Raw genomic sequence first — 72,089 nt, forward strand, 5'->3', positions numbered from 1 at the left:
TGCACACGTCACTTTTTCCTTTTGCTAACTCTTGTATTTTATTTGCTCTTGATACTTGCACAATTGTCACTATTGCCTCATGTAACGTACCGTTTCATTTTGTAACATGCTCACTTGTAATTTTTCTCCTTATGTATCATTACTGCTCCTATTGTGAAGCGCTCTGACACCTTCGGGTAAAGTCCGCGCTATATAAAAACGCATTAATGAAATAAATAAACAGCTCGTGCCAGTTTCCCGCCGGGCGTCCCTTCCCTATCCTATCTCGTATCTCCATCCCACCGCTGGATGCACAGTATACTCGTTTAGGAATGTGGAACCAATTGTGAAAGACAGTAGGGGGCCAGATTACTATGAGAGCAAACTCAGGAACATCTTTTGCAATATCCCCAGTGGCTGCCTCGGTGACCCTTTCTGAAAAGGGTTTTGCAGCTTGGGTTGTCAGGTTGTACCAAAAGCAGGTTATTCAAGTACAATGGAACGCAGAATAACAGCGCCACTGTGAAGGTTGCCTGAGTCACTTCTTTCCACTACAATCCTGTGAAATTCCACTGTGCTCGCTGTTAAATTCTGATACTGATGCTAGCCATGATATTTTTTTTCCCCATAATAACAAACCTCGTGCGGTCGAAACAGCCAATGGAGCACCCCATTAGCAGGGAGACACATCAATACCTAACCCACCTACAAAGCTCGTAAGATCTGCTTTTATTTTGCAAAATCATTTGCTTAACCAGACACCTGCTAGTCCATTTTTCTTTTCTTTTTTAATGTGGAATTGCCAAGAAAACACAATTTTCTTGCCTTTGTCAAGCCCAGGAGGTCAGGATCATTTGTCCTTTACAGAAGTGAAGCTTCAATTGGGGCACCTACTATGTTTATAAATGTAAGTGCTTCCTGTTGGGGACGGATGGCCATGCGGCCTCCCTCCCCAGACCGATTTTGGCCCGGGTACCCAATCCCAAGGGGACCGGCCACGTCTACCTGGGTGCCATGGCCCTACCTAGAGTACCTAGGGTCAGATGTACGACCATTAAGTTTAGCGAGTCGCAAATTGCACAACATTATGACTTGCTAAACTTAATGTACAACAGACACTGTTTGCGATTCCCAGTGGGGTTGCAAATTGCATGCCTCATGAATATTATTGAGGCTGTTGCAAATTATGACTCCTTTGGGAAAGGCTAGCACTCCCAGGGATGGTGACCTGCTGGGGTCAGCAGACCGCCATGTCTGTGGTTGCTTTTTTAATAAAGCAAGTTTTTTTTGTTTGAAATGCAGCCTGTTTTCCTTAAGGGAGAACGGGATGCATTTAAAAAAAAATTAAACTTTTCAGTTTCATTTTTTAAGGGCAGGCAGTGGCCCCTGGGACCATTGCCTGTTCTTAAAAAATATTTGCAAACTCATTCACAATGGGGAAGGGGTCCCCTGGGTACCCTTTACCATTTGCAAGTGGCTTACCACCCGTTTGACAAGGGTGGTAAACTGCGACTGTTTTGCGACCGCAAATGTGGTCGCAAAACAATCGTACATGGCAATTGCACTCTCTATTAGGAAGGGACACCCTTAGCATGCCCCTTCCTAATAGGAAGTCGCTAAGCATATTTTGCGAGTCGTTAATAGGTTAGCGGCTCGCAAAATAGGGTTAGTGCATTGGGCAGATGTTTTTTTGCAGTAGAAAAGGGGCCAAATTCCCCTTAGCGACTGCAAAAAACAGTCGTAAATCTGCCCCCTAGACAGTTTTGATGGGGAACTAGGGGGAGGGCCTTTATGCCCCCGTCGTCCCAGCTGGTTAACATCCTTCTGCGGGAGCTGGCATTGCTCCCACATGCAGGGAGCTGCTAAATATGCAGTTCCCTGCATGCATGAACAATTGTTTCATCTGCTTCCCTGCCTGCATGTAGTGGAAAACTCTGCTTCCAGCAAGCGGGAGCAGTTTGACAGCTCTTATTTGCTGGGAGCGAAGTTAGTGTTTTCCCTTGCTTGAGGGGAACTGTCAAATCTCCTGCCAAGTGATAACAAACTGCTATCTCCTGATGGTGGGTCCCTTAGGAGATAGCAGGAACCGGACCTGGGTGTGGTGGTCCCCAGGGCCATTAATGGCTCCAGAAGGGGGGGCACGGTGCCTCCCTACTTCAGTTTCCTTGGACTGGTCCTGGGGAGGTGGTGGTCCTTGGGGCCGTATATGGCCTAGAAGGGAGGCCACACGGCCCCCTCCCACTTCTATAAATTTCATAGGCCCCGGGGTGGGGTTGTTCCCAGGGGTGTCTGTGCAACCCCCCCTTTTAAATATTTTATTTTAACCCTGGCCAGGTGGTAGTCCCCGGGGCTTCAAACAGCCCCAGGAGGGGTTCTAGGTGGCCCACTCTCCATGTTAAAATGCAACCCCTGGGAAGGTGATGGTCCCCGGGACACCCTTAAGCTGAAGGGGGGGGGGTTCCACGTGGCCACCCTCCTTTCTAATCATAAAGTCTCTGGGAGGTGGTGGTCCTCAGGGCTCCATAGCACCTTAGGAGGGGGGTACCGTGCACCCCCTCCTTTATGTTACAAGTACCACATTCCTCTGGGACCTGGCATACTCAGGGACTATATTATGAACAAACACAGGAGACCACGCTTGTTTTTTTCTTTTTTTAATTTTCACTGAGTTTGTGAATCAGCTGTAATTTTTGGCGAAAAATTAAAACAAACGCTCGTTTGCCCTGGCAGGACCTCAGCACCAGAGCTAGGGGGTCAGGGTACTTCTTTACCCCCCTCCCTCAGCCGCCTCTTGACGAATCACCCCAAACCTTTCAATGCACAACTAGTTCATGAAGTCAAACAGGCTTTTCCCATGGAAACTAGGTCCTAACTATAACTAACTAACTACCATATATTTATATGTTTCTCTCAATAGAAGTCTATAAAACCTAATCATGTGTTAGCCTCATGACCCTTGGAGTCCAATTCTTTGTCCCTGGTACAAGAGGGAGAGCAGGTCCAGTCTTCTAGACCCTTCTCAGATTTTCGATAAGAGGTTCAGTCCTCTTATGATCTTCCTCAGGTCCTTGAGTGTTTTAAGGTGGGTGCCGGGAGATGGCACATTTATGCCTAGCATGAACTAGTTGGTGGAAATCATTTCTGGGCACGCCCTAACCAACAGGGCAAAAGTACCCCCGACAAACTATAACTATCATGGTCATATTTTTTAAAGCGGAAGTCTTCAGCAACAGTAAACATGAGCTCTGAGGGCCAGGTGTGTGTATGGGGTGTGTACTATGGTAAGCCTGGTGCTCTCCCACATGTAACACTAAAATCCAGTTTGGGGCAGTCTCGTATAATAAAGCAGAGTTTACCAGCAAACCGACAGCGGATACACAATGATTCTTTTGGCATCCTAATCTTACCCCTTGCAGTGCGCCCCAATGTTGTATGTGAAACACCAGGAGACCTGTCAATCAGGATTTAATTCTTCAGCAGGGTTTAACACTATAATATCAAAAAGACATTGATTACCGCCTGCCTCACTGTGGTTCAAAGGAAATACACTGAAAATTGCTTTTGGGGCCTTTTCACTGTGAAGACATGTTTAACATTAAATTCTTACATGCCTAACTTTTAAATACCATGGGGCAGATTTATGAGCCCCTTGCGCCACTTTTGCGTCACTTTTCCCATGTTAAAAGTGACGCAAAAGTGGCGCAAGGGGCTCATAAATCTGCCCCCATGTGCCTTTCCTTATGGGCAATAAGGACTACATAGGAGTGAATCATACATTTTTAAAAGGTAGGGTTTGACCTCCCAAAAGGGGTTATTTTGAAACATCGATTTTACAATTTTAAACTGCACCAGCCAGGCTACAAATGATAATGGGTGCTGCAGGCCACTAATGGGATATACCTTAAAGGCTCTGGGTACCCTTTGTATACAAGGGACTTACAGATAAGTTATATATGCCAATCAAGTGCATACCAATTTCATTATGTTGAAGGGGGGATCACAGTCACTTTACCACTGGCTAGCAGTGGTAAAGTGCACAGAGTTATACAGCCAGCAACAGTTAAGATAAAAATCTGAGGGTGCACCACACAAATGGTGCTCAATTCCTATAGGTGGTAACTGATTCGCAAAGGGGAAGGTCCCCTTTGAAACACTTCCCCTTTGGGAATCCGGCATGCTACTTCGGGGGGAAGAAGGCAGTGATCCAGGGGGCCACTAACAACTGTCACTGCCATTTTTCAAAATTGAAAAAGATTTTAAGCTGCCCCTTTTTCTTTATGCAAATTGCGGTGCTTTACTTTTTTTTTTTAGCAATTTTGAAATGCAACAACAAAGATGGTGGTCTAATGTCCCTGTCATCGCAGCCAAGCACAGAGGGCTGGAAATTACAACCTGTCTAATGAATATTAATTAGGTAGGCAGTTCTGACGCCCCTGCAATTCCCAATTTTGAGAACTGATCTATTACTGCATAGGTCAGTTTACAAAATTAGATACTGGTTGCAAAAAGGTGGATCGCAAATTGCGACCACATTTTGCAACCAATATCATAGTCCATCTGGCCATAGTCCTGAGTGAAACATTCATGGGTTTGCATTTTCTTCATGTAGTATGCATTGTATTGTGTCTCAGCTGAGTTTCCGTTGGTGTTCTTGAGTTTTGCCAGAATAGGCCCTTTTTTGTAATCTTGAATGTATGCCCTGGCAATGATGGGTAATAAGGGAGGTCTGTTATGTTTTAGTTTTTGTTGGAAGAAAGAATGTGTTTTAAACATTAGAATATACAATGTAGATTTCAGGAAACAGAGGTAAAATTTCATGACAGTCCAAAAACACCCTGGAAAAGACTAGGTCCCAGGGAGAGGGGGGCACCTGGAAGAAGGAGGTCCACAAAGTCAATCACACCTCTGAGCAAGAGTACATTGCAGAAAATGCTCACCTCCATATTAGACCTGGCAATAATCCAACACGCAAGGCCTTACATACACCATCTAGTGAAAGCAGTAGTTAATAACTAAGACCATCCGTATGCTCACGAAGAGCACCCCGTAAAATATATTTTCAGTCATGTAGAGAGGGGAGGCCCAACAACCCATAAAAAATTAATGTGTCCCACCCTTTAACGTAACCCATCAAAAATAGATACCCCAACTGGGGCCACCTTCCGGTGCCTCAATACAAATTTGCGTGTGTGGAGTTTGGAGTGTGGAGAGCATATCCTTAAAGAAAAGCACAGGATCTCCAAAGAAAATAATTGATGATGGCACATGCAATAATGCACTGTTCTCTCAAGTAGCTAAAGATCGCAGCTCTTATTCAACAGGACGGCAATCGAATGTCCAAGTGCACCACCTTTTCAGCGGCCACATTAGCACCCCAACAGGATTTACAGTGTGCGATTTCAGAACTATGAACCTTTTTTCCTCAGACTTTGTTAACTAAAGATGCTCTCAATCACCAGAGGATTACAGACATCTTCCCTGGATTCATCCCAAAACCTATAATGTTCAATAAATTATGTATTATTGCATGTCTATGTACTCTGTTTACTATGGATGTTGTTGCATCCATTCATCACCAAAGAACTGCCTAGTCTAATTGAGTCCACCCCTAAGCTATCACCGCACTTGCGTAGGGACCTCTCCCACATCAGCTATAATAGCACTGAACCCAACACTAGCATTGCACTCGCACTACATAGCGCCCTCTTACACAACACATGGTATCTGCACATGACCGCCGTGGGCTCCAAGACATCAGCCAGGTTATGTCACGTCTGATTGATGATATCACATGCAGTAGGCGCAGATAGGTTGTACTTGTCCCAAGAGGTAGCCCCTGAAAAAATAAAATGTCTTATCTACCTATACCTATGTAGGATTAGGGCCAAAATACACCCCAACAGAGTAGAACCCCATAGAGTAGTAGTGAATCTGACCCGATATGAGACCAATCCCACAGCACTGTTCCTTTTCACTGAGCCTGCGCATATAGGGGAGGATACTGTTTGACCCTGAGACTTCCAGAGAGGAGATTCTTGGAGTTAGTGAAACCACCACACCAATGCATGAACACATCCATTCCCGCTTCCATCTGTGGTACCAGCGTGGCTTTTAGCAAATCTGGGGCTGTCTTCTTCAATAGCAAATGGGCCCCAAACATGGAGTTCCAGTGTAGGGCCATCCACATCAATGATACGAAGGAAAATGAGTCTCCTAGGGGAGGGTTGAACAACAGCATAAATATCCCATGTTAGGAAATCTGGGATACTAAGGTGAATAGATATACGGGGTTAGAAGAGAAGGGGCAACCCCTAATTGTACAGTAACTTATACTGTATTCCTTGTGATTCAGAGGTAAAGGAACCATTCCACTGGGAACAAATGAAAACTGTAGTGCAATACTGCACATTCCGGACATGCAATGGGGCACCTCCATGCTGATGGACACGTACTGGCAATGCAGTGAAATTTCCTACACTCAGCTCGTCTCTGATGGTGTAGCCTCTGCTTCCTTTTCACCATACACACCTCAACCCTGGTCATTCCCGGAGAAGGTCTGTCAGAGTTGCGCCATCACCAATTAAAGAAGAAGACGACTCTGTTGCATCAGACTCAAGAAAAAAGAACTGCTGATTTTTTGGGCTGGGCTAAGTACAAGTACGTTCCGGAAGAATTCAGACTGTTTTCTGACACACAAATAAATGCGGGAGGGTCTTTACTCTTCTTCATCGTGCAGATAAGAAGGAACACCTGCTGGTTACAAACCAGGTGGCAGATGCTCAAGATGATGAACAGCACTGAGCTTGGCCTTATTACAATCAAGGAAGAACTGAGAGCATTCTGCCTCATGGTAATGCAAAATTGATATGTGTTGGACTTAATGACTGCAATGGAGGGAGATATGTGCACCAAGATTGGTGAGTCCTGCTGCACATTTATCACAGGCAATGACCAGGATAACGGGACTCTGACTCTTGTCATTTAAGCATTGCACCAATTGCAAAGAGACATGAGTGAGGAGGGAGGTGCCCCTGAGCAGGAATGGTACATGAACTGGTTTTCCTGGCTAACCCAGTGGCTCACCGGATTGTGCACTTCATTCTTGCCTGTTTTCATATTTTTATTGTTCTTGTGTGGTTTCCTGCAATTAGGGGTTTCCTGCTGTAAAATTGCAGTCCTCAAGTTGTGTAGAATACAAGTAACTAGGGAAATAGTAATAGTCAAAAGTGAAGAACAACAAGTCCCAAATAATGTAACTGTCATGAAGTATAGATTAGATAATGTAGATGGAAATCCAACTAGAGGGGATTGTTGATATTGATGCCAATGTTCATAATGATTAATTCGTGCATAAGAACGAAACTGCATCATTATTATCAAAATTACCCAGCATGAACTATCCATCAACCCTGACTCAGAAATCAAGAGGTTACTGATTGACAGGTCACTGGTGGGGTGGCATGTAGCCGGCAGAGAAATGTGCAAAGAGAATCTCAGGGCAATCCCCCAGATAAGCGCAGTAACACCGCAATGGTACAGGGAAGTTGGCCCCAATTAAGCATGCATGGCCAGAGGGTTGCTTGAATTCCCTAAACACCATAAAGCCAGATGCCACATGAAGTTAGAAACACACAGCCAATCATGACACAGCGCATACAGTACATGCAGCGATTACGTGCCCCTCATGCTAACATCTGGACACGTTACCCACTGGTCTACATTGTGTCCATGCAAGGTCGAAGCCCACCTGCAATTGTCATCAGGGGCCTTATTTATGACTTCACAGATAAGTCCGGTATTCTTGTACCAAAAAAGGATCACCGGAAATACTTTATGATACCCAAATAAATATTTAAATCTCTGTGCAAATTGATTGTACTTTGAGACAGTTCTCAGACCCGCTTCTGTAAATATGCTCCCGGCCGAAGTGTTTAATTAAACCAACTGTTCCTGTTTTGCCAAATGCCTTTTGTCTTTTGTTTTTTCAAGGTAAATTCATATTCAAGCAACAACCTAACACAAAACCTTTTCTCTTATACCATGTTGTCAGTGCCAATTATCAAGGACATACCCCCAGTAATACCTAGGTCGGGGTGAAATTTGAATTATTCAAGCACGATGGGCCACATGTACAAAAATCTAGAATGGTAATATCCTTATTGTAATTCTTACTGAATTGCAATTAAGAAATGGCAATTCCTGATGTAAAAAAAACTTACATCTTTCAAATAGTGATTCCTAGTGGGTCGCAAATCGACCTACCTCATAAATAATAATGAGGTAGGTCGCTGTTTGAGTCCCATTAGGAATGATAGTCATCACAAGGATGGTGGCCTGCTGGGTACGTAGACCACCATGTCTGTGATTGCCTTCCAAATAAAGCAATCTTTCGGATGGATCGCCGCACTGCAATTTCCCATTGCGAAGATACTGCCATGACTGTGGAACCTCCACCATGAGTGCGGAAGCTCTTTGCGAATCAGGCCCTGTGTTTATTACTACCAGATTCTGTATTTTGAAGCGATGCCCAAAAATTCCCCTTCCAAATACAGAATTGCAAACACAAATTGTGATTCGGGAATGTGTTACAAAACAACTTGTGCTTTGAACATATGTAAAAGCATTTTTACAGTCAGAAACAGCCCATAGCCTAATCTCACACAATTTGCAAATGCAGGGTTTCATAGTTCACAACAGCCTCAACCCTTTATCCTACATGGTTGATAAACTGAGCCCCATTAAAATGGGTGATAGTAATACGTATTATTTGCATTGTTTAGAAACTGTGGCATTCATTATTTATTAAATAAATCAGAGTTTAGTGACAGTGGACCAAGAACTAGCCGCATATAGGGACATAAAAAGATGTATCCTTTGTCCTTATCTGACAGCATTCATGCCGCCTGCAGAAAGACATTTCTGAACGGAATGCATTGACTGACCTCGTATTTTCTCTAAATGCTTTTTGTCAAGATTCCTTTTTCAATCAGTCTGGTAAGAGCAATCTGTCACAAGAAAGGAAAACATGGGAATTGTTTTGTCTATGGCATTTTGTTCTCTGTACACACAATGCAGACGGATCCTTTGATTCTGATGCAAGATGAAGGTTTGAAATCCATGTCTCAGCTGTTACTCAAGCTGGCTGCCCCTGAATCAGTTATAGAAGTAGAAACTCTTTATTTGGTTAAATAAATATCCATAAAAGATATAAAACAGATAAAACCACATAAAACATACAAATCCATCATGGCAGATAAAATACATAATACACAGATTGTAATCCATAATAAAAGGAAAAAAACAGGGACAGTTACTTCATATACCAACAACAATAAAATATATCCTGTAAGTGCAAACAGGATAGGGCCAGGCCCCCTGGATCTTGGCGATGCTACTTAGAAAATGACCCATGTATATACAGGTATGGATCTCCCCCAGCATGGGGGAACACCATTACTGACCTGACCTGTGAAAACTGGGCCTCTCCCAAGATAGGAGGCAGGAACTTTTTCTGTGGAAGAGTGCATAGGCTACAGAAAATTACAACATGTGACATGAAACTTTATTACATTCACAAGGAACTAAAAAACCATCAGTGACCCAACCTTTGGGCAAACTGACCAATGTGAGGAAATAGTTCAGTCTGAATCTGGTTAAAAGCTAATTATGATAAACATTATTCACCCAGGTCAAGTAAGGTTCTAGGAACTAGACTGTTTTAATCAAACAGTTTGCTTGAATAGCTGGCTTACACAATTCCTGATCCTCCCTAAAGACAGAAAGCTGAGATAAAAAATGCTGTTTAACCCATAGGTAGTCCACCTTGACAATTTCCTCGGGCTACATTACAAGGCTGGGACAGTCCAAAGATGTCAGTGCACGCTGGATGTAACATAACCAGGGGATTGCTTTATAGTTGGCTAAAGAAAGACAGTCCCGAATAATCTGCCGGTTAAGAGTTGGCTCACTCCTATACCATATTGTCAGCCAGAGTAATATAGGCCTAAGTTTAATGAGGTCTTGAATGTACCTGAGGACAGTTTCCTCATGTACTGTAAATATGGGAGAACTTTGGGGCATCCCCAGCTGTCACCTAAAAAACGTATTTTCCTCTAGCTGAAGGGGTCCGCAATCACACACCCCCAGATGGCACTGCTGTAACAGGTAGCAGAGACACATTTAGCCTTATAGATGTGGAGCAGTGCTTTTACAGGTTTCCTGCTCAATCTAAGACTGAAGTCCAGGACCGCACCACACAGTCTGGTTAAAGTAAGCCTTTTCACCTGGACCTATCATCAAACAGGATACCCATATAGTTAAAAGAGCGAACTTGTGTAATCCTGGCTTTTCTGCAGTAATGGCTCATGTTTTTGGTGGACTTTGGGCCCATTGCCATCATAAAAGATTTCAAGGTGTTAAATGAAAGGTCCAGGCCTTCCATAAACTTTACATAAGAGTCTAAGAGTTTCTGATGACCCAATAACGTCCTTGACATAAGTACGGCGTTGTCAGCGTATAAAAGTAATGCCCTGTCTGCGGAGGATCCCCTGATATTTCCAGCAAAGCCCCTTCTAGGCCACTTATATAGATCATGAATAAGAAGGATGTCAAAATCCACCTCTGGTGATAGGGAATCTTTTTGTGCAGGAGTCATTCTCCCTAAATCTAACAGAGGTGGACATGTCCATATGGATGTCTGACAAGTAAGAGACGAGGGCCTGCTCCACCCCTAGAGACAACAGTAGGACCACAATTTTGATCGGTTCACACGATCAAAGGTCGATGAGCGGTCCATAAATTCCAGAAAGAGGGAACCCATTTGTCCGTTGTATACTTTTGGATCAGGATTTAAACATTGTTCAGTGGTACGCAGGCCGGGCCTAAACCTGCAGTGACAATCAACGACATTGTTCTTCTCTTTGGCCCAGTTTGACAGCCTTGTTAAAACTTTGACTGTGGTGTCAATGAGGAAACATTTTGGGTCCCCCCGGTCGCCCTTTTTGAAAACCGGCGCTATGATGAATTGGGACCAAGAACTTAGAGGGCAATAGAAGATGCAGCATTTAAAATGTTTGTCAACAGTGGCGCCCAGACCGCAACATCACTCTTGAAGAGATCAGCTGGCACACCATCTGGCCCAGGAGCCTTATCGCTGGAGAAGCATCTAGTGGCACTGGAAACTTTATTGATAGAAAAGGAGAGACAGGGGGAACTAACTGCCTTCAAACCAGAGTTAGGGGTCATTGAATCATTACAATCACTGAAGGAATAGATATGAGAACAATGGTCAAACCAGTTAGCTTCTGGAATAGTGGTGGCCAAACTAGACATGGTATACCCAGTCAGGAAGGGGAGATTTCCAGCTGTCCAGAATGCTTCATGGTCATTAGAATCGCTAGCGCATAATAGCTGATCCCAAATGTCGATCTTAAGGGAGTCTTTCGTCTCCTTCAATACCAACTTATAGTCTGATCTAGTACTCTGTGACTCCGACCTGACTCTCAGGCAGCATTTAAGAGCTGTTTCCAGTGTGCAATGGGCTTTTGAGCATGCCTCGTTACACCACCAAGGTCTAGTAAAGGCAGAAGGGCCATGACTAGGGGCAGCAAGAGCATATTTAACCCCAGAGCAAAGTACCGAGAACGCAATAAGATCATTCTCGGGACAGAGATCCAGATGAAGACAACATTCAACCTCTCAGCTAAGCTCGCTAAAAAGAGTCCCACAGAGTTCCTCTGGGTTGATCTTAGACCACCTTAAATGTATACCTTGGTCCGTAGAGGTCAAGTGTGGCAAACAAGGAGTAGGTAAGGAAGAAACCTGACTCTGGTATTTTAGCACCAGACTCAGAGGGTTGTGATCGCTCCAACCTGTCCATTTGATCTGGTAATCCCCCAGCCAACTAGAGAGTGACATTGAGACAAAAGATTCAGACCCTCTGCCGACATACATGGGAGCTGCCTGGATACTGGGGATAATCAGATAGTGGGAGTGGATCAGACAAATTAACTGCTCTCCTTATGAAGAGTTTCGAAATGGGGAAGTGGAGACTCTTCATCAGCCAAAGGGTCATGAAAGGTGAAGCAAGGTACTGGGCAAGGATGGATATTAAAGTCACTCATGACCATTATCTACAACCTTCTTGCCGAAGCAGCTCCACAAGGGGCCAAAGAGTTCCTATATTTCTCTATGGCCATACCGATCTTAAGAATAGCTTCAGAATGAGGGGAGCAACTATTAGGGTTGTAAACATTCCCAATTAGCACCAGCGACTTGTCAGGAAAAGTAAGCAAGGCGCCCCCTACATAAGGGCAGTACGTCTCCACCTTGGGAGCCTCACAGGTTAATGTTAGAGAGACTAAAATGCACAACCTGGCCTTGGCTCAACCAGAGGGAGAAGATATCACTGACCAAAAGAAGTGACCAAAATTATCTAAAAAAAGGAATGGTGTTAAGGGACCATGTTTCTTGAAAAACTAAGACTTGGTAGGATTTAATAAAATGTTGCCAATTAGGGTCCCTAATCTTAGCATCTAACCCTGCTATTGTTCTATGATAGGAATACCAGCTGCCTCCCACCTCTGTTTCCATTGATTTCTCCTCCACCCATTTGCAAAACTAGATAGCTAGTATCCCCCCTTCCAGGGTGCCCAGGGTTTCAAATATGTTAGAGACGGGGAAGTGAGTAAGAATCTCCCCTGAGGGTCCACCGTAAGATGAGAGGGGCCTTAGGGTGTTGGTAGCTATTTATCCCTAAAGAACAAAAAGCAAGGTGAGCGTGTTGCTCCTGGGATGGCTTACTGAGTGTGGATGGGAAGGTCTGGGGCACCTGGGCAAAGAGGGGGCTGGGCCTGGGTTGTAAAAGAAACCTAGAGGATGCACCCCAATACCAGAGCCCCCAAAGTACTGCGAGGAGGCCAGGTCTCTGGCAGCAGCCCGCCCATTGTTGAAATTCATCACAACACAGTCCCCACCACTCACATTAGGGCTACGTCCAACCAACCGTACTCCACGGACCATGTTTATCTGGGTATGGAACCCATCATCCACCCCAGCTTTCATGGACAACCAGTGGGATACCTTGTTCTTAAGTTGAAAAAAAAACCTCTTCGGTATTATGAGTAATTGGAGGCACATCAACTAGAACTGTTACGTAAGGAGTGCAATCAGGAGGGAGATCTAAAGAATCTCAGGGCCATTCTCCCTGCAGGGGCAGAAGTAACCTCAGAATAAGCCCCTGGGTGGCGAAATCAGTGGAAATACCTGTATGAGCATTTTCCGGGCAGGGGTTTATGTTCAGTTGGAGGGCTCCATGTCTTACTGAGGACGGGACAGATGCAGGACCCATAGCAACTGTAGAAACTGCACAGATAGGGGGAATGAGAGGAGATGGGCAGTCCCCATTTGCGGAGGCTCCCATCATAACCACACTAGCACCATGAGGGGTCATTATGTGGATGGGAGATGTATTAGCTCTTGTGGGGTTTATTCCAGGATTTCACTGGTAAACTATTGTTAATGCTAATTAGGTCAGACACCCTTGAACTCAAGGGACAACAGCATCTTCAACAAACTTAAGTTCAGATCTAAGTAGTGCAACCTGGCTCTTCAAACGCTCTGGAGAAACATGGTCATCTATGGCACAAACTAACTCTACATCCTGCTGCCTTGTATTACTAGTTGTAGTAGTTAGATCAATAGGAAGGGTAACATGAGTGGGTAAGGATAATGGCTCAACCTGAGGGTCATGAGTGAGTGATTCCTCAGTGGACTGGGTACCCAGGGCAGTGGTAGTCAGGGAAGGGGGGAAGGCCATAGCACCATCCGTCAACCCTAACTCTAACACCAAATTTGACCGAGAATCCGCAAGGACATTATCCCTGAAACAGTTGGTTGAAATAATAACCTTCACTCTGTAGAACTGGGTGATCTTAGATTTCATCTTCCTGGGGGCAGGAGTAACAGGGACAGTTCTATCGCCACTAATCATGTCCTCAACTTCCACAATCAGTTTGTCAATTATTTGAAGGGCCCAGTTCTCAGCTGCATGGCACCTTCCAGATCTAAGCTTCTTCCCAGTCCCCAAAGAATTGTCTTGAGCGTTTCGTTTGACCAGGTCATTAAGAAAGAGGCTCAAGTAATAACACTGGTGTGAACAGGACACAGGCCAGCGAGTAAGTGATCAAACATGCAGGTGGGACAGGGAACAAGACCATTGTGAAGATCGGGACTGAGAGGAAGGGCTTACCAAACAAAAGATGACCAGTATCACCAAAAACAGAACCAAGGGAGGTGGCCCTGCACTGCCTCCTCCTGGCACTGACAGGCGCAGAATGGGCCTGCCCTTGGCCGGGGCTTTGCCTGAATGCCTCCCGTGCTGCAGGAGTGCAGGTTACTGCTTTTCAGTGCATGGCTGACCCCACCTCCTTTCAGCATCACACAGCAGCAACGCCTCCTGGCGTGTTTCAAAGTGGAGGATGGAGTCCCCTTGCATTGATGAGGTCCCAGGAGGTTGGATATCCCCTCACCATGGCCCAAAAAGCACCCTGAATCATGCGCCTCGGAATCGAGACCCACAGTGTTGTTCTTTTTTGCCTTCGGTGATGCAGTTTTTTTGTACATTTTACCCAGGAGCCTAGCTATCAATAGCGTAGCAGGTGCAGAGGTACCAAGAGGTCTTAGAAGTCCCTGGCACCCAATTTCTTTTACTTCCCGCTAGTAGATAAGGGAGGAATTTTCTATGTGTCAGGATTCCTACCACAGTTTACCCCTCCTGACTGTCACAATATAGTGGCATGACTCGTATCATTCCTCCCAACACTTTAAATGAACAAACATCTTGAATTCCGACGTTTGACATATTGGTAATAGCTAGCTGCAGCTGGTATTCCACGGTTTGTTTGAAAAGACTTAATAGATTTCACAAATGTTTTACCATGCAAATGCAAGGTCAGACTTTAGGCACTGCTGAAACATCCAGAAAATCCACCAGAATAAGCATCAAGCAACCAGCATAGAGGACCTCAACGTGAACCTTCCGGAAGACAGCCCTCATCAAATTAATCCCATGCACTTATTCCTCGCTATAAGCAGTTTGAATGTGACCTTTGTGAACATTCTAAAGCACCTTCCAGAAGGCAGCCTCATCAAATTAATTATCTGCACCTGTTCCTTGTTACAATCAATTAGAATGTGACCTTTATGAATGTCCTGAAGCAGCCTTATTTAAAGACCGTCCACAATCCTCCCCTTTTCTTGGCCTCTTTGCCTGCCACTTACCTGTTTCCTGACTTCCAGGACTCTGTCTTGCCAGCTCCCTTGATCCTCCCGCTTCGACTACACTGCAAAGACCTCCCGCATTAGTCTCGTACCTGGATGGAAAAAAGACCAAGAAGAAAAGGAGAGATGCATTAACAGACTTGATTTTACTACGCACTGAGCTCAAGTCGCAACATTGTGCTGCAAGCAAAGGTGATCAGTGTTTTTGTTTAACTTGTACATACTGTTGGCGGGGTCTGCCAGAGAGGACTTGTCCAAATTTGCTTGTGGATTTATGCTGAAATCATACTACAGTGGATGGAGAGGTTTGGTCACATTTGTAAAACACCAACTACTCACCCTTACGGGTCTCAAGGCGCTGGGGACCGTCGTGGAAAGTAAGTGAGCTATTGCCCAGAGTCACATGGTGCTGAGCTGCCCCCGGAGCCGGGGATCGAACCGTGAACCCTGTGCTATACAAGTTGTGAATGAAATTGTATTTTAGGACCAGACTTGTTCTCTTATCATAGTTTGGTTCTGCCTCTATATGCAAATAATTTGAAGCAAAAAGGAGTGATCAGTAGGATGCTAAAGCTTTAAATGATATTGTGTGGATGGATAGGAAGCATGCAAGTCCATAACTGCCTATATGGTTAATGTTTTGGTGTTGCGCGTTAATGACAGAGCCTACTCAGACCATGTTTCCTCAAGCGCGCTTGAGTATGGCGAGAGACTCGGTCATTTACGCAGCTGCCTACTATATGTGGAGAAGTCTGTTACATACAGTTTATGATCTTTCACTATCATACCTAGGACAGTACCAACATGTACGGGGAAATAGCTATGCCAGTGCAGTTTGCATCATCTGTATTTTGTGCTGTGGAGTCCACCTAGGGTGGTACAGGAGCAACCCCAAGTCATGGGCATTGCGAACCAGCCTGGCATCTGCTCTTTGAATTCCATCAGGAATAGAAGGGAGCCACCAAAAGGAATGTGTAAGTCAGCTGTCTCCCCTGATGGATCCACTGCATAAGAGAGGAGAAATTAGTGTAGGCCACCCTTGATAAAGGACGGGAACTTGTGCCACGCACCCATATGTGTGGTAGAGATCATCACAAAGTAACTGCTAATGTAAAACCAGTCATTGTATCTGATAAGAAGGTTGGATGAGCACTCCAGTAAATGGAGGAGTTGGAAGAGTGCAGCCCAAGGAGGCAAGACCGGAGTGTGCACATGGTGTTATGTTCAACCCAATATTATTGGACTCACACCTAGAAGATCCCTGTTGACCCAAAAGGAAATGCACCCTTTATGGAGAAGGGAAAACTGGCAGGTGTCTCTCACCACTGTGTTAGCAAGTTACCCTCTTTTTGACATTGTTAGAAGTCAGACAGACCTGTCAGAGACTCTCTTATGCAAGTGATGACAAGTGGAGCCCTGCCCTTGTACCCACCCAATCAATATGCGCACTCAATCATTGGTATTTTACTATCATACGATTGTTTACTTTACAATATTTATGTACAAATCAAGTGTATCTGAATGATCATAATTATTACTGACAATTAAGTACATTATAAGCAGATCAGGGCGACTGTTAAATAGGCCTGATCATATCTCATCACACATCTTTAACCTATTAAACTATTCCTACCATAAGTTCCCTAATTTTGTCAGCCATCCAATCTACATGACTGTATTTGTTTGTAAAATCTAAAATGTATGTCATGCCATGACAGCATTATGTTGTTCTCGGGTCAGCAGTCAGGATTCAGAATTTTTTGTAAAACCACAGTCACATACGCCACTGTAACACCTGGGAAAAAATCATCCTCTAACCTGAGGAAATATTTGTGAGTGTTCTTTCAGCCACTGCCACAACACACCAGATAAGCATCTTATACTGCCATTGCTGTGATTTTAAGATTCCTTGACCATCTGGAGAATGGTTTCTTGTGGAATGCTTGCATAACAAACTTAAAAATTCAGGAGCACTAATAAATAAGTAGTAGTGTTAAAACACAGGCTTTTTTCAGATCCGGGACAGCTGTGCCAGAGGGTAAAAGTATAAACAATTTACAATCTGGATTATGATTATTATATCTCATGAGTCAGCAACACCAGACTGGTGGGGAAAGGTAGCAGATAACACACAAGAGTAAGTTAAAATTAATAGACAACACAATCACTGCATACCACACTGAGTCCCCATTACTATCCTTAATTTTGAAATGTACACACCACATCCCTTACGTTTTTTGCTTTATAAAAGGAAATGCCTTCAGAGATAAATTTGTATTACTAGAAGCAACTAGCAGGTGGAACAACTATCCTCTCTAAAAGGTGTTGAGGCCTATCCTAATAATGTGATGATTTTGTATGCATTCTCTATGAAAGACTTCTGGTTGTATCTACAGCTGTGTTTCTTTTTCTGAGCCACGGATCTTGGATTCTGATAATGACAGAGGATTCTTAATGAAAACACAAGGGATTTCACCAGGGTTCATAGGTGTGCAGCAGTAGGAGTAGTGTTCTTTGAATAGATATTTTACTTATACCCAGGGTACAGGGGTTAACCAATCCTTTTGGTAAATTGATCTAGTTTTCCATAACTGGGATCCTCCACGGTCACCCCCTAAATTATGATTAGGGTGAGGCCAATCTGGCTTCCATATTCTTGGAAGAGTCCTGTGGCCAGTAGCTCAAAGACCACACAGTAGTGTCTTGCTTATCTGGTTTTTGGACTGTGTTCAATATTCAGCCCAGTATTCTGCCTGGAACAAAGGAGCGACCAGAGCTTCTTTGACAATTGGGCATCCCTGTCTCCCTATCCACACAGAGAGACAGTCACCACCAGCTGAGGATGTTGAAACTGGGCTCACACCACAACACATTTCTGTGTCAATCTTTGCTAGTTTTATGTTGAGAGCTTCAACTTAACAGAGGAAAGACAACTGGGTATATCTGCACTATGCCTCTCAAACACATACACCCCTATTTACCTTCCATAAAATGTGGCCCATATTGCTTGATTGAATAAACTAATAAAGAAGGTGATACACATTTTAATTGGCTCTGCTTCCCTCTCAGTGCCGCAAGCTCCAGGTGAAAGGTTGTAACTTCTTGGATGTTTGAGGAAGCTCTGTAGCACAAGCTGGGAGATAGGTTTTATGAAGACCAATAGCTGATGTTGCTGCTACTGCCAAGACTAGAAGAAAGCTAGGTATCTGGAAGCTCATTTGTTTGCCCTCCATTAATTTTGAGCTGCTGGACTTCCCAGGAAATGAGAGGAGCTGGCCTGACCTAGAGTGCAGGCAACAAAGCCCAACTGACTGAGACCTGTGAAAATTATGATTTATTCAAGGCACACATTTAGGAGCTAAAACTATGTGCAGCCTAGTCAGCGATGAAAAGACTCAACGACAACTGAATCAACTGGGGTTTGAAGCCATGCTGGATCCATCAAAACACTGCAGCTGCTGGTGAGCGCACAGAGCCCACTGACCCACCTGTCTTTGTGGGAACACGTATCTCTATTCCCACAGCTCAAAAAAAGTGATGCTTTACCACCGTGAGCCCTAAAGCCCTGGAGTTTATTCCATTGACTAAAGATAGTCATCCTAATCCCAGAACCATTTGTTCCACGGTTCTGTGATGTAAGGTTTTTAGAAATAATTAGGATTCTTGTTGAATTGGCAACCTTTCCTGAACACAGGGAATGTCAGAAAATCAGAACAATGGGCTGTCATGCCGTTCACCAAAGAAATATTTTGTTACACACTGCTTAGCAGCACCTTTTAGTTCAGAACCAGAAACTAAGAACCAGAATTATTTTACAGCTGAAAATACCAAGTCAGGATCCCAGAGCAACTGTGTCTTCATTAACACCTTGCCTCATCACCTCTACTAAATAATTTGTGTTTGTATTCGGGCTGTGCAAACTTTTAATTAGGGGAAATTTACTACCTCTACATGGGTGGTGCAAAATTTGCCATGACACGATTATGGATGCCAACCTGCACTGCTATTCTAACTTTATTTAATCCCCAAATACTTTTTTGGTAAACAATTGATTCAATGTGTGCTGTTGAGTGCTTGCGGTCCAGCCTAAAAACCTGTGTAACTACTTGAAAGAGAGAAGGTGCGGAGAAAGACCACGCCTGACACTAAACGCATAGCTATAAAGTCCCTAAGGTTTCAACCAATGGTATATGGTTAATCCTGTGAACCAGAACACTTTTTTCTTTTTGATCACAATATTAAACATTTATTAAATCAACTCATTAGATGAATAATCTCATCAATGTTCTCATGTATTAATACATTCAAAAGCAACTGAGTGCAATATATGTTTAGAAATCATATACAGTTCATAATTGTCAAAGAAACATAACGTAAGTGAATAACAGCCCAATGCATTTCGGGGTGTGACCCTTCCTCAGGGGCCTAAACTTCACGTTGTTTTTCACATTCTTCATGACCTCCAGCTGGAACAGCAAAAATGCAGTGTTGCAATGTTAAAGGGTAACCACAAAAGGACATGAACTAATAAAGAACATAAACTTCAATGTATCAGAGGAAAATACAATGTATGCAATGTTTGCGCTTGCCACCGCTCTCGACTATGAATGGAAATGAGTGACAAAGAGTGAAAAAGAGTTAAAATGAAAGAAAGTGAATGTAACACCCAAAGCATATGTGAAGTGCTCTTCAAGAGTCCAACCGAAGATTTTTACTGAAAAGGTTTGCTGCCCTGAAACGACCATGCGACCCCAAAGTATGAGCAAGTAAAAAGCGTGATCACAGAATTTTACCGGCAAACTGAAGCGGAAGGAAAAGGAACTGATGCTGGATTATAATAACCAATTACAGTGCAGAAAGTTGCCTGGTCTATTACATTGAGAGGCACATCAAAAACGTGTGTCCCATAAGCAAGTTGAACCAAAGTGACTTGTAGCTCAAAATCTATAAGAGGTGACAAAGCTAATCAAAGACCTTCATGCAGAGGTGCTTGGAAAATGCATAAATAAACCCAACAGAGAATACGCGAATACCTGCTTCATAAAAGATATCCAAGCTTTTAACGAAGACTGAAATGTTATGCTGACAACAACCTGAAAATCAATAGTGATACGTCAGACATAAACCCAAACGAAGCCAAAAACTCCTAATATGGGTCAGTGCTTAGTGAAGGCTCACCCAAAAATCATAGAATGCCTGAAATGCAGGTGTGTAGTAGACGGATTTCAATAGTCATCTGCATGTCAAAGAGAACGAACAAACAAGTGCTGCGTGAATACTACAACAACTTGGAATTTGAGCAGTAACGCCCTGTCGGACGAAAACCCTATTACACTTACAAAGGTGACGATTTTTCAAGAGTTCCCCAGTATGAATCGCCGAACCTCAGTGATACCTTGTTACAGAGTACCGAAACGCCTGTAGAAAACGTGCGTATGTCGTCACTGAACGTCTCATTTAAATGACGTGAGACCTGTTGAAAAACATTATCAGCACCCAGAAGAACGTTACAATCTCGCTAGTCTGAATACTCCGTATGGTGAGATCGTATAGTATGGTCATTGTCGAATCTCACTAATGAAAAATAGAAGAAGTGTCTTAAAAGATATCAAATACCGCTTCCACAAGTAAAAGAAGTGAATGTCAATGCGCAATGTGATGAAAAGACGGTTCTGTGCCGAGCTAAACCTCAGTGCTTAAATCTGTGAGGAACGGAAAGAGTGTAATAGATGGAAATGGTAGTGGGCGCAAGTACAAACTTATAGGCATGTAAAATCACAGTAAAATGAATTCATGAAAAAAGTACTGAGTTAAATATGAAAAGTAAACAAAACCAAAACCAAAATAATGAGTTGCCACAAATAAGACAGAATATCACAATTCAAATCTAATCCCTATATATGCGCAGATTATAAAAAACAAAGCATCTCATAATGATCATTCAAGCCCTTAGGAATAATCGTGTTCAAATACTTGATCAAAAAGTCTCTCTCTGGGCCAACCTGGTGGTTTTGTCTGTTCTACCTGTGTGTATGATGTGCTCTAAAATGGTGAATCGTAGTTGTGGTATACTGTGTCTCTTATCGATCCAATGTGCTGCTAGACATGAGTGTCAGTTTTGGTTGTGTATCATGCTTTTGTACTCAATTATGCAGGTTTTGATTTTTCGTGAAGTCCTCCCCACGTAAATAAGTAAATAAGTCCGCATGGCCAACGTATTGCATAGATAACACATTCCGTGTTGCAATCTGAGGTGTGTTTGAGTTTTATCGGTTTCCCAGTATGTGGATGGTGGAAAATTTTCCCAGGGATGACATTGCCACATTGTCCGCAATTAAAGCATTTTCTCATGCCTTTAAAATTTTGCATTAACTGAATCGGTTTGGGGTTTCAAAAGTTCTCTGAGATTTTTGGAGCGTGTATGCGCACAAAGTGGTTTGTCTGTAAATACATTTTGAAAGTCAGGTTCCTGTTCCACAATCTCCCATCTTTTTCTAATGATCTTCTTGATTTGAATTGCTTCCATTGAGTGTTTTAGTACACATACTTCACGTTTAATTTTAGTCCTTGGTTGGTTGTTTAGAAGATCTTCACGATTTTGAGTTTGAGCTGTCAGTCTTGCTTTTTCCAAAATTTCAGATGGATATCCACGCTGATGATATCTCTCTGCTTGGTCCTGGATCAATGTATCCGATTCCTCTGCGTTCGAAGAAATTCTTTTGATCCTGATAAACTGCGAGACTGGGAGGTGTCTCTTTAATGAGGAGGGATGGAAGCTGGAAAAATGTAAAATATTGTTCTTGTCTGTGGGTTTTCGGTATACTGAAGTTTCCAGACCCATCTCAGTGTTCCTGATTTCGATATCCAAAAATGTGATTTTTGGCGCATGAATGTTGTGGGTGAATTTGAAACGGGGATTACATTGATTGAGTTGTAAGATGTTGTTTTTGAGTTGTGTTTGATTCTCATTCCAAATGATCAAGATATCATCAATGTAGATCATGTACATGACTAGATGTTTATTCCAATGCTCATTATTTAGGATGTATTTGTCTTCAAAGGCTGCCATATAAAGATTTGCATATGAGGGGGCACCAGGAAATCCCATCGAAGTTCCGGTACGTTGTTGATAGAACTTATCATCCCAAGAAAAATAACTGTGATACAAGGAAAATGCCAATAGTTCCAACAAGAAAACACCTTGAGCTTGTTCCAACTGACTGTGGAGTATCCTCCATTCCACAGCTTCTATACCCTCTCCATGAGGGATTGAAGTGTATAATGACACTACATCGATAGTACATAACAAAATATCTTTGGCAAATGTATGTTTTATGCTCTGTAACTTAATCAAACAATTCGTGGTGTCTTTAACATAAGAACACCATGATTGGACCAGAGGTTGTAAGTAGAAACCGATGTATTGGCCAATGGGTTCGTGTATTGAACCAAACCCCGAACTATGGGGCGGAATGGGGGATTAGTCACGTTTTTGTGAATCTTAGGCTACATATATAGGTGAGGTATTTGAGGGTTGGAAGATGTTAAATATCGTTTGATGTTGTCCGTGATCAAACCCATTTCCTGGGCGTGATTGAGAATTTGACCTAAGATTATCCCATATTCTTTTGTGGGATCAGATGTTAATTCGATGTAGGTGTCAGTATCTTGTACATGCTCATACACTTTTAGATCATAAAATTCCTTGTCCATTACAACTATGGCTCCTCCCTTGTCTGCCGGTTGGAATATAAGGCTGGTGTCTGAAACCAATGATCTTAAGATTTTTTGTTCTTGCTGGTTGAGGTTACAGTGTTTAGGTTGATGGTAATGTATGTTCTCAATGTCTTTCTTGACAAGTAGTTCAAAAGTGTCTAGAGTTTTATGCGAGATTGGCGCCATGAAGTTGCTTTTTGGACGGAATTTTTCCTGTGTCTGGGTTGATGCGGTGGAACACGTATGAAAAAACCACCTCAAACGCAATTTCCGTAAGAACTTAAAAAGCGCGATCTCGGTTTCTAAAGCGTTACAAGTGTATGTAGGAATGAAAGACATGCCTTTACTTAATACCGCTATTTCCTCTTGTTTTAAGACTCTGTGTGAGATGTTCATCACTAGGTTACCGTCTTCTTCAGATTGCGCTGTGGCCTGGATGTCTAGGTTGTTTTTTTTGCCTTTTCCCCTTCTTGTTCGTTGCCACTTGGAGGATCTCCTTTGTCCGGTGGGTGGTTCGTAGACCGGCCCTGTTCTAAAAAAGACTGTTTTCCACTAGTGGAGGGTTCTTCTTCCATATGAGCTCTATGGGTATGTTCCTGTGAAACTGGTGCAGGTGGTCTCTGAAGGGATATATCCTGGTCATTAGCTATGCTTTCTTCCGAAGAGGTCGTCCCCGGTTTTATAAAAAATCTCTTTTGGGCATATGCTTCTGCCCACGTATATACTTCATCAAGCTTGTAGTCGATGGTATCACGCTTGAATTTTCTTAATTTGCGGTCATGTACCCCCTTCGCATGTTGATCCAATTTTGTGTTGATGTCATTGAGGGTTTTTGTCAAATCTTCAGAGGTCATTTGTTTCGAAATGTCTTCCTGAAGATTCTGAATCTCTATTGCTAGTTCTCCCAAGATAGATGATAACTCCTCTATAATTAAAAGAACCAAATCTAATGAACACTTGTTCAGAATGGCATACCAGCGTGCCATAAATGATTTATTGAATTTGAAGAGCATTGGTTTAAGGGCGATCCGAAGTCGCCTGGGTATCCTTTTGACTTTGTGATATTCTATCAAAGTTGTGGCGTGTAAACGTTGATTTATTTCTTTACGCATAGTGTATTCCAGTTGCCGTAACAATTGCTGAACTGTTCCAGGGGTGGCGCTAAATGTTCTTGCTTCTTGTATGAGTGATTAGATGCTTTCTGCATCTTCCGATGAGTAAACTTTGGTGTCTGATTGATTCCCTGTCAAGTCTGCTATTTCTTTGAAAGACATGGTGTGTTAGGTGCTGGTTGGTGATGTTAGGCTGAAAAGCTATGATGACAAGATTAGGGGTGCCAACCTGCACTACTATTCTAACTTTATTTAATCCCCAAATACTTTTTTGGTAAACAATTGATTCAATGTGTGCTGGTGAGTGCTTGCGGTCCAGGCTCAAGACCTGTTTAACTACTTGAAAGAGAGAAGGTGCGGAGAAAGACCGCGCCTGACACTCAACGCATAGCTATAAAGTCCCTAAGGTTTCAAATTTGCCATGCCATTTTCATTAGTGACTTTTGTAGTTAAAAGAAATAATCAAAACACATCATTTTGTGCCTGTGATGGTGTTCTGAACTCTGAACTGCCCTGAAAGTTCTAAATGAGGGCTCATTGGAAGCTTCAAGCCCAGTCAATGCTCCAAGTGAACAAATGTATTATTTCTCTTGAATGTCCCCCTCTGTCACTCAGTATCCATGGATTACAAGAATGGGTAGTGCTCTGGCGGCCTGAGGCTGAGGCCCTTGAGATGGGGATCCGTGCACCTGCCTGCTGTGTTGCAAAGTGCTCAAGGTGGTCCCACAGCCCTCAGGAGGGCTCTTCTGCTTTACTGAGTGAAGAACCTCTGACCAGGCTATGGGTCACAGATCCTTTTGGCCCCAGGGTGACCGCCCCCATCCTGATCTCAATTCACCAGACCATTGTGTGGCAAAGAGCAAGGGATAGTTCTCTTCTGGTCCCAGGAGGGCTCCCCTGCTTGTATGGGCAAAGAAACATTGACTGGACCCAGTTTCAGCTCACCAGCTGGTCCAAGGCTGGCAGCCCGTTCGAAGGCTCCATTCCGCAGGTCACTGTGTCACAAAACATCTGGGACTGGGTCCCACAGACCCGGGGAAGGCTCCCCTGCTTGGCTGGGTGAAGAATCTCTATCTGGGTCCTGGGTCAGAGCTCCGGCTAGCCCTAGGGTGGAAATGCCCATCCTGGACTTCATTCACCAGGCTGCTGTGTTGCAAAGTGCTTGGAACAAGATCCTGCAAGCCATAGAAAGGATCGCCTGATTAAAAAACTCTGACTGGGCCCTGGGTCAGAGCTCAAGCTGTCCCAAGCCTCTTTCCCTGGGCTCCATTCTCTGGGCTGCTGTTTTGCAAAGTGCCTGGGATGGGGGCCCACCAGCTGACGAAAGCTCCCCTGCTTGGCCTGGTAGGGAATCTCTGTGTCGGTCCCGTGTCAGAGCTCTCACTGGCCCTGTGGTGGACGTTTCTGTCCTGGACTCCATTTTCCAGGCCTCTGTGCTGCAAAGTTCCCAGGAAACCTCAGAGGCCCTGGGAGGAAACCCCTGTTTGTCTGAGTGAAGAGGCACAGACCGGGCTCCGGGTCAGAGCTTCAACTGGCCCATGTCAGAAGCCCCTGGCCCTGGGCTTCATTTTCTCTCAGCTGCTGTGTTTCCAAGTACGTGGGATGGTGACTTGCAGGCCTCCCCTATATGCCTTCCCTGTGTGCCTGGGTTAAGAAGCTCTGCCTGGGCTCTGGATCAGAGCTCTGGCAGGTCCACAGGTGAAAGCACCTGGCTCTGGTCTCCCTTCTCCATCCCGCTGTGTCACTTAGAGTCTGGGATGGAGTACCGCAGGCTCGGGAAGACCTCTCCCGTGTCTACCCAGGTTAAGAAGCTCTAACTGGGCTATGGGACAGAGCTCCATCAGACCTGTGGTGGAAGCACCCAGCCCTGGGATCTGTTCTTCAAACCACCTGTCACAAAGAGACCGGAACAGGGTCCCAAGGCCCGGGAAGGCCTTCTCTGCCTATACCAGTTAACAAGTTCTGACCAGGTCCCAGGTGAGAGATCCGGCATGCCCTGGGTTGCAAAGCCCCAGCCCTGGGATCTGTTCTCCACCCAACCATGACTCAAAATGCTTGGGAAGGGGTACCGCAGGAAGCGCTCACCAGGCTGCCCAGTCTGGAAGCTCTGATCGAGCATGTGTTAGAGCTTTGGCAGGCGCCAAAGTGGAAGTACCTGGCCTTGGCAACATTCTTCACTCCGCTGAGTCTCAGGGTGACGGGGTCCTGCAAGTTCTCTGGGATCAAGTAACAAAGTGTACCATCTTTTGCCAGCAATTTAGTACTCTTTGGTATTATTTGTCTGTTACGCTTTAAATATCCAGTTAAAGTCTCAAGACATTGCCTTGTGCGAGTCCAGTCCAATGTTTCCAAATAGTCATCTCAGTAGTTTGGATTTTCTGTCCGTCCTTTTGTGACAAGGTCACACTTCAACTAAGCAGTTTTTAAATTGTATGTTTCCTTAAGTACTTCCATTTATCTGTGTCCGAATTCTTGGTCCTCTTTTCCTAGACCACCTGCTAGAGCCTTTGCACAACCTGACAGTGACTCTGCATGATGTTCGAAATTTAAATTGCTATTGAATTTACTTACTACTTACTTATGTCTACTACCCCTCCTGGGGTATAGGATGTCAACCAGGTCTCGCCAGCCATCTCTATCTTGGGCTTTTCTTTCAATGTGTTTCCAGGTGTAGCCCATCTCCTTGCAGTCAGCCTCAAGGCCTCAGCACCAGGGGGCCTATTTACAGGCCCCTTGAGCCATTGGTGCATCACTTTTTCCCATATTAAAAGTGATGCATCAGCAGCACAAGGGGCTTGTAAATAAGTCCCCTGGTGTTTCTTGACATTCCGCTTCTCCGTTTCCCTTGAGGGTTCCAGGTCAGAGCTTGATTGGTGGTGTTTGTCGTAGGCTTGCGGAGCATGTGACCTATCCAGCCCCAGCATCATTTCATGATTTCTTCATGGGCAGGGAGTTGTGAAGTCTGCTGCCATAGGTCGTTGTTGCTGATAGTGTTTGACCGGCAGATTTGGAGGGTTTTCCTCAGATAGGTATTGATAAAGGTCTGCACACAAGAACAAAGGTACCCCTTAATTTTAGATCATGTGGTCTGTTAGAAAAGGGGAAAACAGAAATATATATGTACATACACCGCCCACTCCACCAACTCTAACTATACTTTGGCTATAGTAAGCTCTATTGGGCTATCCCTTTGCTTTGAAATATCAAAAACAATCTGCAAGAATACATCAATTCATTTATTTATTTATTATTTTCTCTTGTCAATTATTTCTATCATCTTTTTTCAAATATACATTGCATTTTTTTAAATGGTAATAAAAAAAACAATAATTCTCTCTGTGTTCATATGTACAGTGCAGATCATAAATAATGCAACATTGATACAGTTCTATTAAATGGGCATATTTGGCATAGTTGTGCAAAAAATACATACAATATTACAGTATTACATTTGTCTCCATACTATCATCACATTTATACTGACCTCACATACAGTCACTACATACCAAACATTTTCATAACACATCACATCACATTAATTATTTTCCAGCTTAAAAATGGCTTGCAACAGAAAAACTCATGGTGAAAATTCTTCATTAGTATCCATGGTTATGCCGCCAGCTGGAAAAGGTTCAGGCCGACGCACGTTTCAGTGGATACCTAAAATTCAGTCCACCTTCTTCAGGACTGCTTGCTTCCTTTAAATTAATGCAACAGAGGTTGAATGGGGGATCTAAAAGCAAAAAGGGATTCAAATCATTTATGGCGCCCTGAATTAAATTTCTTTAAGGGGAATACTGTTGGTTGCTACTGCTATATAATTACTAATCTAGTAAGTATAGAAAAAAGTTCCATACCGAAAATACCACACCGTGCATCAGAAAGAATTTGAAAAGGAAAAGAGAAAGAGAAAATGAATTCCCTGCAATCTAAAGAAGGCCATACGTTTACCTGTGGCCTTACCGTCTTCTGGCATCCATAGTATAGAGTGTTTATGAGCTAGTGTGTGTTTACCTTATATCCCACGTGTCTATTTCCTGCATTTGTGAGTGTATCTGAAATATTATGACTAACCAATAAGTCTGTATCTGGCTGTTTTCCTTTACTCAATGGCAGACCCATATATCCATCATATATTTCTCATTGGCCAATGAGTGTCGGTTTGTTGTTTGCGCTCCAACTTGTATGTTCTCTATAACGATACGACATACAGCAAAAATTACTCCTTTATACATTACTCTTTATTGGAAAAGGAATTTCCCTTTTTTCTGCTTGTTATTCTACATTACGTTTTCTTTAATTTCCTTCGTTTTATTTAGTGTCACAATGTTTTGTGAATAATATATGCAGCTATGCGGGATCCATTTTTCTCATTCCAATGTATTTTTTGCGCTATCAAAAGATTAAAGAAACAAATGAGGTTACACAAACAAGGACGCGTATTCTCACTTCTAATCTATCTGAGAAATGTTATTATGGTGACTAGTTTTTATAAGCTGGACCATTTTGTTTTCTTGCTTTCGCGGTCTTTTAGGCAATTGTTTGAATACTGACAAAAGTAAAGGAAACATTCTTATGCTTAAAGTGCCTTTGTTGATAACAAACTGTTAGCCAAAGCTGCTTCTCACTAGGAGAAACATGTTTTACGTTTATGCGATCTTTTTAAACTTCTTCTGTTTGGTATATTTATGGCAGACACAGTTCTTTACGCTATTTGGGCCGTCCGATATCATGCTTGGTGGGTTATTAACATAACTGAGGTTTCAAAAACTATTATCCAGGGGTCTGATAAGGAAACATCAAAACATTACCCCCACCCACACCTGGTTTCTGATCTGACTGCGGCTCTCATCTCTCCTACTCCCCATTTGAACTTGACCATCTTTAGATAAACCCTGATCACCATCCTGACAGCGGAGTCCGAGCACTTTGGCTGATGCCGGGTGGAGCTGCCTCGACAGCTATAGAGGAGATCGGCCCTGGTTCACCCCCTCTGCCGGCACCTGCCCAGCCGGTCGTTTGGCACAGTTTCTCCCCGTCTCCCTGTTCATGTCTCCTTTCCTCCCCCACCCACCTACGAAGTACCGTAATATTGCCTTTCTGTCCTATGCTTTAACTATGCTCTTGTAACAGATGTAACTTGTAACTCACCGTTCCTCATGTAAAGCGCTCTGATACCTCCGGGTCTAGCCAGCGCTATATAAAACTCAAATAAATAAATAAAATATAATAAGAGAATACACATATTCAAGCAGGAGATAAGCTGTTACTGGTCCACAGGTGTACCAGCAGTCCAGCTCAGGAACTGAACATAGCTGAATTGTTACTGCAGCACTTGGTAAGAGAGAGTCTGATGGAAGGAAGATAACAGATAATAAAGAAAGCAATGCATGATGCAGGTAAGTCACTGATTAGGGGTACTTGTAGGGATCAGGGGACCCTATTAGGGAGAAAACAATGAAGATGTGGGAGCAGAATATTTTAGGTGCACTATAACGAGGTGTAGGGAGAGTTAAAATAACCATGTATTTTAAGGTCATTAATACTGTAAGTTGGAAGTGTGCCCGTGGGGAACATACATCTGCAGCTGGGGCTGTGTGTGTGTGTGACTCTGGAAGTTGTAGTTTTGATGCTGTAATTTTCTATTCTTAATTGCCCCGTTTTCAACCTTCTCCACGTCCCTGTCTCCTTGGTTTTCTATGCCCTATCCTCTCTGATAAACTGACAATAAGCTATTTTCTTCTTTTTGGGGATCTTTATTTGTTCCACTCCTGTTGAAATTCTTATCTGTACTTATTTGAATGTTTTTTCTCCTGTGGTGCATGATCTATATTACTACTTTCACTCCTATTACTCTTTTGCAAAACTTTCTTGCAATCAGGTTATGTTGAACCACTTTTATTTCCTGATCACTTTGAACTATTTCCAAAGGGTCTTCCTCACAACTTAATATTCAAGGAGATTTTTTGGAGGTTTTCTTTTTAGTTTTTTTTCTTAGATTTATTGTTGTTACTTTTTTGATTTGATATAATTTTCTTAAAAGTTGAAAATGTCTTAATGTTATCCTGTTTTTGGCTTGAATATTGAGTAATATTTTCTACATCTACTTCCTTATACCCTTCTTGCATCTTAATAATTTCATTTGCCAGTTCCTAAATTCTTCACTTAACTCTAAACTTTGCTTCTGGATCTTTCAATTTGTTTCTCGATCCTCAATTTGCATCTACTTTCCTTCAATGTGTTTTGAACAATTTTCTGTTTGTTTGCCCATGCCCTATTTCAGTTTGGTTATATTTTGATCCACTAAGGTCCGAAGAATTTCTGAGACAAACTCCATATTGTGGCAGAGTCTTTAACAACTTTTTCCACAGCTTTAGCATTGATTCTAATATGTATTGAATTGACATTAACATTGAGAATTGTATTGTGGGTCTATTACTTGGACACAATATCTATACTGTATGTCCTACTTATAGTTTGATATTGGAGTTTTTGACTGCTCTATAGAAATATGAACGTTTTGAAACAGTGTCTCTGTCAGGAAAACGACTGACAATCTTTCTTTCTTAATAGAAGGTCTATTTTGTGCAGATACGTTTGGTGTCTTTAGTGTCTTCATTTTCTAGGGTTTCAAATTTCCAGATATCATTGAGCGAAGTGGCGTTGTGTTTTGATCTTTCAATGAAACCAGCAGTGGATTTTCTTTCAAGATTGCTTTATCACTTACCAAGCCATAGTTAAAATTCCCTTCCGCACTCGTACCAAATACTCCTTTTTCAAGAGGTTCTGTTTTTTGGATTGATGAATTTGAAGTGTATTGCATTTTCACCTCAGCATTGATGGTAGCAGCATTAGAATCTAGTGAGATAGAATGCAGCATATTTAATTCATGAAGGTTTGTGCAATGTGAGCATACGCCTTTAAGTATAGTTAGCCTATTACGTCTAACAGAAAGCGTACCTTTTTCCATGTCCTTCAAAAGCTATTTCATATTGCACTTCTTTCCATGTCTATATCACTGAGGAACATCTTGAACTTCTAAATGTTCCCAGTTGGTTCCATTGCCAGTAATGAGCACTCCATCAATTAATTTGTACCTTTCTTCCTTCACTCTTCTTCTGAACTGACCCATTTCCACATTTCCCAATTTTGAGAAGTGGTCAGTTGTATGTTTTTTTTATCGTTTGCCACTTGTAAAACAGAAATTTTAAATCAAAGTTTTTTTCCAAGATACTTTCTTTATCAGGTTCATAAGATGCTTTATGTGATTTATTATGCATTGGTTCATTGCAAGCACAGTTGTAAGTAATTCAGGATAGGGTTCTAAACTCTTAAATTAAATAGTCCCCTTCCTCTTAGGACTCCCTCCCCTCTGGGAAATTCTCTCCTTTTTCCATACTTTTAACAAAACTATAGTCATCCTCATAAACCTTTTATAAAACAACCTTCTGCTAATATTTGCTGCAATATCATTATAATTTAAAATATATGGCCTGAATAAAAGAATACTACAAAACCTTGGCTTGATTAGGTGACCAACAGGAAACCCAGAGTATGCACAGCTCCTCTTTGCCCAACTTCAGGGAATACAATGTTTAGTCCAGGACCATTATATCAATGTTCCGCTCAACCTCCATCTCCATGCCGAACTTACTGTTATCTTCTTGCAGTGTCACTGTCAACACTAGCCGCATCGTAGATCATGTAATATGTAAGTAACCGTCAATCCACTCACCACTTTTATCACTCCATATTTTCAACTCACCTTTCTCTTACCTCGATGCACAAATTGAAGGGTGAATTTTCAGGGCTGATTTCCAATACCTAACGATCAGTCAGTGGGACTATATGAATTTTCCACAACGTTGCCACTGTGCCATACTTACACCCTTCAACTGCACCAAGTTCCCCAGAGTGAGATACTCTTCGGCTGCCGCAGACATGTGACAGATAGTCTTAAATGAAATAAGGCTTTGTTAACAAGGTCTTTTGTAAGACAGGCTGTGTGGGCATAAGGGAGAATAAAAAACAAAAGCACCAAGACCAAAAGATTGTCAAAAGAAATAAATTTAAGTTATGCCTTCCTCAGTGGACATCACCACAGGGCCAAATGCCAAGGATGCAAGTTTATTTTCAGCAGATTTTAGAGTTTTGTATAGTTGATATCTTATGGCTTGAAGATTAAGGCCCAGATTTACTATGATTTTGCATCGGGTTGCGTCACTTTTGTGGTGAGCCCTGATGCAAAATAATTTCTGCCATTTACTAAGCCACACCAAGCCACTTTGCGGTAATTTACATGGTTTATTAAATACAGAGTAATAGGATGCAGCGTGTATCGCTGCCTTGTGTTACTTTGTGTTGAGTAGGTGTTACATGGGCAGAACATGTGTGTTACAATGCAACTAAACATGCATTTTGATGTAAACCCAGATTTACAAAGACTTATAAACCTAGGTTTGAGACACAATTATGCGCCGACCCAACAAGGCGTAACGAGGAGACACCCGTGTACTATGGCACAAGTGTGTCAGCGTTGGTGCTAGGCAGAACGCAATGCACAGCACATAATGCACCAGTGCAATGTGAGAGCAGAAATATTCCATGTCTATGTAAATATGGAGCATTTCCACTCGCTGCACCGTGTTGCGTGAAATAAGTACATGTGTCCCTACGTCTTTGAGTCTTTTACAGTCCCCCACAAAACATGAGGTTTGCTTTAGCATGTAGATATTGAAATTTATCAGTAACTGAAAACAATACCCCCACATACAGCTCACTATGGCTCTCTGCTGGTAGAACAACAATAGATAATAACAAGTACTATTAAGTACTGGCGAAATCTGGCTGCTTAACTCACCCACCTTTCTATGTCTTACAGCGGGTCACCTAGGCTCCACAAACCACTCCATCTGCTGTCTCCTTTTCAACTCCTTCTTGCTCGATTGTTAGTGCTAGCCAATGTACTGTCCCTACCCTCACTAACAGCAGTATCCACATGAACCCTCTAGGCTACCCAAGAGGATCGAAGTGGGCAAACGCAGGGCGGGGAACCATCAAAACAAAGGTGGAGCAGTGAAGCAGTAGAGGCTGGCACTCGCATGACAAAAGGGGTACAAGCAGAGCTGGCCATCTCCATGGAGGGAAAAGGAGTAAGAGGGAGGAGCCAAGTTAGATATTCAGCTTCAATGTCCAAGGGACAGTTTGGAGTAGTTGTGGCATGGGATTCCATCATGCCTGCATCCTCCATCAGTCTCGCTTTTTCATTCAGGCCCATATTTATTAAGCATTTATTTTGCCCTTGAGTCACACAAGGTGAAGCGAGGACAACAAAAGGCTTCAGTAAGATTTACAAAGTCGCGCAAGGGAAGATTCGTACTGCCTTGCATTGCTCTGTAGAAATGTAACGCAATGCAGCAGCTTTCATTACGCAACATTTCGAACTGGTAGGCATTCCATCGGTGGAGCATGGGTGTTCCCATGCATCCACACATTCATTTGGCGTAAATTCCAGATTTAAAAATGTTTGCAAACCTGGGATTGTGACAGAGGATGGCAATGAGAAATTAGGTTGTTTGTTGAGGGGGTTGAAACTCTACTCAAGCAGCAGCCAAGCGTCTTTTCAGGATATACCTCAAAAAGTCGCTAAATTAACCTGTGCTTAACTGTCTGATAGCTTGACACAAAAGCGGCCAGGCTTTACTTAGAGGAAATGTGTAAAGTATTTATGCAGCACTTACACAGTAATACAGTGAAAACACAACACAAGAAAAATCCCACACCAGTTTACATTTACATGTCGACCAAAATGACATAACACCCAATCAGTAGAATTGGAGGTATGCAGTTTTAAAGATGTAGATAAAAGTAGTGACAAAAGTTGCAAATCCCCAACTGGGGTTATCTGTTCATGCTGGATCGAGATGGAGCACATGCTGGGCACAGGACCAAGTCTGGCCCACTGATGGTTGCACTGTATGTCCTTGGCGCATGGTCTGTGCACGATTGCTTTGTGAGGCTTCATGCCGTCCATCTTCAGTATCGATAAAACTATGCAGCGAGGCTTTGCAGGGCTATGTGGCTAGGCTTTAGCAGGGCTTCACATCTCTCTACCTTGGTTCCGATGAGCTGTGTAGTGAAGCTTTGAAGGGATTTACATCAATTTACAGCAGAATTGGGTGAAACTTTCCAATACACCAGGAGGAGCATTCTCTGATGCCAGCCAAGGGCCCTCTTGAGGCTCCACTTGGGGATCAGGAACTTACTTCAGCAGCGGCCAGCATGCAGGCTTATGCAGGTTCAGACAGGCCCAGTGCAGTAGGTCAGCTGTACAGGAAAGCCTCTGGAGCTTGTTGTGTCCCTGTAGCTCAGAACAGGGGGCCATCAGCTGACCCTTGAAGTAACTCAACCTGGGATGAAAGGAGCAGGTCCAGTCTTCCTTCTCAGACAGCAGGACGGGCTCCAGGCAGAAGAGTAGTCTGCTGCAGCAGGGGAGTACTTCTTCTGTAGTATCTACAGTTCCAGGAGTATACTGAAGAGTAGGTCTAAGTGTCCCCATTTTATACCAGGTGCCAACTTTGAAGTAGAAGAAACTTTTGGAGTCTTCCCCCTGCAGAAGTGTCCTGCCTCCCTGTCCTGGTCCTAACCTGTCTGCAAGCACAATAGGCTAGTGTGAAGTCCTTTGTATGTGAGCTAAGACAATTTTCTGAAGTGCAAGTGTGACAGACAGCAGCTCCACCCCTCTCATCAGTTTGGTTACCATGGGGTGAACTCCTTGACCTCCCCTTTGGCATTTGGCAGTACTTCTTTTTGATTTGACTAGGGTGTAAAATCTTTAACGTTCCCGCTCCCAGCAATCGATGCCTCTGGTGAGCCACCCCAGATGGGTGAGTTATAACAGTTTTTCTACATACCTGGTGGATGATAAGCCACACCTTCTGCCTTACCCCTTAGATGCGCCACCTGCGTATCACTTATTTCTTCCTTTTCACTGTGCCTGTCGCATATGATTTTTTACTAACTGCTTGATTAAAATGCTGTTGCATGCTGTCTATATAGAGGATTTTTAATGATGTATACCATTATGTTTTCTATGTCGGTATTACCATAAGGTACCTCACTGTTAGGTTGTGTGAGTGTTTGGTTTACCCTGGATACTAATAAGGAAACCAACCACTGTGTATATAGTTATTTTATTCATGGTCCTGATGAATTGCTGTTTAATCTTTTGACAACCTAGGCAAGAAACATGTTGACCTTTACGCTGTAGCCACCGCTGAACATTGTACCAGTAGTGTGCCATTCCAAGTTTTAGCTGGGACAAGTGGACACGCTGATTACAATTAATTTTGAGTACCACTGAGTCCTATTTTAACCCCCACCCCCACACCCTTTACACTCATCTACACCATCAGGCCCTATACTCACACTGCGCCTTACGACTTTGGGAACAAAAGGTCTACGACAAAGAGCTGCTCAGAGTGCCTGTCAGGCATTTCAGCACCGGCCTGACAAGAAGTATGCCCCATGATGAAGCATGACACCCAGCCGGGTGTGTGAGAGCCCTAATTCCTAAAGTGGGAGACACCATCTCCTCCCTTTGGATATTCAATTGCACCGACCAGTCCTCTACTTTTCTCTTCAATATTTCCAAGGAACTGTATACCTTTGTTCAAATACTTACACTCCGCAAACACCTATACCCTCTATTGTGTGGCTGTCTGGGAGGTATACACAAAGGCCAACTTCTAACTAAACCTAGATATGTGAGCCAGAAAACAGGCTACAGGTACCAAATGGTTAGCACAAGGAAATGCCAGCTTTTTCCAAAGTGTGACTAAAAATATGACTTTACCATTAAAGAGGGTTTTAAATTACAATTCTTCATACACCAAACATGATATGCCTACCTGCTACCAAACATATGTTATCACTTAGTAACTGTAATAACGCAACGCTATATTATCCTATGAGAGTAAAACAAATAGTTGTGAAGGTTTTTCACTACCAGGACATGTAAAACTTACAGCTACATGTCCAGCTTTTTAAATGCAATGCACCCTACCCTATGGGCTGTTTAGGGACTACCTGAGGGGTGACTTATGTGTATTTATTAAGAAGGTTTAGGCCTGGCAAAAGGTTTATTTTGTCAGGTCAAAATGAAAGTTTAAAACTGTACACTGGAATGGTAGGCCAGGGACAGGTTTTAAAGGGCTACTTAAGTGGGTGGTACAATACGTGCTGCAGGCCCACTAATAGCATTAAAATTATAAACCCTGGGTATAGGGTGTACCACTTTGCTAGGGAATTACAAGTAAATAAAATATGATAATTGAGTGTAAGCCAATTTCACCATTTTAAGAGGAGAGAGCACTACTCGAGCTTGGAATCTTAAAGCCAACAAAACCGAATTATGCAAAACAGGAGAGGAGAAGGCAAAAGGTTTGAGGGTGACCCTGCATAGAGTACCAAGTCACACAATGGTGCAACAAGGGTAAAAGTCATGTTTGTGCTTGTTGTTTCCTCTTTCTATGATTGTGTGTACTCTGCATCACACATAGAAAGAGGAAATGCCTCTTTGGATTGTTTTTGTGCACAAACTCAGTTCTGCCCGTAGTGCAGGCTCCCTTGCAGCATGGTGTAGGGGTGCCTGTGTTGGTGTTAGGCGGCACACAGCGTGCCAGCGCTGGAGGGAGCAGAAGTGCACTGTATATTAGTAGAGCGGGCAGGTTTCGTCTCTCTCCGTTTCATGCAGCGCAGCCCAGCAACTTTACTTGCTGCCCTGTGTTGCATGAAACATTTGTAAATATGCTCCATAATGCCGACACGCCCTCCATCTATAAGTAAACATTTGCATTAGTGCATACACGACATCTCCACACTACAGGTTGACCAGCAGAGCTTCCCAAAGACCTAACCCTTTATGAGAGGTAGATGCGAACTTCTTCATTTAAGAAAGTTGCCTGGACGCCAGGGGCCGCATGATGGAGTTTGTGAGTGGACTGGAAACCCCAAAGCGGTGGTTCATTTGACCCTAAAGTCTGTACATGTGTGGCTCAATGATTAGAGCGGCAGACCCTGATGCAGAGGTCTAGCCCGGGACCAGGGTTCAATTCCCTGCCTCGGTGGGTCTTGGGCTCAAATATTCCACGGACCTGATAATTCTCACCTCGGTGCCTATTCCAATCATGGAGTCCCACTCTGCAACTCTGGGCAATAGCTTGCTTAATCTCCACAATGGCCCCCACAACGCTAAGGATGCCTGGCCTCCACCTTGGGGGTGCCCAGGAGTGGACGCCTCACAGGGAAAGCCAGGATGGGTTCCACAGCGGTATTCGTACAAGCGCCTTGAGACCCTTGCGGGTGAGTAGTGCGCTATACAAACATTTTTTTTTTACATTTTACATGTCTATAAAACTTTTAGCAATTAATGCATTCGGTCCTGGGTGGTTCATTTCAGAATTCTTTTGTATAGCATTTTATAATTACGTTTTGAATATTATAGTATTATTCTCTTAGCTTTTATAGAACTTCTCTCAATAATATTATAAATATACTTGATGGATGTTATGTTGTTATGTTGTTATGTTATTTTCATTTCTATAGCGCGCGAATGACCCGGGGGCATCTTGGCGCTTGGATCACGGCGTGAAAGAGAATGAAGGTTAGCAATACAAGCTTTAATGGATACAGCTGAAAGAAAAAAAGGGCTACTAGGAAGGAAAAAAGAAATTGATACACTGTAGTGGAATTAGTCCAATAAACGTTCCCATTTGAAATGTAAATGCTTGAGAAAATAGGCAAGGTGTCATACGTGTCACACATTTGTAGAGCATTGTACAGGTTGTACAGTCGAAAACATAATAGTTTGCGTGTGAGATATTAATGGTACACGTGGTAATTTTGGTTCAATTCAATTTTGTTTCCTATGATGTAAAATAAAAGTCTGTTTCCAGCTACATTAATTAGAAATAATGCATTGCTTTATCTGGCCTTGATTCATGGCTGTCTCGCCCTCGTGCATATATTTAGGAGTTGAAGGCTGTCTCGCGTGTAATTAGTTATTATTTTCTGACTATTCTGAAAAAGATTTAAACAGAAATTTACATTCTATAAATTTCCAGACCTCCTGTTATTCTCCTTGTCCTTCTTCTACTTTTACACATACCAGGCTAGTTAATTCCAGATTATTCGGCCATAAAACTGGCAATGTAAAAGAAGCACAAATGTATATTTTGTTTAGCAGCAGCACTGAGTTTATAACCCGAAACTGCTGAGAAGAGGTTTTTTATAACTAAATATTGATCTATATATAGGGCCAAATACAAAATCGAGCAGCGACGGAGCAGTAGACAGAAACTAACAATGGTAAGGCCAATAGGTCTCACTTTTGTGAGAGTTAAAGCTATTAGCTTTGTAAAGCTAGAAGCTTTTCTCGTTTTGCCTCCTATCGTGTACAGCTGTTTAATCTGCTATTTGGCAAATGTATGACCCCAATATCGGCCACTATAATGTCATTTTGTACTTGATGTAATTTCTATATATCATTACTTTTTTTCCACAATTATCTACCAATGTTTTCCGCAACTTTTATGTAAAGAGATCTGCTACTCACTAGGGTCATGTTCGCGCTATATAAAACTTAAAAAATAAATTTTAAAAATGACAATGTATTTTACTCGTGTTATGGAGTAGTGCGGAGTGGAATGATGTGGGTTGGATTGGAATTGAAACTTGTGGAATTGTGTTGTTTGGAAAAGTGTTGTGTGGAATGGATTTCTGTAGTGCAATTATGTGGCATGGTGTGCAGTGGAAGTACGTAGGTAGTAATTATATGGCATTGAGTGTACTGGAATTATGTAGAGTGGGATTGTGTGTCATGGGTGGAATTATGCAGGTTGGTATTTTGTGTTGTGGAATGGTTTGTAGTAGAGATTAATTATGTGGTGTGCTGCTGAATTTTGTGGCATGATGTGGAATTCTGTGGTGTGGATTGGATGTATGTGGTGTGTTGCATAATGATGTTGTTGAGTTGAATTAGGTGTTTTGTTGTCGAATTATGTGATGTGGAATGGAAATGTGTGGAGTTGAATTGTGTGGAGTGGAACAGTGTATTTATGTGTTATTGAGTATTGTGTTAATATGTGAAGTTGAATCATGTTGCGTTGAGTGGTATTATGTGGGCTGTAATTATGTTGGGTGGTGTTGAATTGTGTGGCTGTGAATTATGTAGAAATAGTTCTCAATTTCCAGACTTCTCAACTTCCCAATCGAGTTTGCTCCTAAATAAAGGAGTATACTTATGAGTAAAAAAAGAAGATAGAAAAAAATCCACAATATATCAGCATTTAAGACGATACATTTCAACATTGACTGCCTCTGCAGCAATGCTTCATTGATCCCCTCTCCTATACCGCCCTCTACCCCCAAACTAAAGGGTTTGATAAAGAGGTGCACGCATGCGCAGTTTCACAACAAGAGGCTTTATGCTTGAACAGCAGAATGGTTTGATCTAAAGGCGCGATAGAGGGCTATTCGGCATGACCATTGACGATCTGCAATATTTATTTACATCGACCATCCCAACATCGCAATAATACCCGTGCCTTTGCGCCCTATTAGCGTTGACAATGGTTTTTAGTGATGCTGTCCAGCATCTCCGATGTTGAATCTAAATAAAAAGAAAAAAAGCAGCGCATAAGTATTTTGTTGTATTAAACAAGTCTTGGAAACAACATGGAGGGCGTGGGGTGGAAGGAGCATGGTGGGTGCAAGCGGAAAAAAGCAACACAGAGGGCCACGGAGGCAGAAGTAACATGGAGGGCGTGGGGTGGAAGGAGCATGGTGGGTGCAAGCGGGAAAAAGCAACACAGAGGGCCACAGAGGCAGAAGCAACATGGACGGCGGGGTGGTGGAAGCAACACGAAGGACGAGGGTTGGGGGAAGCAAAAGGGATTGTGAAACTGAGTGGAAACAACATGGAAGTATGGGGGAAAGAGATGACATGGAGACGGAGGTACGTGGAGCATAGGGGAAAAAAGTGCCACTTGAGCCAGAGAAAGAGCAATGAGCAAAAAGCAAGTAGCTCTCACCTCTTGGAGCCTGTAAGTGTGCAGTCATGCAGCCCATTAGCCTGAGTGCTGTGTCACCAGGGATTGAAGAGCTACACAATCACTAAATGCTGTTTTTAAGGTGTTCGTGTACTGACAGATGGCTTCTGCAACCAATGGGAGCGTACAGCGGCCCCTGTCTAATTTGTGTCTGTATGTCAGCCATCTGAACCATAACCGGAGATAATGAACAAAGTCCCCATCCTGAGACACACACCAGGTGGACTCTGCTCTCTCGCTCTTCTTCCACTTCTTACGGTTCCTATTGACTCACCACAGTGGATCTGGGTCTCACAAGTGATGCTATATTGTACTTATCATTATTTTGTGAGAATAGGGCTGGGAGAAGGGCAGGCCAGGAAGAGGCATTTGTGATAAGTGGCAGGAGGGGTGGACGAGCCAGTAAGAGCAAGTCCAGGCACTGAAGAAGTGTGGTAGGTGGAGCAGACAACCCCCCGCTCCCCCCCCCCCGACTGCCAGCTGCTAGAGGTGACAAGCATGGTGTATCAGCTGATTCAGGAGGAAGCACGGTAGAAGACCAAGTAAGTCCTTATGGCCCTGGTACCCTCCGTTGCATGGAAGTGGAGACCATTCCACAGCCGCTCAGTATGAGTCTTTGTTTCGGGCCTGTAAGGCCTGAGAGGAACTTAATAGGCATTATTGGTGGAAACACTGACAACATTTCTTACTTTGGAAGCACGAGGTGACAAGAATGTCTCTTATCCTTTACTCTGCAGTCTTTCCCAAATCATCCAATTGCATTTCACACAGTTATTATGGTTCTCTATAGTAGGGTGGCCAACTGGCATGGGTGCAAATTCAGGATGGTAAGTGTAAACATTCAGGACAAAGGTCAGAATTCAGGACAAAAATTCAGGACAGAAGGGCGAAATTCAGGACAAAACTTTGGGACAAAAGGTACGTTTTAAAGACACATCAGAGGAGATCGCGCAATAATATATAAGCAAATAGACAACCAACATAAGTGCAAGTCAAAATAAGTTTATATTAGGTATTACGTAAACAAAAGCTCTAACATGTACAAATGCATGGCCGATTGCATATGCTTGTTTTTTTAAAGTAACTGGACAATGCTACTTCCATCTAATTTGTTACATTTTTTTTGTCTTTGCCTTCAGGCCCACCACATGCCTTAATTGCCCAGACTGGCCCATTGTCATTCTGTATGCCACTATCAGCCGGCAGACAGAAGGACAATTGGTCCATCACAGTCTGTGAGAGGCTGGGGAGGGGCTACTCTTGAGCACACAGGAGTGTGAGGCAGTCCCAGCAGGGAGTTCTCAGAAAACTGAGGCATTTCAAAGGTGAGCAGTGCAGGTCGTTGTAAGCCCCCAAATTATGGACAAAAGGCGTCCGTAAGAGGGATCGTCATGGACAACAGACGTGACTTCCAATTAACGGATGGTCCGTGAAATTTAGCTACTCTATAGCAATCTGTTATAGTTACGATGGACAATAGTGGTTCCTTAGGCCAGATTAAATTGACAGGTTGTAGCGCGTGGTCTCTGATTTTACTTGGTGCCTAACTAAGCTCCAGAAGCTGCACAAGGCTGATCCAATGAGGTTCTTCCACTTGCCTACCTCGCCGTTGCTAAGATTGCCTACTCCACAGCTCTAGTAGACAGGAAATTCAAATGTGGGCCCCCTGCAGAGAGTTGCATAGCACTTCTGAGAAGTGAAGCCGGCCCCCCTGTCACTGCTGTTTATTAAAGGAACAATAAGTTTAGGATTTTGGAAGCTGCAAACTTTTGGGGTCTTCAAAGTCTGGCTGTGATCCCACCAGTAGTGGCTTTACTTCACCGCCTCCTACTTGATTAACAAATCCTGACTCTTACAATTCCTTTCTGGAAAGCGTATACAAATCCATTTGATCTCCAGGGGGCAGATGGAGTTATTTGTGTTTTTCACTAGCAGGTCCTAGGTGATTTTCATTGGTTGGAAGAGTTATTGTTCAGTTGGACTTTAAGTGAGGAGACCCACGAGCCTTACACATTGCGAGTTGTAGTTGTGGCGCATATTTTATGTGCATGTGTAAATACATTTTTTGGCTTGCGGAAGGCACATATCCCCCTCCTTGGGCATTCCTGCCAGCTGGGCTGGTATGTACAACACAGTACATTGCTTTTCATGACTATATCTAACCCTGCTGGAAGCTAGCTTAAAGGATGTGAGAAGTTGGCCTGGTGTATGCTGTCCACTAGTTATAGTGGGCACCCTGTACCAGTCCAAACAACCCCTTATTGGTTATAGGTTAAAGCCAACCTTTGTTGAAAGCTATCCTAGTGGTAGCTATGGAGAGCAGCCTTCAGGCTAAGTTTTGAAGTAATGTAAAGCAGCTTGTTTTACCAGTCTATAATCTCTTGAGTTCCTAAATGAAAGATATCCACACAAGGTATGTATATAAAATATATGTATTTATTTCTAAACACACCCTCCTAGACTCTTTATGAGACTAGAGGTCAAAACACTTAAGTTACACTTCAAATATCACAGTAAAATAGCACAAATAAACGTCAGGCCCTAGGGGCGAGCCAAACCATATACTAAAATAGTGGTATAAGAGCCACGACTTAACTAGACACAAGGCCTAGAGCCTGTAGAATCGCTGGGACCCCAAGGAACCACCCAAGGTGGTGACACAGGGGACCCACGGGGGCTGTGTGCAGTGTGTGAACACAGCCGCGAGCTCCCGTTAGCTTCTATGGGGAAAGTCGCGGTTAGATTTTTAAAGATTAGGGACACTTAGAAATGAGTCAGGACCAAACCCTTTGGGACTTAGGAAGTTCTAGGGCCAACACCCATGGGAGGACCGGAGTACTCGTGTTACCTCACCCAGGGAAGCCGGGTGCATAGGTGTCAAAGGGTGTCGGGTCGGGGCGTCGATTTCAGTGGGAGCTGGCAAAGAAGTGCTGCTGCCGGGAAGATGCGAAGTGTCGGAAGAGATCCAAGCCTGGATCGAAGTCGAGAAGAGCTGAAAGCAGAGGGACGATAGGCGAATGCCCGCCGATGTCGGGTGATTTCAGGTGAAGGAGGTGAAGCTTGACTCTTCAGCCACGAGGACCAGGAGGTGTCGAGGACAACCAGGAGCTGGATTCAAGCTGTCCCACGAAGGATGTCGAGTGCTGCAGCGTTGGTGCCCAGATTGGACACAACAAGCCTTGGCAACAGCAACCCACGCAGAAAGAGAAGAAATGCTTCGGTGCAGACCAGCAAGGTCTGAGGGACTCACCACTTGGTGCAACCAGAGAAGCTCAAGGAAATCAAAGTTACCCCATCAGGGACCCAACAGTCGACGGACCAGGGATTGCGAAAGAACCTCGAGACAAAACAAAAAATGGCGGCCCACGGGTCACTCGGGGTGACTAGGCCGACAATCTTCGGTGGATTCTGTGCTCTAGGTGGGGGCTACAAATGAACCCAAGCACGACTTCAAGAGAGGTCGAGAAGTCAATGCACTTGCAAAAGTGCATGGTGACTAGGAGTTCCGGTTCCACGCTACTCACGAGGGCTGCGGGTCTCAGCTTTGCTGGGGACTTGGGTGGGCCTCTGAGATGTCTGGAAATTCTCTTCCTGGGCTGCAAATACTTCGGAGTCCGGCGGAACTTCAGAGATGCAGACTGGCAAATTGCTTTGTTGGTGCCTGCCAAGCAGGGGAGTCACTCCTTGACCCCAAGGGAGATTTCTTCAGTCCTCTAGTCTTTAGGAGAGCATTGAAGGTTCAGGATTCAGCTTCAGAGTTTCGTCCAGGGATAGCTAAAGTTCTGGTTACCGAGGTTCCTTACTTATACCTAAGGAAGGGGTTGGACTAGTTCTGGGGACCCACCTATGGGAGGGTTTGGAAAGAAGGGTGGCTACACCCATTTCCTTTGTCCAGTTTTGTGCCAGAGCAGGGGCTGGAAGCCCCTGAACCAGTTTGAGCTGGACTATGCCCAGGGAAACCAAATGTGCCACCAGTGCAGGACTTCAAAGCACTCAGAGAGTGCTCCCACCCAGCCCCAATAAACATAAGCCTGTCTGGGAGGTGGTTACACCTCCCTATGACAGGAAACCCATTGTCCAGGCCTCACCCGCCAGAATTTTGGTCAGCAGCAGGAGGCAAGACCCGTGTCTGTGGCTGCAGCATCCATTTTGTGATGCTAGGGCTCTATTAGATTTCTACCGGGTATACCAGTACTGTCATGTCCCTCCCTCTAGAAGGGTGGGATCATATCCTCACATCAAGAACTGATTTGGGGGTAGGATTCCAAGATGTTTGACACCAAACACAACATGTTTCCGTGCAGTCAGTCCAAAGTTAGCATTGACCTTTTAAGATATAATGCACTTAAGGATATATGGTCAGGCTGCACCACTGACAACCCCGGAGAAGAGATTACGAAGGCTGCAGAGGGGCTCAGCTCATTCCTGGGCACCCTCTCACATATAACCAAGCACCCTGACTTCAGGATTGATAAGGCCTGCCATAGGGGTGACTGATAGGTTACTGTGTGCAGTGATAGGTGAGGTATAGTGAACCTATACCTCAGTAAGGGGTGCAGGCGCCACCTTACCCAGGCTGCAGTAGCAGACCTGTGGTGTCATTTTGCATGGCTTTCCAGGGGTGGCACAATACATGCTTCAGCCCCTGGTAGGCCGCTTGGGTACCTATGCCCTGGGTACATAGTATACCATGTACTAGGGACTCACAAGGGTACCCCAGAATCCAATCTGGAGTGTACCTAAAGTACATGCAATCAATTTAGAGAGGAAGCAGCTAGGCTGGGGCCCTGAATAGCAGGGTCCCAGCCAGACTAAATTCGAAAAATAGTGAAACACAAGCAAAAAGTGGGGGTAAACATGTGAAGCAGATCCTACTCTCCTACAAAGGACTCTTAATGGAAGCACTATTCAAATGACACAAAACAAATATGCACTGACATCCTGTCTTTAATAATATTTATTTCTGGGTGACTTTATTACCATGCCTGTGACTTAACTGACACACTTCAAAATATGTCTCCTCCTTCGAACATTCACCAGCCACAATATATGTTTTTTTAATGAATTTGCATCCTGCATTTGCTGCAGAGAACCGTATAATCCTAGGGTAATGTGCAAGTCCCGTTAAGCAACTGGGAGGGGTATGCGCCTAATATGCACAGCTGAATGGAACATGCAATCCATTTGTTAAAATCATTGAAGGTTTTAACACAAACTTTCATTCATCACTTATTGACTACATGATCACTACTTAGATTATGAGTAATTTCCCTGCACCATAAGGAAATCAATGTGGCTCAGCAAACATGGGGTGCAGTAATCCCTGATGTGTGTTGCATCACCTAGAAGGCAACTCGATTACAATCATAAAACCCCTAGCTTCAATGCCAATTCCAGATGGAAAGATCTAAAACGGGTATGCTCAGACGTGAGTCCCGTGCTCTCCATGCCACTGGAATCAAGCTATCCTGGCTGAAGAGGGGTGAAACCCCGAAACCGGTCCTGGGATGCTTGGTTCCAGTCCAGGGAGGACCTGGCTTGGCAGTTCGGGCTGAACTGTTCCCATGAGGCACAGGGTCAAGACTGATTTGCATATGGCTGAGTTCAAACTGGAATGGCATGGTGAGCAAAAAAACAATAGATTTAGGCCCAGATCTCTGTACTGGGGTGAATGTATGACATTGTTCTGCATTCTGTCCATCAACAGTTCTTTTTGCATTTGCCACCCCGAGTGGGACGGGTATGCTCAGACGTGAGTCCCGTGCTCTCCATGCCACTGGAATCAAGCTATCCTGGCTGAAGAGGGGTGAAACCCTGAAACCGGTCCTAGGATGCTTGGTTCCAGTCCAGGGAGGACCTGGCTTGGCAGTTCGGGCTGGACTGTTCCCATGAGCCACAGGGTCAAGACTGATTTGCATATGGCTGGGTTCAAACTGGAATGGCAAGGTGAGCAAAAAAACGATGGATTTAGGCCCAGATCTCTGTACTGGGGTGAATGTATGACATTGTTCTGCATTCTGTCCATCAACAGTTCTTTTTGCATTTGCCACCCCGAGTGGGACGGGTATGCTCAGACGTGAGTCCCGTGCTCTCCATGCCACTGGAATCAAGCTATCCTGGCTGAAGAGGGGTGAAACCCCGAAACCGGTCCTAGGATGCTTGGTTCCAGTCCAGGGAGGACCTGGCTTGGCAGTTCGGGCTGGACTGTTCCCATGAGCCACAGGGTCAAGACTGATTTGCATATGGCTGGGTTCAAACTGGAATGGCAAGGTGAGCAAAAAAACGATGGATTTAGGCCCAGATCTCTGTACTGGGGTGAATGTATGACATTGTTCTGCATTCTGTCCATCAACAGTTCTTTTTGCATTTGTCACCCCGAGTGGGACGGGTATGCTAAGACGTGAGTCCTGTGCTCTCCATGCCACTGGAATCAAGCTATCCTTGCTGAAGAGGGGTGAAACCCCAAAACCGGTCCTGGGATGCATGGTTCCAGTCCAGGGAGGACCTGGTTTGGCAGTTCGGGCTGGACTGTTCCCATGAGGCACAGGGTCAAGACTGATTTGCATATGGCTGAGTTCAAACTGGAATGGCATGGTGAGCAAAAAAAACAATAGATTTAGGCCCAGATCTCTGTACTGGGGTGAATGTATGACATTGTTCTGCATTCTGTCCATCAACAGTTCTTTTTGCATTTGTCACCCCGAGTGGGACGGGTATGCTCAGACGTGAGTCCCGTGCTCTCCATGCCACTGGAATCAAGCTATCCTGGCTGAAGAGGGGTGAAACCCCGAAACTGGTCCTAGGATGCTTGGTTCCAGTCCAGGGAGGACCTGGCTTGGCAGTTCGGGCTGGACTGTTCCCATGAGCCACAGGGTCAAGACTGATTTGCATATGGCTGGGTTCAAACTGGAATGGCAAGGTGAGCAAAAAAACGATGGATTTAGGCCCAGATCTCTGTACTGGGGTGAATGTATGACATTGTTCTGCATTCTGTCCATCAACAGTTCTTTTTGCATTTGTCACCCCGAGTGGGACGGGTATGCTCAGACGTGAGTCCTGTGCTCTCCATGCCACTGGAATCAAGCTATCCTTGCTGAAGAGGGGTGAAACCCCAAAACCGGTCCTGGGATGCATGGTTCCAGTCCAGGGAGGACCTAGTTTGGCAGTTCGGGCTGGACTGTTCCCATGAGGCACAGGGTCAAGACTGATTTGCATATGGCTGGGTTCAAACTGGAATGGCATGGTGAGCAAAAAAACGATGGATTTAGGCCCAGATCTCTGTACTGGGGTGAATGTATGGCATTGTTCTGCATTCTGTCCATCAACAGTTCTTTTTGCATTTGTCACCCCGAGTGGGACGGGTATGCTCAGACGTGAGTCCCGTGCTCTCCATGCCACTGGAGTCAAGATATCCTGGCTGAAGAGGGGTGAAACCCCGAAACCGGTCCTAGGATGCTTGGTTCCAGTCCAGGGAGGACCTGGCTTGGCAGTTCGGGCTGGACTGTTCGCATGAGGCACAGGGTCAAGACTCATTTGCATATGGCTGGGTTCAAACTGGAATGCAATGGTGAGCACAAAAACGATGGATTTAGGCCCAGATCTCTGTACTGGGGTGAATGTATGGCATTGTTCTGCATTCTGTCCATCAACAGTTCTTTTTGCATTTGTCACCCCGAGTGGGACGGGTATGCTCAGACGTGAGTCCCGTGCTCTCCATGCCACTGGAATCAAGCTATCCTGGCTGGTTTCGGGGTGAAACCCCGAAACCGGTCCTAGGATGCTTGGTTCCAATCCTGGGAGGACCTGGCTTGGCAGTTCGGGCTGGACTGTTCCCATGAGGCACAGGGTCAAGACTGATTTACATATGGCTGGGTTCAAACTGGAATGGCATGGTGAGCAAAAAAACGATGGATTTAGGCACAGATCTCTGTACTGGGGGTGAATGTATGACATTGTTCTGCATTCTGTCCATCAACAGTTCTTTTTGCATTTGTCACCCTGAGTGGGACGGTCTTGCTCAGACGTGAGTCCCGTGCTCTCCATGCCACTGGAATCAAGCTATCCTGGCTGAAGAGGGGTGAAACCCCGAAACCGGTCCTAGGATGCTTGGTTCCAGTCCAGAGAGGACCTGGCTTGGCAGTTCGGGCTGAACTGTTCCCATGAGGCACAGGGTCAAGACTGATTTGCATATGGCTGGGTTCAAACTGGAATGGCATAGTGAGCAAAAACACGATGGATTTAGGCCCAGATCTCTGTACTGGGGTGAATGTATGACATTGTTCTGCATTCTGTCCATCAACAGTCCTTTTTGCAAGATCTAAAATATACCAATTGCGTTTCTTACTTTGCGTTTCTCTTAATTCATGTTGCAATGTAAAATCCTCCAGCTGCACGAACAATGCAGTCTTCTCTTCCGTGCAGGTCAAAGTAGGCATGGGTGAGGATGCCGCTCTTAAGGTTGAACCTGACGAATTTAACAGCCTTGATATCAAAGAGTAGTATAGCCAGTGCCTTCATGCCTGCAAAGTAAAGGATTAGCAAATGCAAAAAAGAGAGAGGCGAGTCCCAGCAAACACACAGGTGGTAGACGGACGCTACGTGGCAACAGCCCAATTAATGTAACCCGACCTCTTCTAACAGGCACAGCATGATGGCTTCACCACTGTGGGGGATTTAAACAATTGTTAAGAAATAATAGGAGAAATAAAAATAAAAATCTATGTATGTATTCTTGAAATAGCGTGAAACAGACAATTACGTTTTTGCTTTGATGTGGCATGTGATGGGAGGAGGTGGAAGGGACGAATGCCGCAATAAAATGCAAGCAGCTATGGGCACCGTAGCTCAACAAGCACCCACCGAAACACGAGCAGGAAAAAGGAAAAAAATAGTCTCCCGAAAGAACAGATAAACAACTAAAGTATAAAGATACAGTACGAGTCCCTGCTCCATGGGAGGAAATGACAGACAAAAAGGAGAGATAAACAGAAAGGATTGACCACTAGCAAGCAAGGATTTTCAAAGGACACTGAAACAAACAACTGAAAAGCAATGGGCAGGCTGTAAGCCCACAAAGAATATGCAACAGGTCTCAAAGTTCGACCTAAAAACTGCTTGACATGAAAGAGCACTGAAAACAAACTAGAAGGCCATACAAATGGGACGGAGAGACTAAGCTGGTTTACAAGTATAACTGCACTCAATTAAGATATCACCATGACATAAAGATGTGCAGTTATTGAAGCATTTCATTGCATACATTCTAAAAAAGGATAACTTTGTAAAGAACAGTTTCAATTGATTCCAATCTAGCATGCTGTGAAATAGCAGCAGTCAGATTCAATCAATCAATCAATCAATCAATCAATCAATCAATCAGGGGTTTGTAAAGTGCTCCTCGGCGGGTTAAGGCGGAGGTGTGTTTGGGTGGTGTCAACTTATCCCAAACGGTAGTATTTACTTATCTTGGAGTCACTTTTAGCGAGACGTACAGCTGGTCTCACCAGCTGGATCTTCTCGCGCTCAAGCATGCCCAACTGGGAGGAGCTTTGTTGAAAGAGCACAAACACTCTTTAACAAAACCAATAGCCCCACTTATGAAGATCTACGGCTCCAAGATTTTACCTGCAATTTTATATGGAGCTGAGATCTGGGGCTTTAATAACTTGTCCAAATTGATAACTGCCCAGAATAAATTCCTCCGGACAGCTATTGGGCTTCCTCAATCCACTCCACGCATCCCTCTTTTGTTTGACCTGGGAATTCAGCCTATAGAGGTCTGGGCAGGGTATAGACCCCTGGCGTTCTGGCGCCGCTTGTGGACGACCCCCAAACTATCTAACTATGCAAAAGCCCTTCTGGAGATCAAAGGGTTGGAGGGGTCGCATAGGATTCCCTGGTTGTCTAGCATCAAAACCCTGTTGTATGATCTCGGGATGCGTGATCTATGGGTTAACCCTGATACAGAAGTTTTCCCGGCAAAAAAGGTGCTTAAGGATGCGTACTGGAATTACATTAAGAATAGGAGATGTGCTTCCCTTACAGGTTCCACGATGACTGCTTCTTTCCTAGTTTTTAAGGATGACTCTGTCTATGAAAGTTACTGGGATACTATCGTGAAGTTCCTAGATCGTAAGTTGTATCACCAGTTCAGAGTGGGCGCCCTACCACTGCGAGGACTCACCAAAAGTTGGAGTCCTCTTGGTAGTGATAAATGCCCATTCTGTGTAGACAAGATTGAAACCATGGACCACTTCCTTTTTTGTTGCCCAACTTATCAACTTCCTAGACGTATCTGGCTTCGACCTGCATGCAGACTAATGAGCACCCGTTCTGCACAGGTCGCTAGTAGAATTTTGAAAACCGATACTTCCACTCCTATAGTAATTGGTGTTGCTAAATTTATTAGTTGGGCATGGATCCTTAGGGCTAAGAAACTGAAGCCGTAATCTTTGTTCCCTGCTGCCATACAATAGTATCTACTTTGGTCCATGGCCTAAACGGCACGTCTCTCTTTGCACTTTATTGTATTTTTTAACATGATGTGATCATTTTTAATCTACCATTTTATCTACTATTTTAAAGGTTTTATAGTCTATTTTTGTATTGTACATGAATTGTTTTGTAGTCGAATTGTCTAATATGTGTAGTATGTCTTTTATGATGCAAATCGAATAAAGACTTTTTGACTGACTGACTGACAAGTGCTCCTACTCACCTGTGAGGGTCTCAAGGCACTGGGGGGCTCTGTAGGGTGCTGGGGTCATCTGAAGAGCTAGGTCTTGAGGTCCTTCCTGAACTGGGGCAGTGTAGGGCTTTGCCGGAGTAGGCTTTGTAGGGCTTTGCCAGAGGTGGAGGGGGAGGTCGTTCCAGGTCTTGGCTGCGAGGTAGGAGAAGGACTATCCACCTGTTGGTCTTGTAGATGCATGGGATGATAGCCAGAGAGAGGTCAGCTAATCAGAGGTTTCTCTTGGGTGTGTGGAAGGAGAGGTGTGCTGGTCCGATGTTGTTGAGGGCCTTGTATGCGTGTGTGAGGGGCTTGAAGGTTATTCTTCTTTCGATGGGGAGCCAGTGGAGATCGCAGAGGTGTTGGGCAGTGTGGTTGTGACGGGGATGTCTAGGATCAGTCTGGCTGTGGCGTTCTGGAGGGTCTGAGATTGCGAAGGAGTGTTTTGTTGATTCCGGTCTAGAGGGCATTACCCTAGTCTAGTCTGCTAGTGATGAGGGTGTGTGTGATCGTTTTTCCGGATTCAGAGGGGATCCATCTGAATGTTGTTCAGAGTATGTGGAGGGTGTTAAAGCAGGCCAAGGATACGGCTTTGATCTGGCAGTTCATAGTGAGTGATGAGTCCTGTATGATGCCGAGGTTTCATGCATGGTCTGTCGGGTGGGGGGGGGGGGGATTTACAAGGGTGGGGGCCACCAGGTGTCGTCCCATGCTGAGGGGATGGAGCCCAGGACGAGGACTTCTGCCTTTTTGGAGTTGAGGTTCAGGCTGCTCTTCTTCATCCAGCTGGTGATGGCTTTCTTCCCTTCTTAGTAGTTGTGCCTGGTGATGTTGGGATTCTTGGTGAGGGTGAGGATAAGCTGGGTGTCGTCGGCATAGGAGACGATGTTGAGCCTGTGGTTTCTGATGATGGTTGCGAGGGGGGCCATGTAGATGTTGAAGAGGGTGGGGCTGAGGGATGATCCCTGGGATACTCCACATCTGGTCTCAGTTTGTTCTGAGAGGCACAGTAGGAGTCTAACTCACTGAGTTCTGCCTGTGAAAAATGAGCGTGTCCAGTCGAGGGCCTTTCCTCGGATGCCGGTGTTGTGGAGTCTGGTGCCTAGTGTGTGGTGGGAGACAGTGTTGAAGGCAGCTGAGAGGTCCAGGAGGATCAGGACTGCTGTTTGGCCCTGGTTGAGGAGGGCGCGGATGTCGTCGGTGGCGGCGAGAAGGGCGGTATTGGGGCTATGGTTGCTGCAGAATCCGGATTTGGAGATATCCAGGACATTGTTGGCTTCAATGAAGTTTTCTAGCTCGGTGTTGGCGGCCTTTTTGATGACCTTGGCTACGTAAGGAAGCAGTGAGATGGACCTGAAGTTCTTGAGGTCCGTCGGGTCTGCGGAGGGTTTCTTCAGGAGGGGGTTGACTTCAGTGTGTTTCCAGTCATCCGGGAATGTGGCGGTCTCAAGAGAGCAGTTTATTTTCTGATGTAGCTTGGGTGTGATGGCCGTGGCAGCTCTGTGGAAGATGTTGGGGGACAGGGGTCTGAGGGTGCTCCAAAGTGGATGCTCTTCATGGTATTTAAGGTGTTTTCTGTCGTGAGCGAGATCCAAGTAAGTAGGGTCTGTTGGGTAGTATTGTTGGGGGTGGGGGCTGAAGCAGTGCAGAGGTCTTGAGGGTGCTCCAAAGTGGATGCTCTTCATGGTATTTAAGGTGTTTTCTGTCGTGAGCGAGATCCAAATGAGTAGGGTCTGTGGGTGGTATTGCTGGGGTGGGGGCTGAAGCAGTGCAGAGGTCTTGGTTGTCGAAGTTGTCGTAGAGCGTCTTAATCTTGAGGTGAAAAAATGGTGCTAAAGTAATAATAAAGTAAAAACTAAAACAATAGCACTGAAAGGAGCTATCTTGCGTGTGGATGTGCTCCTTGTGAAAGGGCACAATGCACCCACTCAAAGTGAAGTAGCCAGTGGCTGAAATAGGCTGACCCATTGCCGCATGCTGTATGATGTAGTGGGCAGAAGCATTATATGAATAACACAACAACGACCAATGAATGAAGAGAGGGTACTGAAAGCAAGAGTATGGGGAGCATCTCCATAACAAAAACAACATTCTTGCCACTCTTCTGTGTTGCTGTGGAAGAGCAGTGGATGGAGTTTATATTCTTAATTTTCAAGAAGACCAGGGCTTTGATATGGCTGTGGTATTCTGTGGTCCTCCACAAAAACAGTAACACACCGTGTGCAGCTCAACAAGGACAAAAAAAGTTATGCGAAGTAATGGAGAAGGGGCAGTAAAATATCTACAGAGTATAATCTGCTCCCAACAAATGTAATGTAGAGAGTGTGTATGTGTGTGTGTGCACGGGTGTATGTGTGCGTGCGTGCGTGTGTGTGTGTGTGTGTGTGTGTGTGTGTGCGTGTGCGTGTGTGTGTGTGTGTGTGTGTGCGCGCGGCTTGGTGTAAGTGTTTTTATTACTCCAAACCAAAATTTGTCTTTGTACCACCTTGAAAGAATTCAAATTGAGATGAAAATGCTCTAAATAATCCATGCTCTAGTTTCACTCAAAGGTATCAAAATGTATTTCCAAGATATAATCTTAAAGAAATATAAAACAATAAATAACAAGATATCATCTTAAACAATATAAAACAATAGATAGCACAAATAATGTAAAAAAATGCTGACCAATCCGGAATCACCAATCAATCTATGCAGTGTACCCAATGGTTTACCCTTGGACTTAAGTTAGCCACAACGGCCTCTCATTGACTTAAATATAGATCAGTTGCACACACACAACACTCGGTACTTCGCAAGGCCATATTACTTTATAGACACCTACTTTTAGCAATAAAAATGCATCAGGTTATTGTGTTTTCAAAAGCTATTTCAATGACTACATATTTCAATTTGAATAAAGTGTCTCGTCCTTCAAAAGTAACACTCACTGTCTCCTAACCATGACAGGCAGGTTTTCTCCTCTCTTCCAAGGAGAGCTGACAACCTAAAAAGATATACAACACTCAAATACTTTGAAAATACTATGCACTGAAAATGAGAAATAAAAACTCTCAAAGGCTATTGCAATATCTAACTTTTTCATTTTGAATAAAATTGCTAAATCTTCAGGTCGATTTGTCATTCAATATCTTCTACGCATAGAAATAAGGTTTCTTTCCTCTCTTCCGAAGAGCCAGCAGGTTATGTGAAGAAGGGTTTATTTGACATTCAGATCACTTACACAGCAGCCATTCGTCTCAACAATTTGTTATTCTGGACAATTTCACTCATATTTTTCACTCATCTTGTTATTGTATATATCACTAGCTTCACTTATGTCTCATTTCTATGTTTATCTTATGAACACGCTGCAAAGGGATGGGTCTAGATAGTGCTAAGCAAAAACTCGAATGCATTAAAGTGAGTCTTTGTATGTAGACCCAGGCAGCAGAGTTTCAGGATACTATCTGGCACATGCATCAACAAAGACTGTTGCGATTCCTTAATTGCGATTTTTAAGGAATCGCAATTAAGGAATTGCAAAAGCCTATGCATGTAGTAATCGCTATAAAAATAGCGATTCCTACAAATTCCTTAATTGCGACTCGCAAATTGCGAGTCGCAATTAAGGAATGCCGTCCCATTCATTCCTATGGGCCTCCGGGCCCATAGGAATGAATTGGAGATTGCATGAGCAATTTGCGAGTACCAGTAGGTACTCGCAAATTGCTCATGCAATTTCAAGGGTGCAAGGGTGTCAAAAAGACACCCTATTGCACCCCTGAAATTGATCTGTGCACATATGTTGCACACACACATGCTCTAAGGGCATGTGTGTGCGCAACATGAAACTTTGAAAAATGCACAAAAGTGCTTTTTTCAAAGTTTTAGCAAATTACCATGAAGTTCAACTTCATGGTAATTTGCTCCCCATATTAGCCAAATCGCTAATTTTTTCACTTTCATGCATTGCATTTAAGGAATCTCAATTTGGGATTCCTTAAATGCAATCGCAATTTAAGGAATCGCAATTTAGAGATTCCTTAAATTGCGATTTTTGCATTTGGGATGATGCATCCCAAATGCAAAAATACCGGTCGCAAAGGGGCAGATTCTGAGAATCTGCCCGTTTGTGACCGTTTTTACATTGATGCATGTGCCTGTATGTGGAGTGAATCCGCAGAGCAGAGCAGCAAGCGCAGGCAGCCATCTATTACCATGAGGGATATTTATTGGTTCAAGTGCTAAGAGCCTAATGCTTCTTACCCATTATCTGTGAGACAAGGAGGCGCTTCCTTGACACTGATGTCGGTTGTGCAGTGGCAGTAGTGCTTAAAGAAATGTGGGAGCTATGATTCTGAGACAGTGTCAGTCAGTGTTGGGAGGGGGGTCAAAGGTTTGGTTAAAAAGAACAAAATGTTCAGCAACCATTTTGTTGTTTTTTCACTTCAGGTAAAAGCATTTAAAATGATGCACACCTTAAATGAAAAATTAATTGTTGGAAATTTGCCCTTTCAGTAGGGTCACCCCAGATTGTTGCCTCCCGTTGCAGAGCCCATTATTTGTTGCAACATAGCAAAATAAAATGATGGACGAAGTGTTGAAACTTTTCAAACACTCACCCCCAGGAACAGTTCTGGGTTTAATCCATCATTATTTTGTTGCCACGTCACCTCAGTTTGGACACAACCATATGCAAATCAGTCATGAACCTTTCTCCCCATGGGAAAAGTCCAGCCCGAACTGCCAAGCCAGGTCCTACATGGACCGCAAACAAGCATACTGGGACCGGTTTTAGGGTATCACCCCTCATCAGCCAGGCTAGCTTGAATCCAGTGGCACAGAGAGCAAGGGACCCAAGTCTGGGCATGCCCTTAGCCACATAGAGCTAGCAACATCACAAAAAATAAATTATGGACTCTGTGCACTATACCCCTGCCAACCAGTAGTAAAGTGTCTGTGCACTCCCACTTAAACATGATAAAACTGTCATCTACCTAAATGGCACATTTAATTTATATATAAGTCCCTAGCACTCATTGTGTCACCTAGTAAAGTAGGCAGTCGGGGCTGGTGTCGGGGGAAAGTGGCAGGGCGGGGGGAAGTGGAGGGGACAAAACAAGAACCAAATAAACAAAAAACACTTACCTGAATTTCACCACATCATCCCTCTACTGGCTCCACTGCAAGAACCCAGCTCCTAGCCTGCCCTGCGGTAATCCTGACACTGTTCTTACAGCATGAGAGCAGCGTCAGGATTGGCCTGAGTGCCCTTGATTTGTGCTCCAAGGGAGACTTGTAGCCTGTGCCTGCTCTCTCCAACCCGGTAATTCAGTTGGGTTAGAAAGAGCTTCAGTGCGCATGCTGGTTTGACCGGCCTCAGACGGCCGACCAAACCATCATGCGCACTGAAGACAGTGCCCACCACTCCGTCTCAGTGCCTGTCATGCTGTGGCAATGACCAAAAGACTACAAGGTAGGGGAAAAATAAAATGATAATAAACACGGTTTATTATTGTTTTATTTTTCAAGTTTTGCAGCTGCTGCTGCTGGCGGTGGGAGGAGCCGCCCCTGAAAGTAGGACTATAAAACATGCCTCCAGGCCTGCGCTGGGAGAGCAGTTTTAAACTGCCCTTCAGCCTCGCAGCCATAAACCTTTTTCCAGGCCTAAACCTTCCTTTTTAGGTCTCGCGAGCCAAAGGCTCGAAGAGACATTTTATATCTGGCTTTTTCAAAGTGCTGCCGTGGCCTAAAGGTACAGTGCACGTGAACGTGCACGTGCATAGCTGCTCCCACTCCACCCTCCCTCCTCCCTTCTCTATAGCTTTGGCTCCTTTGAGCACTTCAAAGGGTCCGCTCCCCCGCCCCCAAGCGCTCGCGCCCACGCTCCGCCGGGCTTGTCTTGTTTTGTGTGTTGTAGGGTAAACACAGACAAATGTAATTCATTCAAGCGAGATGCTAGCAACGGGGATACAATGACCATCTTTTATTCATTTCATATTACCTAGAGTGATTTTTGTTGGGCACACATCTCCATGAGGAATATTCCTTAAAGCACAATGCTGTCAGTCAAGTACCTGATGGCACTGTGTGTTACTAACAAAAAAAAACGCTTTGTGGCCACGTGAAGCCGAACATCATGAGATATAGGGTTCAGTAATGCTGACACTACGGCAAAACCAGCTTCAGATAAACGCAAATGACGGGACTTTTATTATAGCCGAGTAATTAACTGACGTTTCAACAAAACTGGAATAAATTGACCCCTGAACTGAATTTATTTTAATTTTTCTTCCCTCGGTACAACCGTACGACTTCTTTTATCACCCGCTCAGAGACAGTAAACTGTGTGTGCATATCACAGTTCAATGCGCTCCGTGGGAAGCATTCATACAATCGTTAATTACCTCTCTTTGTTTACCATTTTGAAAGGAAACTTGGCTAAGTGCGCCGCAGTTTAATCATATCAAAGACAGATTTAACACCCTACGCATTGATTTCCGAGTGTTGTGGCGCTGGCTAATGAGTACACATGGAAACACTTGTGGTTTTCGCCGGAATTGTGTCTTTCGCGGAGCACACACGCCTCGTTTAGCAGCTCTGAGTTAAACACTGCACGTATCTCAGACTTCAGGGAGCGCGAGGAGCTCGCTTTGAAATAAGGTAAAGCAGGGGGGCTTAATTTGAGCCGGTGGTTGTCGGTGGGGGCCACCAACACTTATGTTTCCTGGGTGTGGCCTAACGACCAGGAGCTGCTGATCTTGGAGCCGGGGATTCAAGTTCGAGTCACAGCATCGGCTCGATATCCTGTGATTTTGAGCAAATCACTTACTCTCCTGCGCCTACCAAAAAAAAACAAAAAAACATTAATGTGTCTTTCTGTAATGTAACTGCTGTTCGTGTACAGCACTTCAATACCTTCAGGTCAACTTCGCTGGTTTTTTATGTGACTAGTCATGAGACCCGACCCACTTAAAGGCCAGGCTACAACATATTAGACACCTCAGTTGTCACCCCACGACTTTAGTATACCATGAAAAAAAATGAGTTAGGTGTTAGTGCAATGTTACGTTTAGTGTGATTTTTGTATCGTTTATTGCTTTTTCATTAGTCAGGCGTGACAACGCTCCCTGCCATGTCATTAAAAATGCTAATTACTTGTCACGATACAGAAGACAAACTGGGGGGATGAAATCAGACTTTCTATTGACTTGTAAGACCTTCAGCACATTGCAATGCAGCGATTGGTCATCCTCAACAACAATCGCTTTCGTCTGCAATCCCCGGGACAGAACTCACACCCTACGTGCTCAAGAACAAAGCAATTTCTCCGAAAGGAGTAAAGGGCAAATAAGTCGAAGGGTCATCATCATAAAAAAAAAGGAATATTTTCTGGAATATTAAATCTGATCCAATTAATATGTGCAGAGCTCAGTGTAGCAAACGTCGTCAGATTACTCTACGTAAAACACGTCTCTAGTCCTGTACGTTCAGTTACCAAATCTTAACAAAATATTACATCTGGGAGTTTATATCTTGCTTCAAGTTAACTAACTGAATTAATATTTATGACAACAATGCATTGTGCAACGAAAGCCGAGGATTTAATTAATTTGCTTGGCATACATGGAGCAATTTGTCAAACATAAACGTGACACGAGTTAGTACTTAATAAATGTAGGTATTATGGATGAAATTAGCATGCCGAGTGCACTGCAGTTACCCACAGGTGATTTTTCCAAAGACTTCAAATAATGGAATAGGCACATAGACTGAAATATTCTTTTACCCAGTAGGAGTGATTGCAACAAACAGAGGCCAAGGACTGAATGGGTATTGAACCTACACTTCTATCTCTACCTCAAATGTGATTTTCACTGCCTTGGGGCGCCGGAATAAGCTTACGTCGCTCCAGCATCCGTTTTGGATCTATCCATCTGACACCGTCCATCAGTTCTTCATTTTTCTGTCTGTCACATAGTGTATGTATGGCTCTATGATCATTGTATGTGATCGGTGACTGTGTGACATCTGTGTCTGTATGTGTGAATGAAAGAGTGGCTACATGTTGTGCGCTATACACAAGTCATATATATTGGCTTCATCAATGCTTTTAGGGTCTGTCTTGATAGTGAAGGTATCTGCGAAACTACCGGTACCAGTACTCTAATACTTTGAATATATACATAGACTGCGATTTGGCTCCTCCCAGATTCTTATCTTTTGCTCTCATCTCATGCGTCAGTCGGCATCCTATGGATTGTTTATATTGTAGTTCACGAGGGCTAATCTTACAACTGAAAAGTACATTGAATCATCAAACATTAAATGCTTTATCTCATAGTTGCATTATATAGAGAACGTAATCGATTTTTTTTTTCTTAGTTTTTTCACTGTAGCAGTTTTTCTAAGATGTTTTATTTAGGATTCAAAATGCCAGGCCGATGTATTGGCTTCGGCAATGCTTGCTTGAAACGGAGTTCCACCCCAGTGTCTGTGACGTCACCATGCCCCTGTGTGCTTAAGCCAGTCACTTCAAAGCCGGGGGCGCTTTCTGTATTTGATCACATGCTACCACCAGTCAGGCCCCTTTCTCATTGTCTTCACGCTGAGTGAATAACCCACGTGTGATTAACAAAAGTAGTACCACAGGGGGCCTCACTTCACCCACATTGCCTCCGCCCCAACACCAAAAGAAAGGATGCGCAGGCATTTTGAACAATAATTGAGAAGGAACATTCGCGCCTAAACTCAAGACATTAGATTACACAGTTGGTGCATTTACGACTATCCACAATAAGCAGACACAAAGACAGACACTCAGAGAGCCAGACACACACTCATACACAGATACAGACTCGCATCTAGACACGCAGACACACAAGCAGACACATTTACAGACAATCAGAGAGGCAGACACACGCACCACGCATACACCCAAACACACTTACACACTCGCACCTAGACACACAGACACACGTACAGACACATACGGCTCTAGTCACCTGACCTGGGTGAAAGGGCTGCACATGCTCTTCTCCTGGGAAAAGAGGCTGGACTCACTCTGAGAGCCCTGGTAATAGTAAACAAACAATCTGTGTTGTTGCTGAGGACTCCCTGCTCTGTTCTGCTTGTCTTGAGGAATGTGCTTCCTTGAGATAAGCACAAGTTTTATGGGGTCCCTTTGCTCGACCGAAGAATTCCTTGTCTTTGCTTTTGAAGTGTAGTGGGGGGCGGGGGGTTTATGACCCCTCTATCCCTTTGCTTAGCAAACTTTTTGCAGACGTGAGCTGCATCTGGTGTCGCGTTAGAAGTTCTAGAGCCCAGATATTTACTGTTTGCGATAAACAAACAAGCATTTGCAATGCAATAGGTCTCGCATTTATACGAGTTTGAGCTATTGGCATTGTAAATGACAATGCTTTTTATTTAAGTTTGGTTTTTTAAAAACATAAATAAAAGGCACTGTCATTTACAATGCCAATAGCTCAAACTCGTATAAATGCGAGACCTATTGCATTGCAAATGCTTGTTATTACTTATGAATCATCCCTAAGGTAGGCCTTAAAAGTCCATACAGAAGAGTGCAATGTTATTTAAAAAGTAGTTCATATATATTTAATGTTTTACCTGTTTAGGCAGTAAAAAACCTCCAAGTCCTTTTCCGTTATACCATGGCTGGCTTTCCCATAGTTTAGGACTGTTTTACATGATTGCATTTCATAAGTGTTAAATTCAGATTGGGAATAGATAGAAAAACTGGGTTAGGAAAAATGTTAATAGTAATTTAAAATCAAATTAATGGTAAAGTCAGATTTCATATTACTATTTTGGAAATACCACTTTTAGAAAGTTGTCATTTTCCTCTCTAAAACCAAAAAGCTTTCCTGCCAGTGTTCAGCTGTCACCTGACCCCTGTTAGTTCCTCTGTGGTGAGATATGTATTGCCTCCCAGATTGTGTCCAACTGTCACCTAACCCCTGATGGCTCTCCTGTGGTGAGATGTACATTGTTCCAGGGCAGCGGACAAAGGGCTTTGGGTGTTGAGGGGGAGTTTACCTCATTTACAGGATGGTCTGGGGCTTATGTCCAGCCCCTTTCTGAGCTTCAAAGGATGCCTACCTTGTCATTGGCAGATAAAGCTCACACCTCGGCCTGCCTCTCCTTTGCCTATCTAGTCATGCTTGTACATACACAAGGGGTATACCCAAAAAATATTTTTTTTGCTCTGGATTTTGTGTTCGATCACTGTATATATTTAAGCACTGTTTCTTGTACTCGTACATGCATTGATTGTTCACATGCACGTTAGAATGTAAGCCTTTATTGTAGCTAGCATGCTGGTAATTAGATGACAAGCTCTTGTGCACCTCAGCTTTGTTAATGTACACATTTATGTATATTTCCGGTCTTGTAATGTATTCATTAGCAAGTCCGGAGAAATGAATTTATTATTGCCTGGGAATCGTATTGGTTGGAATTGTATACCCACTTTCGTTATTTATTTATTTTTATTTTTTGCACTCAGTATTTGCGTTAGTTTGAGTTTCTTTATTGTTGACAAACTAACGTGTTTGAGGAATATGCCATCAGGTTTGCATTTTGTTGCAATAGAGACTACATAGAGTCTGTCTTCGGTATCTATTTTTGGGCCGTTGTGCTCACACTTGTTATGTACTGGGCCCTAGGCCCACATAGTGTATGGATGAAGACACAGACACTGGAATGCTGTACTAGGAACTAGCCGCGAGCACGTGCACCCGGGCCCTTTTATTAGCGGGGTCACCTGACTGGTGACACCCGTGTTGGATGGGTGAGGGGGTGTGTGTGGGCCAGCCCTTGGGGGAGTGGCTGGCAGAAACACTAGACTGTGTCCAGCAGGACACAACATTCCTCCCAAATTTTAATAAAACGAAAAGACAACAAACAAAAACGTCCAACCTATGGAAAGAAAATGAAGAAAAAAAACAAACTAAAAGAAATGGAAAAGCCTCACAGTTCAGAGATGTAGTTCGCAGGACAGCGGTGGACAGGTGCAGCTGTGAGCATCAAGACATCTTGGCACATGTCCATACTTTAACCAGGTATATCTGGGGACGAACACAGTGCTTATGATATCCGGACCTTTCGGCTTCGCTTCAGTTGAGGAATGGTCCACCTACGAGATGTTCATCAGTCCAGCATACTCTTGCTGTGAGGCGATTAGTGTTTATTGTTCAACATGGGTGCATCAGGAGCGTATAGATGAGTCCACTGCCACACCGGACGATTGCGTCGCTTGACCCTTTGACGACAGACTTGGCATTCTGTGACCTGTTGAAATTCTCAGTTAGATGGCCTGGCTACTTCCTGGAATCCATTGGTGGGGCACAGTAAAGTCCATCTCTCACGCTCTGGGAGGCCCCTTGGATGAGTTGCCCTGGGACTGCATATGGGCTCTGACTCTGGAGCCACTGCCTCGTCACTCGTGCAAACTTCAGGGGTGGATGTGTCTTGGTCAGAAACATGCCCTCGCTACCAGGATCAGAACATGCGCCGGTTAAACGGATGGTCACTGCATTTTCGGATCGTCGATTGTTCTGGCAAGTGGTGTGGGACTCCAGGTGTTGTACTTGAAGCTCCAAGGATGGTAGTGATGCACATGACAGATATGGAGTGGATGCCATGAGACGACTCGCACCACATCTGGTGATAACTAGCAGTGAGTAGGGATGACTGGCGAATCTTGGCAGTCATGATACTCGTCGGACACTTGGTGCAGTTCTTCTGATTTGGCATTTGTGTAAGTAGAACAGGGATGCCCTTTCCTTTAGGCAGCCGGCGACAGGTGGATGACGGTCACTATGAAGAATGATGTCACCCCACCCCAGTGGCTGTCATATCTTAGATGGTGCACTCAGGTGATCGTGCGAGTACTTGTTCTAGTCCCCCTTTCGTTGATTCCCACTGCTCACTTGTTGTCGTCCGTTTTCCTGGAATAGGACTTTCACTGTCCTATATCTCGCCACTCCTTATCTTCTCTAAAATGTGTCAACAGACTTGTAATGCAGGTCGCTTCTTGCTGCAGTGGCATCTTGCTGCAATGACATCGTGTTGCAGTGGCATCGTGCTGCAATGGCATTGTGTTGCAGTGGCATCATGCTGCAATGGCATCGTGTTGCAGTGACATCGTGCTGCAATGGCATCATGTTGCAGTGGCATCGTGCTGCAATGGCATAGTGTTGCAGTGGCATCGTGTTGCAGTGGCCGCGCAATGCAAGTCGCTTCTACACCTGCTCTGAAATGTGGCGATAGGGCCACGAAATCTCACAGGGACCTCCTGCTCGCTCCGTTGTGTTCTCTGGGCTATACATTTGCTCCCGCCACCGATCTCTCACCGGTCCGGTCAGGTAGGATAGGGCGTCTTCTCAGGTGCGCCCGCCAATTTCAGGGATGGTAGTGGAAGTAGGCGTGCTTTGAGGGATCCGTATAGTCCGGCTGTGATTTAGGGTTGCTGGGGGAGGTAATTATCTCCCTGTTCTTGCGTCAGTAGTGGTGACGCGCCACTCGGAGTGCTGGATTCTCCTCCTGCCTGCAAATGGACCGTTGCACACCACAGTCTTTAAGGCAATAGCGGGGGCACTGATGCAGGTTGGGTGATTACAAACTCTCTTCCTCCTGCTTTCGGACCACACAGGGCCCCTCTCCCTTCTGGGAATTTCCTTGGTGCTTTGCAGATGGCGGGTAATCGCCCTTCCGTCTCCTCTTTTCCTTGCCTCTGCTCTGGCAGCAGTGGTGCTGTCTACTTGCTTTTCCTTTCTGTGGTGGTCACTTGCCACACCTAGTGTATATGCTTGTCTCTTACTTTTCTGAGAAATATCAGCCAGGTTCTCTTTACTGCGACGGGATGCATTGGTAGTGGCATCAGGGTGGCTCTGTGTGCATGGCAGCAGGGTGTCTCTCTCCCTCCTGGTCGGGGGTCTCTCTCTCTCCACCAGCCTGGGGGTCTCTTCGTCTCTCTCCACCGGCCTGGGGGGTCTCTTCTTCTCTCCACCAGCCTGGGGGTCTCTTCTTCTCTCTCCACCAGCCTGGGGGGGGTCTCTCACTCACTCCACTGGCCTGGGGGGGTCTCTCACTCTCTCCACCGGCCTGGGGGATCTCTTCTTCTCCCTCCACCAGCCTGGGGGGTCTCTTCTTCTCTCTCCACCAGCCTGGGGGGTCTCTTCTTCTCTCTCCACCAGCCTGGGGGGTCTCTCACTCTCTCCACCCGCCTGGGGGGTCTCTTCTTCTCTCCACCGGCCTGGGAGGGTCTCCCTCTCTCTCCACCGGCCTGGGTTCTCTTCTTCTCTCCACCGGCCTGGGGGTCTTTTCCTGTGTGCCGTGTCTTCATGGTCTTTATTGTTTCTCAGCTCAAACAGTAATGGGGCTGGTAGCTAGTCCTCATGGGTGCTGTCTGCTTATGCCCTGTGCGTTTGCACTGTCTTGTAGTGATGACGTCCTGCTACCAAGAGCGTGAATGCTCTCTTTTCCTCTTTTAGGAGAAATTCCGTACGTTTTCTCTTCACTGCCAGGATAGAGTTCTTGGCTGGTGCAGCTTTAGCCTCAGGAGTCCTTCGTGAGAGTTAGCAGTCTCTGTGTGCACTATAAGTGAGCTCATTTGCACTGCCTCTTATCACAGTCTGGGCTCTCTCACTCTCTTTGTCAAAAACAGGCTCTTCCCCTCTAGGGGACAAACTGCAATCTTTATCTTCCTCCTACATGGTGCCTCTGCTCTTGGCAGGGGTTGCAGTGCAGCGCTGGGTGCAATTACCATAGACAGTATCTTCTGGCAAGCTTGTGACTCAGGCAGTCCTCTCCTTATCTCTCCTTGCGTGGCAGCAGACGCGTCGCTACAGGCACCTATGCAGCGCTGGTGTACCACAGGCCTGGTGCCATGTTTGGCTTTCAATGTCCTAAACAAGTACTGTGATTTGGTTTTCTACTCCTTTCGCGGGTGCGATACCGCTAAATGGCCACTAGGTGGCGCTGTATTCACTCACCAGTGCCGAGGCAGCTTTTCGAACGCTGGCGGGGTTGTAGAGATGGTTGCAGATTAGGGTGCAGCCACGACCTTCTCTCCTGCCAGCGGGTGATCAGGACGCCGCTTGTCAGTTTTCAGCATATCACGTCCGGTGAGCAGCTCCTGTTTGCGATGCCTCTGTTCTTTTTTACTGAGCCTGGTTTGCTCAGAGCAGTCTTTCTATGTACAGCGGGCCGGCCATTCATGTTCTGATTCCTAAGGCAGTCCTTTCAGGGGCAGGACCATCATGTTATGCCTTCAACCTGATCCGCTGTGTAGGGTCAAAATCGCAGGGGCAGTGGCAGCCAGTTTTCTTTAAATCCAATATGCTAGGCTGCGTCCAGCAATTTCGCACCAGTTACCAGGGGGCGTTTCACTAAGGTCGTGGAATGTTTATTTTGTGCTGCGGAGCCTTCACCTTATGCCCGCGCTGATTAGGCATCAATAGATAGGTGGGAGGGACGCCTAATTCTGGCTTCAAAAAATGCCTGGCCGCCCTCCTTTACAGTCACATTCGGGGCCGTAGATCGGTGCATTTATTTATAGCCATGCGGGTCCTCTCCTCACAGGCCACGGCAAAGGCTTTAAGTGTGGACCTTCTACGCTCACAGGGGACGCCGGCACAGGGCTTCCGTATATACTGATGCAGGGCTGTAGGCTAACTCGCACACTCCGTGTGGGGCATCCGGGCACTCTCTGCTTGCGATATAGACCGCCTGGGCCTAACGGCGGCACAAACTCGTTACAGGCATAACGGGGGCTCTCAATCTTACCGGTGTTAGGCAGCTGCTGCAACGTGCCTCGGGGTTGCCGTTCGGGGTGTTTATCCTCTCCTCCTTTTCTGCTCACTTAGGCACTGCGGGGGCAGGTGAGGCTTCATGCAGAAAAAAAAGTCGGCAGCAATGAGGCGCCTTGAGGCTGAGCGTGGCGCTACCTACAACGCTTCCCATTTTGTCACCGCTCTTTGCCGGGCAGAAGGTGCAGGGTGCCCTTGCCATGGGCTACACTTCTCCTTATCCTCGACGGTCTCTCGGCCGGCAGGACTCAGCTCGCTCGCTCCAGTTTAACTCTGGGGGATAATGTCCGGTCTGCAGCTGCGTTCTTGCCACTGGTGGGGGTTGCCCTCTCCATGGGCTAGCCTCCTCCCCTCTACCACCTTCAACAAGGCGGCAGCACACGCAGGCAAAATCCCGCTCGTCGCCAGTGTTATGTACTGGGCCCTAGGCCCACATAGTGTATGGATGAAGACACAGACACTGGAATGCTGTACTAGGAACTAGCCGCGAGCACGTGCACCCGGGCCCTTTTATTAGCGGGGTCACCTGACTGGTGACACCCGTGTTGGATGGGTGAGGGGGTGTGTGTGGGCCAGCCCTCGGGGGAGTGGCTGGCAGAAACACTAGACTGTGTCCAGCAGGACACAACAACACTGATGCGACGTAGCACCTTTTCCCATAAAGCATTACGATCTGGACGTTTAGGTCTGGTACACGCTGAAAGTTTCAGTGGAGGACCGAGAGAGTATTTGTTGTGACACCTAATGGCTGATCGGTGAGCATGGAACTCTTTGAATTTTGTACAATCCTTTTTGCGCTGGGAGCATTTCTGTTTAAGTTACATGTCGATTGACAGGAGGTTCCGTTTTACCCGTAGGTAGGCGGCGTCTTGAATCGAAATCCAAATTATTCATTTAAGATTGGTTCTCACCAGTGAGAGAGGTGAGTTTTGAATAAGTGTTCATCTGGCATATACTTTAAGAACTAGTTATGCATTATTCATATTATGAAGGAGATATTTAGCCCTCACTATTTATTATCTATATATTTTTTTAGATGCTTGTATCTCGGGTTGAGGCGCAATTTCAGGCGCTAAGATCCAGAGGGGTGGTGTACGCGACCGAAACAGGATATCAATATGTGAGTGGTTTATGATAGCTGTTATGACATTTACTCCATTAATTTCACCCTTTATGGCTTCATTGGGTGCACGTTTTGTGTTGTACATCCCTGACCCACACCAGTACTAATTGGTAGCCATTTTTCTTAGTTGTCAGTCGCCCTTTGGTCAGTTTAGATACGACATGGGCCACCTTTTGGCCATTTCTTGATATGGAAGTGTCACGGCTAGGTCATAACGATGTATGTATGTGGAATGTAGGTTGGACTACAACTCCCAGAATACCTATAGAGCATCCTGTCCTACCTCTCTTTCCCTTTCTTCCTATCTAAACGCCTCCCTCCCGGAACTCGGTGCTTGTCACCTGTGGGTTTCAGTCCACCGAAGCTGCATCTGTGAGGACGTTTTGCCATCCTACGTATCTCGATTAATTGCTGGAAATCCCGTCGGAGTATGAGTTTCCCAGACTTTGTTTTCTCCGTGTTCGCACTGAGGCCCGACCGCACCTACCTTTGCCCTGCTTTCCTTTGTACTCGGAGACCGAGTACTGCAGATCCGTCAATGCGCGGATTAACCAACCGGGGTGAAGCTTGAAACCGCCGTGGGTAGAAGCCTGCTCTTTTTGAACAGCGCAGGAGCGCAGACTATGGTTCCATGTCCTTAGGAGATATTTTTTGGTATTTATTTTTGTGCACGCGCAGGAGCGCGATAAACGTTGGAATGCCCGCTTGCACTACTTTTGGAGCCGTTGAGAGGCTCGGAAGTCCGGTCACGCTTGCAGGGCGTTTATGGTGTTTATTGGTTTGCTTGAGAGAATACAGGAGAACTCCTGAAACATTTGTCAATGCTGGTTTGTGAGGAGACATCTTGAGAGGCCTATAAAACGGAGCCACCCCAGTGCCAGGAGATAAGTACGTTCCCTCTTGGGTTATATATAGAAATACCAGGAAGGTTTGCCCCATCGGTGGTCTAGGTCTCCGGAACTCTGAGACCTGGAGAAACTACTCTTTATTTTCTTTACTTTATTTTTGCCTTTTGTGCCTTTTTCCTATGGGAGTGATTGTGGCAGCATTTCAATGTAAGTGTCACTAATGTTGTATTAACGTTATGCATGCATTAGGGAGGGTTAGGGCACACACTGATGTCATGTTGTGTTGTGTCTTCTCTGCAGGAAACAGAGGGCGATTGTGGGAGTGAAGGTTCCAACTCCAGGATGCACGCCAGAGTTCTTGCTGCCGCAACTTTATTGTTTCGTTTGTCCCTTTTCTTTCTTTCCCCCGCTGTGGTATCATCTGTGGAGGGATTAGATATATATACTCGCAGGTGTACCACAAAAAGGGGAAAAGGTTACTTACGTCAGTCATCGCTCCTGCTGTACCAAGCTTTAAGGTTAGTTCCCCGTCTCTGCTGTGACAGGAAGTATATTTATATTTCTCTCTATTTTTTCGTTTTGTGCACTCATTACATGGATGGTTCTGTGGTGCACCACTACGTGTGGATTAATTTGGTGAAACAGCATGCCATGTATAATTAATAGGTTAGATGTGTGTGCTAATATACATACATTTGTATGGATTTATTTAGCATTGTTCCATTGCCCTTGTCCTGAGGAGGCCAAGAAGAATCCAAAGGCTGAAATGCGTCCGCGTCGACAATTTCTGGAGGAGTCTCTATATAAAAACAAAAGTGTGATTAATAACTATTTGTGGAACAATAGAGCCAAAGGAAAAGAGGTGCCTTTGCCTATGTGCACATCTTGGCTACCTCTGAATGGATCACCCAGAATAAATGTGTGAACACTAGTTAAATAAAAAATTTTGGGTATTGGTAATGTAGAGTTGAGTTTATAATTGTTTGTTGTATATATTTTACATATATTTTTGTACGTCCTTGTGCTTTTGATTGTTATTAGGTTTTTGTTCAAAGATCGGCCCCATTGTGTATGTGTGTCTTAAAGTAATTTGGTGAATTAAAATTTTTGTAGGACTGTAGACTGATGATAGGGTAATTGAATGTTCCTTAATGATAAAATAAAATGATATATTAATTCCTCCGTATTTATCTTTTTTTGTATATGATATCTAGTCAGGATGGCATGAAATCCAGTGTTGGTTCATGGGGGGCGGGGGGGACAAAGGCTTGCCCTCTGTCCATCAATTGTTCTTTTTGCATTTGTCACCCAGAGTGAGATGGGTATGCCCAGACGTGGGTCCTGTGCTTTCCATGCCACTGGAGTCAAGCTATCCTGGCTGATGAGGGGTGAAACCCCGAAACCGGTCCTAGGATGCTTGTTTCCAGTCCAGGGAGGACCTGGCCTGGCAGTTCAGGCTGGATTGTTCACATTGGGTGCAGGGTCAAGACTGATTTGCATATGGCTGGGTTCAAACTGGAATGGCATGGTGAGCAAAAAAACTTTGTGTTTTGGCACAGATCTCTGTACTGAGGTGAATGTATGACATTGTTCTGCATTCTGTCCATCAATTAATGTGTTGCACAGGTTGTACTGGGCATTAAAGTGGACCCCAAAGACCTGTCCCCAGAACATTCCTGAACCTGTGGAGAATCAGACAAAGACTGTCCTGCTGACTGAAGTGCCTGAAAGAAGTCCTGGACCCCATGAGTGACTCCAAGGGTTAGTTAGCTGACCTCCTGATTGAACTACAGTGATAGAACAAGCTTCCAGAGGCCTCTTTCCTTGCAACTGCCCGCTGACCAGGTCCAATAGGACCTGCCCTGGACCCTGTTGCTGGCCTCTGTTGAAGTGAGTTCTAACCTGTAAGTTGTGCCCACAGGTCCTGGACCCTTGACTGATGGCTGATGTCCACAAAGTAAAAGCTGGGGCTTAGAAACTTTTTACCAACTTTCTGCCTGGTGAAATTATGGAGACAAGGATCACTGTCAAAGCTGAAGCTGTCAATGTCATATCCCCAGTTACCCTCAGTTTACTGGTTTGCCCCAAAATCTTGTTTCCAGAAATGTTTCTATGTCCAAACGTAGAAGGCTTCCTCAGGACCGATGCTGAGCAGCAACCCGTCAATGACGAGGCCTTCCTGGACACAGACTTGGGACTTCACCCACTCTGAGCTTTCCCGCCTTCATCAACAACCGCGCCAAGACCTCACTCTTCAGCACCCCTCCGTCATTGAGCCCTGCTTCAGATCCAACTTGCAGCGTGTCCCACCAACTATTCGTCGATGACCAGTTTTCTCTGTTAAGGTCCGAGGAAAAATTACCACTGGGATGAACCTGGTCCCTGTAGCTGATCCACACTCTATTTTGGCTAACTTTCACTTTTGACTTTGACCCAATCTAGCACGACCACATAATATAAGTTGGAGCTTTGTGCATTTTTAGCACTATTTTTGAAATCACACTTAAAAATTCATATCTTCGTTCTACTTATTGGATTGCTGTTGTTTTGGTGTCATTGTATTTATTATAGTTTACTCTATTATCCTAAATTGATTTAGGATTTTTCTCGTGTTGTTTTTCAAAGTTATTACTGTTTGAGTATTGCATAAGTACTTTACACTTTGCCTCTCAGTTGAAGCCTGCCTGCTTTGTCGCAAGCTACTAGTGTCAGGTTGTTTTAGTGAATTTTGTGGTTCACCCTGACAAGAATTTTGATTATTATTTCAGGTGGACTCCAGCCCCCTCGACTAACATTCTAATTTCTTAAACCAATCAGTAGGAAATGTACATTATTAAAACTGTATTGGTTAAGGCAATCGCTGCAGTTGTCTGCATGTGTAACCAGAGAGGCATAAAATCAGATCCTGGTTGGTGCAGTGGGGAATATTGGCATGTATTTTTAGTGCTACTAGGTTCCAGACTGTGACAGAAAAGCACTGTGAATATGTAACTCATTATTTTAAACTTGATTTACACATAGTATAAGATAGCCTCCAAACAAAATGAGCAAAAAGATAATTGGCCCGATTCACAAAGGTAAACTGAGATGAAAGTCTCACTTTACGACTCTCGGTATTCACAAAGGGCGTTTAGTACTTGTAAATGCCCTTTGTGAATATCGAAAGTCTTAAAGTTTGACTTTCGTCTCAGTTGAGCTTTGTGAATTGGGCCCTTGGGCTTTAGATTAAAAAATAGATTGTACATAGTGCAAACATTTTTATAACTGTCCATTAAAGGCATGCACTCCTCAATGCAGCTGTTAACACCTTATAACGCTTCTCAAACGCCATAGCTCAGCTACAGACACCTTACAACACTTGCAACACTTCTCAAAAAGAATATATTACTATCATCAAAAAGCTTCAAATTACTTTTTGAATTCAAGTCAGTACCAGCTTCCAAGCAGCCTTTACATTTGCAGATGAAGCAATTGCACACATTTACATTTCTTTGAGGCAGCAGGCACCATGGCAAGAAGGCTTATTTCTTGTTTAGCTGTCAGTCCCATCCTCTGCTTCGCAGCACAGAAGACTCCCTCCCTTCCCTTTCAGCTGGGCTAACTCAACTGTTGGAATTAACCCTCGCAGTATAGTTGTCTTTTAAGAAAACGTAGGGGAACTGTTTTTGTTAAATTAGAGAGATATGGGCATGTCATGCCCCACAGATCCAGCCCACTTCGACCTCTTGGACTGTACATCATCCGATATATTCCCATGAATGCCTCTGAAACTGTTGACCCATGCATGCCTTTGAAGAGAATCTGCACTCTGTAGTCTTGCCTTACTTATGTCCCACACTGTCCAGCTGTGGGGCAATCACGTCTGTTAATTACTTGGTAATTACCATCTCCTACTTTGTGGGCACTGGCCAGCATCTCAGGACCTAATCAATCCAACTCGGCCACAGACACAGAATGTTATAAATCAAAGGGATCCACCCTTATGGGAAAAAAATATAGTAGTGTTCCTACGTGTGTCTCCTACAATGGTGGAAAGCACATAGCTTTGTTTAAATACCCCTCACCCACCAAAAGGACCCTTGCTGGCATGCTTCGCCATCGGGGGTCTTCCCGCCATGCTGAGGCACGGTGCGTGCTGCCACCTACGACTACGTGGGAGCACTGATAATGAAAAACAATACTATGTGTGGTGTAGTAGTGTGAGTGGAAGGGTCAGTAGTGAGTGAATGGTGAAAAATTAAAATTACCTGGCTCGGGGAAGACCCCGATGATGAAGCATGTCACCAAGGGTCCTTTTGGTGGGTGAGGGGTATTTAAACCAAGCTGTGTGCTTTCCACCATTGTAGGAGACACACGTAGTCTGGAGGAACACTACTATATT

Source organism: Triturus cristatus, chromosome 2_1, assembly GCF_964204655.1.
Source record: "Triturus cristatus chromosome 2_1, aTriCri1.1, whole genome shotgun sequence".
NCBI classification, from domain to species: domain Eukaryota; kingdom Metazoa; phylum Chordata; class Amphibia; order Caudata; family Salamandridae; genus Triturus; species Triturus cristatus.